The following is a 72089-nucleotide window of genomic DNA, read 5'->3' on the forward strand; positions in this document are numbered from 1 at the left end:
TTTTTCATATTTTGATAATATATAAAATACGAACATTTCTTATAAGTTAAAAATATTTGAAAGTTGTTTAGAGACATTATAAGAATCTATTGAAAAACCTACGCTATTTTACACTTTTTTTTAATGTTAAAATTTAAATTTTATTGGTATATTTTTTGTTTAATTAATCAAATAGTACCACTTTCATTCTAAAGTTTCAGTTTGGTAATTGCTTTTAGAGAAAATGTTACTGTATATACTTCGAATTCCAATTTTCACAATATATGAATTTTAATCTTGCAATAATATTGAAATTGAAATAGTTAATTATTTCCATATCTTTAAAAGTTTAAAAAAATTATAATTTATAATTTTTACCTTATATTTTAATTATATTAATATTATTATATTTATATTTACATTGTTACATATTATTATATTTTATAATATATTATTATATCATGGGTCATCAAATTTTTTGAATATTTGAATTTATATATTTTTATCAGAAATATTCAAGTATTTATTACAAAAATTAACTTTTTGTATATATTTTTCATTTTAAATGTTAAATTTAATTTTTTTTATCACATTCTATTTCTTTTACTGTCCGTTATGATTTCAAATTTGAATCCAAAATTTATTAATATTATTATATGTATTATGATTAATTTTTCAAAAACGATATTATTTTCAATGAATTAATTTTGAAATTTATTCTAAAAACACACGGAAGGAATATATTACCTAATATTATCTACTGCTTGATGTTTACAAAAATCAACTATAAGAAAAGTTCAGTTTCGAAGGACATTAAATGAAAAAAAAATAGTTTCCAATGTAAATTCAATGTAACGTAATATTATATAAAAATATAAAATGATAATATTACATTAATCCTACATAAATATAAATTTATTCTTAAATTAATATTTAAATTTAATCATAAATTGATATAAAGTTAAGAATACAACCATAATCAGTATTATTAGATCAATCAGTTTTCAAACACGTTAATAGAAGAAGATTTTGGTTTCCAATGCAATATTTTAAAACCATAATTGATATAAAGTTAAGAATACAACCATAATAAGTAATATTAGATCAATCGGTTTTCAAGCATATTAATAGAAGAAGATTTTACATTTTGTATTAATCATTAGCGATAAATAAAGAAGCATATAACATCTCAAAAAACAACATGATGATATAAAATTTTTATATTTTTTATATACTTAAAATTGATAAATAATATTTTTCGTGAATGTCTTAAACTCTAATTATGTGTTTGATTGATACTTCATGATTCATTGAGTCCCACAAATCATGATTGTTGTTGTTCATAATAAATAGTCATAATTCAAAATGAAAAATTCTTGGAAGACAAAAATTTTTCCATTTATTCTGTATATTTTTTACATTTATATTGAAAGACGTAAGTGTTAATTTATAAAGTTTATTCAATAAGCTACGTTAAAATTTAAGAAGATTTTTGAAAATTGTATAAAGCTCTCTTAAAAAGGTAGGTGGATTTTTAAAATATTTTTCATTTAAAATTTTAATACAATAAATTCATATATAACATTGCAATGAGAAACACAAAAAGTTGTTGGTTTCTAATATTTAATGTTATTTAATGAGAAAGACATTCATCTTTGAGAAGCCGTAAAAATATATCTTGGAAGTAGGTTGGAAGAAACTGAAAAGTTCTTTAAGAGGTTGAAAAAATATAGCTTGGAAGTAGTGTTGGAAAAAACTGGAAAATTGTTTTAATTCTTAACATCTTTATATTTTTGGAAGATGAAAAGTAGATTTTGAAAAATATAAATATATTTTTCAGTAAGCTAGGTAAAAAAAACAAAGTCTTAATTTTTAATTTGGTAATTAAATATATTTAAGGTAACTAATTTAAAGAAACTATTAACTGATCAGATTTTAAGAAAAGTGTAATATGTAATGACTATTTTTAAAATAAATTAATAAAATACATAATTTTTCTGTAGAAGAGGAGAAAATATTAATACTTATATAAAAAATATTTGTTAGTTATAAATCTTTCTTCTACTTTGAATTTTTTAAAAGTCTATGTTATCATTAATGAGACAAATTCATGGAGTCAAAACTTTATTTTAATTTTGTTTGTTCAAAAATTTAAAAACTTGGATTATGCCTTTATAATTTGTATTTATTATAAAAATAAAATGTAGTTTATGATTTGCATTTACTTCACTATAAAAATTCTGAAATAGTAAATATTATTTTATCAAATAAGATTTAATATTATATTTTAAAGTATTCACTCTCGATTTTACAAAACATTTCAGTCATGTAATATTCGTAAATTTCACACAAAATCCTAATTAATTTATTATATTACGTTCTTTAATTAGATTTATTTTATAAAAATTAGCTACCATCTCCAAGAAACTTTGTAAAAGTTTCTAAAGTTGTTATTTTATCATATTTACTTCAAAATATTAATTATGAAGACCACCAATGATGTATATTTTGGGACAATGCCATTAGAACTCAAAACAATATTGTTAGCTTTGCAATTGTATATAATTATATATTAGATTATATACTATTAGAGATTTTGGTCATTCAAAATGACTTTTACTCTATGGGAATGTGAGAAGATTTTTGGACCCCGTATAAAAGTTTTTCAAGAAGGTATGTAGATTTTTTAAAATATTTTCCATTTAAAATTATAATACAATAAATTCAAATATAACATTGTATTGAGACACTAAAAAAGTTGTTGGTTTCTTCATAATTAATGCTAATTTAAATTGATTATAAAAATGTGTTAGAAGAGACAAATTTTTATATTGAAAGTAGTGTTGAAAGAAACTGGAAATTTGTTTTTATTCTCCTAAACATCTTTTAATTTCTGGAAGATGAAAAGTATTTTTTGAAAAGTATTAAAAGCATATCTAGCAAGCCAAGTAAAAAAAAGTTTTAATTTTTAATTTGGTAAATAAATGTATTTAAAGTAAATAATTTTATTTGCATTTTTTATTAATAAGAAATTATTAATTAATCAGATTCAAAAAACTGTAATATGTAATATTATTTTTAAAACAAAAATTAAAAAAATAACTAATTTTGTCTATAAAAAAGGAGAAACTATTAATATTTATATAAAAATATTTGGTAGTTATCATTATGTATTCTTTTAATTTTAAATTATAAATATTTTTTGTACTCTGAAATTTTTAAGATGTGGGACTGGAATGAGGAAGCAAACAAATATATTTCATTCATGGATTTAACTTATTAAACTTTAATAAATATTTATTGAAGCATGAGTTTTATTTTAATTTTGTTTGTTGAAAAATTTAGAAAATTTAGATTTTACCTCGATTTGCATTTATTTTAAAAATAAATTGTAACTTATGATTTCCATTTACTTCACTATTATAATTCTTAAACAGTAAATATTATTATATCAAATAACATGAAAATTATATTTGAAAGTATTCACTCTCAAAACTACGAAATATTTCAGTAAATATCGTGTAATATTTTGTAAATTCCACACCAAATCCTAATTAATTTATTGTATTACCATTTTTAGTTTAATTTATTTTAAAAACAATAGTTACTTTCTCTAAAAAACTTTGTAAAGGTTCCTAAAATGTCATCTTATGACACTTACTGCTCCAAAACATTAATTATGAAGACCACCAATTATGTTTTTTTGGGACATGACACTCTCTTACTATAATAAATGAATGTTGTATATTCCAATACATGTCTGGAAATCTGATCTACACATATGAACCCATATGAGTATCCTTGAAAGAAGATAAGTTGTAAATTGTAGACGTAGCAGCGTTCTTTGAGTGTGAAGAGAGGTACCAGTAATCAAAGCGTGTTAGTGATAATAATATTACCTAGAGCAATCATGATTATCGTCTTGAGAAGTGTTGATAACTCTGGACAGTGCAATTACTTTTATCTTGAGAAGTGAAAACCATAATGAAGAGAAATTTAAAAAAATGAAACGCTCCTTGGTTGGCGATTTAGTATTTAATATTGGAATATGAAAACATTTAATAATTAGAACGTGTAGCAGATTAATCCTCATTATCTCGAGCAGTGCGAAATTTAATGCATTTGAATATTGATTGACACGTTGTCATCATTATCTCGAGCAGTGCAAAATTTAATGCATTTGAATACTGATTGACATGTTGATTTGGAGATAATTCGAACCATTTTTTTGGAGGCGTTGGAATACAAAAAGTTTTTTAAACAGTCATTTTAAATTTATTTTTCCATAAAAATTGATCTTAAATTCTTCTGACTATGAAAATGGTGAAAAATATTTTAATTATTTTATAACTTATATTATTTTAATAATAATAATTAATAAGTAATAGTTATTGTATTTCACTGACTTTTAAATTTCCAATTTATATGAAATGGTAATTAATGTTAATTAATTCAATTTCTAATTAAAACTAATTTATATTGACTAAAATGAAGTCGAACAAAATCTAATACAAAAAAGGAAAATAAATATAATAAAAGAGAATAAAATATAACTTTTATATTGAGATATATAATAACTGCATACAAAATAAGAGTCCAATTGAAAACTTCTTATATATTGATATATATAAGAAGTTCAAACAAAATTACATACAAAATTTTCAACTTTAATACCAAAAAAATTGATAAAGAACTTTGATATCTCTGCTTGTTCTTTCACTTTCAATTTCAAAAAACAATTCAGGGTGATCCTCTGCAGAGAGTTGATGATCTCCATAGAAAGATCTTAGTTGGTTCCAACCTTGGGTAATCATTGGAGTGTGAATATCCATGTTGTAAGTAACATGGTGAACATTACTTTGGTAATCAACAACAATCCATTTAGTAGCAAGGTCCTTCCAACAACGTATTATGAACACTCGGTCGACGTGTCCAAAGTCCTTAAAAGATTAGCAAGTTAAGAATAAAGAAATAAATAAATATAAATAACAAAAATAAATGAGTTTGAATCAAAAAATATACCTGGTCTTTCAAAAACATAGAAATGAATCTGCCAACCATTTCTGAAAAAAGTATGGATTTTGTGGTGTGGGCATGGATTCCATTGCAGGAGAATAGGTTGGTGATGAAGTAAAATTATAAGAGAAGAAAATGGATAACAGTAGAAAAATCAGATGTCTGACTTTGAATTGGTAAACATAGGGAATATATATATATATATAAAGAATAGGAGAAATCATAGCTGTTGGAAGTATCCGTACATACTGGACAGTCTGAACTTGTAAAAGTACAGGATAATAAATACGAATTAAAAAATAATACGTTAAAAAAAAGAATTATGAAGCGTCGTAAAAGTATAAGAAGAATTATTTAATGTAATTTACTAATGTTGATTTTTTTCAGGAAGGGGTATTTAATATTGGAATAGAGTAAAGTTTAATAATTATAACGTGTGGCAGATGATGGAGCAGTTTATTCATCATTATCTCGAGCAGTGCGAAATTTAATGCGTTTGAATACTGATTGACAGGTTGATTTGGAAAAAATTCGAAGCAGTATTTGAAGGGGTTGGAATACAAAACGTTTTGTAAACGAAATGGTTTTGATGGAGTAAACGGTGATTGGAAAAATGTGAAGAACTCTTTGAAAAATGTCCGAATAAAGTCAAAAATTAGGTAAAAATAAAGAGATTTGGTGATACAGTGCATTATTAAAAAATACCATTAACGAAAAAAAATGACATAAACAGAGTTTAAGGTAGAAAAATGAAGAAGATGAAGGGTTTGCTTGTAAAAGGTGGAAAAATACAGATAAATTGGTAAAGAAAAAGGTATTTTGATACAAATTACTTACCAGTTAAGTTGTAAAGCGAAAAAGACTCGTGCATGACTTTGAAATCTTGATTTGAAGCCTGTATCCAGAAGAAAAACAGTTAGATCAAGGTAGATAAACGGAAAAAATAGTTAGATTAACTCTTTTTGGTGTAGAACTTTGAAAAAATATAGTGTATGATGAACTCTTTGAAAAATGTCCAAATAAAAACGTAAATCGGGTAACAATAAGGAGATCTGCTGATAGAATGCATTATTAAAAAAATACCATGAACGAAAAAAAAATGACATCAAGAGAGTTGAAGGTAGAAAAATGAAGAAGATGAACGGGTTGCTTGTAAAAGGTGGAAAAATACAGATAAATTGGTAAATAAAAAGGTAGATTTTGATACAAATTACTTACCAATTAAGTTGTATAGCGAAAAGACTCTTGAATCAGTTTGAAATCTTGATTTGAAGCCTGTAAACAGAAGAAAAATATAAGAAACAGTTAGATCAAAGTACATAAACGCCAAAAATAGTTAGATAAATTTTTTTTTATAAACCTGATGTTAAATCTGTCGCAGTGAACCATATTAGACATGTAGCAATCCTAGAAAATACCCTCATCGGAAAAAAATAGTTAGATCTGAGAAAATAAAAGAAGAATATGAGTTGTTCGCTTGAGAAAGGTCAAAATGAAAACGAAATCTGCGTAATAAAACCATATGTCTCAGTGAACCATATTAGTTCTGTACAAAAACGAAACAAATAGTTAGATCTGACAAAATATAAGAAGAAAATGAGTTGTTTGGTTGAGAAAACTCAAAATAAAATCGACTTCTGGGTTTAAACCTGTAAAAAAACGCATAAAAAAGTTAGATCTGACAAAATATAAGAAAAATAGATGTTCGCTTGAGAAAACTCAAAATAAAAACGACTTTTGGGTTTAAACCTGTAAAAAAACGCATGAAAAAGATAGATCTGACAAAAAATAAGAAGAAAATGAGTTGTTCGCTTTAGAAAACTCAAAATAAAATCGATTTCTATGTTCTTACCTGTAAAAAAGCGCATGAAAAAAGTTAGATCTGACAAAATATAAGAAGAAAATGAGATGCTTGCTTGAGAAAAATCAAAATAAATACGACTTCTGGGTTTAAACCTGTAAAAAAACGCATGAAAAAGTTAGATCTGACAAATATAAGAAGAAAAATAGATATCCACAAAAAAATGAACAGATGAACGACAAATCTCAGATGCATGTCTTTGTAAGCGTCAGTTGAAGCCTGTAAAGAAAAAAAAATGATGAACAGAAGAAGATGAACAGAACAAAGCTCATCAAAAAATATAAACCATCTCCATAGTCGTTTTTTTGCAATTTAAAAACAACTCGATGAAAAGAAGAAGATGAACAGAAGAAGATGTTAGAGAAGAAGCTAAGAAAGGCAGAGAAATCATGATGAATGCGGAGAAACAAAGACAGAGAGAGAAAGAAGTGAGAAGGCGGTGCCCGAGAGAATGAGAAAGAGAGAGAAAGAAGGCGGTCGCAGAGAGAATGAGAAAGAGAGAGAAAGAATTGAGAAAGAGGAAGGTGAGAAGACTGAGGAAGAGAGAGAAAGAAGTTTTAATTAAAACTTTCGGTTTTCAATTTCTTTTCCATTTTTTTTTTCAGACTTCAAAATGCTGAGAAATTGACACATCAACGTTTTTACCTTTTGTAGATAAAAATTTGAATTGAGAAGTAGGTCAGATATATTATTCAATTGAAAATCTTGCATTTTGTTAGTTCCCAATTGTATATAGTATTAGATTAGATATGTATTGCTTTTTCTTTATATATGAATGTTTTGTCTTCAAAATTTTGTTAAAGATATTCTTTTATTGGTAAAAATATTGAATAATATGAGTGCCGTGATCCATATACAAAAAGTAATATATATATATATATATATATATATATATATATATATATATAATATTTCTTAGAGACTATGTCTTGTAAAAATCTCTTGAAATATTTTCTAAATATCGTATATTAAGAACAAGAAGTAATATTTTTAATCAAAGTGGAATTATATATAAGTATATATTTTTTCAAAATTTTATTCTAGATACATAATACTCTTTCTGTTTTTATTTTTAGGAGCCTAATTAGAAGTCATACTTGTTTATTTTCATAAATTTAATGTATAACATCTTTGCAATTAATTAATTATTTCCAGTCAGATATCATTAACTGAAAAGGTATACAAACAATTAAAAGATTAAAAAAGATAGTAAAGGTGGCAATGATAAGATTTAGAAAGAAATACAAACTTATAAGTAGCTGTAATAATAAATCAAATTAACAACTTTTAAAATTTGAAGGGGATGATGATATGTGATTTTGAGTATATTATAAATAGGAAAATATATAGAAGAGTATTATTAATCATTTCACGATCATAATTATAATTCAATGAAAAAAAAAAAAAAACAGACCAAAGATATCCTTTTTATTCAACCCACATCAAACTTCATACAGCAACTTAAGAGTTATTACATACATGAACGTTATCTTTGGCCACATCCATCTCTGAGTTCTTATTTTCTGGCATTTTTCTCATCAGCCTTGAGAAGATGAGCATCAACATCTTCAGTGAGATGGTCATAGAATTCCAAGTACATATATGGGGGCTGAACATCCTCACTCACCTTCTCATATTCAACACTCCATTTTATTGCACCACTTCCATCATCCTTCTCTATGGCTTCAAAGATTAGCTTATAGACCTTATATTTAGCATCAATGGCTTCACCAAAGATCTTGAATGCAATTCTTTTTTTCTGCTCATCAACGGATTCAATTCTTTCATGACATGTTTCTACCCTACCGTCTGTTGTTCAACAATAGTAATTAACCAAGATCGTTAATAAAAATATATTGTGAAAGAATATTTAAGCATAATTGAATTTAAAAAGTTAATTACCTACTGTATAAGTCCAGTGTTTGACCGAATCATTTGCACGCCAATCATCACCTTGATCGAGCCCGGCTCCATGAACATCACCAGAAACGTGTTGAATATGGTGGAGTTGGTTTCTCACCGTGTGGAACCATTTCTCTGCGGTTGCTTGAACCGGAAGTTCAGTGCTAATTTTTCCACTAAGTGACATTACGAAGAATTCAAGAAACAAATAATAGAGAAAATGAACGGGATGATAATGTGGAGAGGGGGTGAGAAACGTTCCTTAAATAGAACAATCTATTACAATTATCTACAAGTGACTAAATTTTTTCTTTATATTTATATTTAGATTTTTGATTCGTTTTGATTTTTTGATTTTTTTTAATTTAATTAAGTCTCTAATTTTATGAAAAATATTTAATGTGATCCTTTTTATTAAATTGTATTAAAATTTTGTTTAATTAAGTCTCTAATTCTTTCACATAATTTGGGTTAAATATGTTTTTGGTCCCTCAAGTTTCAGTGAATTTTGAAATTAGTCCCTCTTTGAAACTTTATACCAATTTAGTCCTTCATCTTTAGAAATGCGTGGATTTAGTCCTTTCTACCAAATTTTATGAAGTTTATTTGACATTTTAAACGCATTTTATGATCATATTTGAGTTAATATTGAAGCAAAAATGTGTCAAATGATGTAAATAATTCAAATACAATCATGAAATGTGCTTGAAACGTCAAATAAACTTAACAAAATTTGGTTAAAAGGACTAAATTCATGCATTTTTTAAGATGAAGGACTAAATTGGACAAAATTTTTGATGAGGAACTAATTTCAAATTTCGCTGAAACTTGAGGAACAAAAACAAATTTAACCCATATAATTTAGAAGGGTCACGTCTCAAAATTTTGTTTGTGAAGAAAAGAGTTATCTGTTTTTTTAAGGTGCCTCATGTGAAAATTAGTGATTTCAAGATAGAAAGACAATTTAGATTTTAACACGTTATATACTTAAATTGTTGACACGTTAAACCTCCTAATAATGTTATCAATTTAAGAGAATGCATCATATTGAATAGTTAAAAAAAGTTCAATTAAGTAAAAATAAATATAAGTATGGAAACAAATCAAATAGGTGAACAAATTTCCTAAGTTAAGTCTTAAAATTTCTAATAACAGTATAAGTTTTTAAATAAATGTAAATTTTATATTATAAGTCGATATAGTCGATATAATATTTATAAGGTTGAATCAGATTTAAAGTTTATTTTCGTTTAACTAATATCGTATCAATTAAATTCATCAAACTAATTACATATTCTAGTAAATTCATCAAACTTAAGAGATTTTAGGAAACAATGGGTGTGCTCCACTTCATCCATATTCTGTTGTTTCGTATCTATCTGTCTCTTTTCTTTCTCTCAGTGTGCCTTATATATAGTATTAATATTATCAGCAAATTGTAAATAGTTAGCAACTTTATCATACAAACCCTTAGCCAAAAAATTCATGCATTTATGTTCTACAACCCGATCATTCAGTGGTGCGGTTTTCGGTGGTTCTTTCGGTTCCTCAATACCCTTATCTTGAAGGTAAGGAAAATCAAATCGATAATTTATTATAAGATAAGACAAACCAGTTCTATCTTTTTCTGTTTGTTCTCTTTGAGAAATCTAAAATGTCATCTATAATACTCTTCTTTAGTTTTTAGTTATAGGAAGTGATACTTGTTTATTTTCATAAAATTCAATCTACAACATCTTTGGCATTAATTATTTATAGTCTAGATATCATTGACCAAAAGGGTTCTATAAACAAACAATTAAAAGATTAAAAAAAATTAGTATAAATGTCAAATGTAAGATTTAGAAACAAATACAAACTTAAGTAGCTATAATAATAATGTTAGAAATTCAATTGTGAGTTTAAGTCTCATATTGGTTAGAAATGAGAAAATAGAGTGCTATATAAGGATAAAGACCCATAAATCCATTGTCTTAAGATTTTAGATTGAAAGTGGTGTCAATACCTTATGTGGTTAGGCTCAAGTCTCATTGGTATTTGTTTTCCCTAGTGAAACCTTTATGTAAACCTAACAAATAATAAATCAAAGTATCAACTTTTAAAATTTCAAGGGAATAATGATATGTGATTTTGAGTGTTAGTTTTGATGCACCAATATTTCACAACCAAGAGGGGGTGAATTGATTTTAACAAATTTTGCCCAGTTTTAGCACTTTCGAAATTGTTTTGATAAATCCTTTGCTTGTTGAATCAATTGAAATAGTGTGATTTGATGCTTAATATTTGGAGCATTTATACCATGACAAAATAAAGAGAGGAAGAGATAAAGCACACAAAGTTTTTAACTGGTTCGATTCCTAAGAATCTACATCCAGTTTCACCTAGCAAACCACTGTAAGACCTGCAAAATTTAATTAATTAATAAAGGCGGGTGGGAAGATCATTTATGACATTAATTTTTGATTGATATAATGTGGAAAAGTACTAGCTTAAATGGTTGAGTGTACTTTAATTATATGAAAGGACTTGGGTTCGAGTCCTATGTATGCCAATTGTGTGTTATTTAATTTTTAGGCACCCTTTAAATGTTCTGTGTGTTATTTAATTGTGTTATTTAATTGTCTTCTTCACATCAGAATGCGTGGAGTGATCAGTGGATAGTGGTGGCGGTGATGTTGTTGTAGATGGAGAAGGATCATCCTTGAATGTCCACTCATTGTCAGTGAATACAAAACCCATGTGATAAAGAGCATTGAGTTCAATGAAGTTGGTATGAGTGAGCGGAACAAAGATTTCATCAGCCAAATCAAGATTATAATACTCAAATACTTTTGACAAGAATAATGCATAAGGTAGGGGATACATCGGCAATTTTGTGATCTTGATGATGGTGTCACACACAAGGGCAGACCAATTGATTTTGACCCTGGAGTTTATGGCATGCATCAGAAAGATATCCTCTGTTAGAAGTTGCCCATGATTTCCAGCTCTTGGAGCTAAAATCCAACCTATAATGAATGCCATAACACAATCATCCCTCTTCATACCACCAGCTTTGTAGAAGTTACATTTCTTTGCACTAGAAGGATTACACAGTAAGGATTTGTATATCTCCATTTTTCGTAGATTTGGGGAACCAACATACGACTTTTCTCCCCCTAGTTGAAAGCCAACAATAGTGGTCCAGACAGTGTCATCCAAGATTATATTGACCCCTTTCACCCTTGATACCACCGTACCATTATCCTCTCGAGCATTGGCATAGAAAACCTTAAGAAGGTCAGGATAGTAGATACCTCGAAGTTGTACAAACTTTTCCAAGCTTTGATAGGCAAAGTGCTCTTGGAACTGAAACCCATTGTCGCGAAAGAAATCTATGTCGATATATTTCGGATTGATAATGTTGTGATCCTTCCAGTTCTTGACAAAGTTGGCTTGGTTCTTATCATCATTGATCAAGCCATCGAGTTCAGTAGGACGAGAAGTGATTTTGACAGTTGTGCGCTTTATGCGTTTGGGATGCGAGGATGACGAAGCCATTGATGAAGGTGTAGAGATTAGGGTTTATGTGTGGTGGAGAGAAGATGAGAGAAAAATGGGGTTTTAGGGTTCTGAACAGATTTGGAAATTTTAAATTTTGTAGAGAAATGAAGTTTTAAATGAGAAGAAAAGTTTACCAAACCACTTTTGTGCCATACGTAGTTAACTAGGGTACTAATGTAGTCGACTACTTTCGAAATATGCCACAGGAAATATGAAAAATGTGTTGGAAGGGGAAGCCTTTCATCCTTAAATGAAGAACAGTTTTGATGATGTCTACTGATCTAGGATAAAACATAGCTTGGTCCAGTTAGGATATGAATTAGGCAATTAGCTTCTCTTTATCAAATGTATTTCAGGCCTGCTGTGTAATTATGCATATGATTAGTTTTTTAACTAATGGATTAGCTGTGAGTATGGTACAAAGTAAGTGAAAATATACTCACGATAATCGATTAGGTAAATTGCTAATCGAATTAGTGACAGCAAAAACCTTTGTATAAAAGCTGTTTTTGGAATCTGTTTTGGGTTTGGAAAAATTAGAAAGATCACGCAGTTTTCATCTAAGATAGAGCCATCTGAGAGACACAAAGTTTCAGAAGATTCTGCAAGATAACTCAAGTACAGATCCAAGAAGAATTGATGGTTGATTCTACCATGATGGATCTTGCTTGATTCAAGGAGCATCAAGTCAAATCTGCACAACTTAGGTGTATTCGTTTCTTGTTTTGTTTTCTATATTTTTGATTACAGTTGCTTCAGTGTTTGAAGTGTGGACCTAGGTGCAATTGTGTGGATGCATTGCTCCTAGGGGGAGTTCTTGATTGTTGAATCAAGTTCTTGGGTTTTGAGGGTTAGAATTACATAGGTGTGCTTGTAATTCTTGGAACCTTTCTGTTTAGTGGAATCCTCCTAAGTGTGTTACTTAGGAGAAGACTGGATGTAGATTCCCCTTGAATTGAACCAGTATAAATTGTGTGTCTTGCTTCTTTCTCTTCTCTCACAACTTTTCTTAATTGAGTTAAAATAGTCCATTAACCTAGAACTGCGAAATTGATTAATTGAGCTTTAAAACCTAAAGATTTCTTCAAGATTCATCTTAAACCAGATAAAAGCGTGTTAATCAATTCTGATCCCCTTGTGGTTAAGAGTATTAGACAGATCTGTTTTTAACAATTGGCACCAGAGCTGGTTAATCGCACGCTAATCATTAGAAAGATCCTGTTATGTCTAATACATCTCAAACCTTTGCTGAAGGGGCATCCATTAACAGGCCCCCTCTGTTTGCTGGGGAAAACTATCCCTTCTGGAAAATTCGAATGAAAATCTTTCTTGAATCAATAGACAAAGGGGTATGGGATGCTGTAGTTAATGGACCTTTTCAACCCATTAAAGTTGTGGAAGGCAAAACTGTTCTTAAAGAGTTCTCACAGTGGACTCTTGATGAAAATAAAAGGGCACACTATGATGTTAGAGCCAAAAATATTATATCCTCTGCACTAACTTTGGATGAATTTTACAGGGTATCTGTGTGTGAATCCGCCAAAGAGATGTGGGATGTTTTGGAGGTCACCCATGAGGGCACGGATGAGGTAAAAAGAGCAAGGAAGAATACTCTCATTCAAGAGTATGAAATGTTCAGAATGAAGGCTGGAGAAAGCATATGTGATGTACAGAAGAGATTTACACACATAGTAAATCACCTCTTAGCTCTTGGCAAGATCTTTGACAAAGAAGAACTAAATATCAAAATCTTGAAGAGCTTAAATAGGACATGGCAGCCTAAAGTTACAGCAATTTCTGAATCTAGAGATCTCACTAGCATGAACATAGCCACTCTCTTTGGAAAATTGAGGGAACATGAATTAGAGCTTGGAAGACTCAAGGAAGAAGAGGATGGAGAAAAGAGGCACACTATAGCCTTGAAGAGTGCTGTAAAATCTGCAGCAAAACTTAAGAGAGCAGAATCTGCAGATGACTCAATTGATGGAAATTTTGATAGTGAAGCCTTGAGTTTAATGGTAAAAAGGTTCTCTGAATTTTTGAAGCTTAAAAATATGACTAACAACAGTTGTGCAGGCAATAAGAGACAGTCCAAAAAGCAGGAACGTTCTCCAATCTGCTATGAGTGTGGCAAAACAGGACACATCAAACCAGATTGCCCTGTACTCAAGATGAAACAAAAACCGGAAGAGAAAAGTGAGGCAAACAAGCATAAGAAGAAAAGGAAAGCTTACAACAGTGACTCTAGCTCATCCAGTGAATCTGACAGAAGCATTGAGGAAGAAACCAACCTCTGTCTTATGGCTGGAACAAGCTCTTCTAAGAGCAGTGTGAGTAGTTTTAACTCCAATGATGATGAAAATAACTATTTTGAATTACTTGATGCTTTTAATGAATTGCATAAAGGAAGCCACAAAATTGCAAAAGTCAAATAATAAGCGTAGAGGAGAAATTAAATGGCTTGAAGGTAGAGTAAAACAACTAGAAGAGGAAAATGAAAATTTGATAACAAGTCTTGAAAAACTAGAGAAATCTAAGAAACACTCTAGGTCCAAAGATGACACAAGCTCTCCCCAATGTGAAAAATGCCCAGGACAGTTAGAAAAGATAGATTACCTAATGAAAACTCTCTCAAAATTCACTTTGGGAAGATCAAACCTTGATGCAGTGTTAGGATCTCAAAGGAGTGTGCTTAATAAAGAGGGAATAGGTTACAGTGGCAAATCTAATCCATTAGGCACCAGAAGTTTTCTAGATATGAGTAAACCAACATCTATTATCTGCACTTACTGTTCTGAACCTGGCCATTTTTCTAATTCCTGCTACTTTAAAAATTGTGGGGTTCCTAAAGGAGAGTACAGATGGGTACCTAAAGGAACACCTCAAACCACTAACATGAAAGGACCCAAGTTTAATTGGGTACCTGCATCTTCTCTTTAATCTTTGTTTCAGGTGTGTCTTGATGCAAGGAAAACAATGTAGCTTTTATATAATGGATGCTCAAGACACATGAAAGGAGAGGTGAAGAACTTCTGCAGGATATCTTACAAGCCAATTATTGGTCATGTTACAAGAGGTGATAATAACAAAGGTCAAATTTTAGGCATTGCCAAGGTGAAAAGTTCCTCTTCTATTTTATGGCTGTCTGCACTCTGATGTTAACCTGTGCTACTGATTTCACCTGCTGCGTTGTTAGTATTGTCATACTTTGTATGCCTACTGTGTTCAAACTGTGTAGCTGTTTGCCTAACCTTGGCCTTAATCCATTATCGTGTTATGTCTGAAGCTTAGTCTGTGTTAAGTTCTGCATCTTTTACTTTGCTGCGCTATTTAGTTGTTTTCTTTCCCTGTCCCATATTGAATATGTCTTTTTGCTACTGTCCAAAAAGGGGGAGATTATTTTGCCACTGCATTGATAGGCTATACTGATAGGGGGAGCATAAAATGAAAGTGATATCTGTTATATGCTTATGTTGTTGTTTGCCTTGTGTGCCTGTACTGTGTACTGCTGTTGTTGTTTGCTTAATGTGCTGCAGGTAGGCTTATCTCAGTCCATGTTTTGGACATCATCAAAAAGGGGGAGATTGTTGGAAGGGGAAGCCTTTCATCCTTAAATGAAGAATAGTTTTGATGATGTCTACTGATCTAGGATAAAACATAGCTTGGTCCAGTTAGGATATGCATTAGGCAATTAGCTTCTCTTTATCAAATGTATTTCAGGCCTGCTGTGTAATTATGCATATGATTAGTTTTTTAACTAATGGATTAGCTGTGAGTATGGTACAAAGTAAGTGAAAATATACTCACGATAATCGATTAGGTAAATTGCTAATCGAATTAGTGACAGCAAAAACCTATGTATAAAAGCTGTTTTTGGAATCTGTTTTGGGTCTGGAAAAATTAGAAAGATCACGCAGTTTTCATCTGAGATAGAGCCATCTGAGAGACACAAAGTTTCAGAAGATTTTGCAAGATAACTCAAGTACAGATCCAAGAAGAATTGATGGTTGATTCTACCATGATGGATCTTGCTTGATTCAAGAAGCATCAAGTCAAATCTGCACAACTTAGGTGTATTCGTTTCTTGTTTTGTTTTCTGTATTTTTGATTATAGTTGCTTCAGTGTTTGAAGTGTGGACCTAGGTGCAATTGTGTGGATGCATTGCTCCTAGGGGGAGTTCTTGATTGTTGAATCAAGTTCTTGGGTTTTGAGGGTTAGAATTACATAGGTGTGCTTGTAATTCTTGGAACCTTTCTGTTTGGTGGAATCCTCCTAAGTGTGTTACTTAGGAGAAGACTGGATGTAGATTCGCCTTGAATCGAACCAGTATAAATTGTGTGTCTTGCTTCTTTCTCTTCTCTCACAACTTTTCTTAATTGAGTTAAAACAGTCCATTAACCTAGAACTGCGAAATTGATTAATTGAGCTTTAAAACCTAAAGATTTCTTCAAGATTCATCTTAAACCAGATAAAAGCGTGTTAATCAATTCTGATCCCCTTGTGGTTAAGAGTATTAGACAGATATGTTTTTAACAAAATGCGTGACTAGTTAACTAGCAAGTTGACTATGTTATGCAGAATGAGAAAAAACTGGTACAGTGGTGACAATTCTGATGCAGTATAAAAGAAATAATTAACTACAGAGTTGACTACGTAATGCAGAAACAGAAAAACTGGTGCAGTGGTGATAATTCTGGTGCAGAATAGTTAACTGTATTTACTTTAGAGTGCAAAATGTGAGGTAGTAGCTATGTAGTACATGTAAAATCAAATATCCCAAGTTCATTTCGAAGAACATAAAATCTTTCTCTAGCGAAAGGTTTAGTGAATATGTCAACTAATTGATTATTTGTGTCAATATATTCAATTTTGCATTCTCCTTTTGCAACATGATCCCTAATAAAATGATGTCTTATTTCTATATGTTTGGTTCTAGAGTGCATGATTGGATTCTTTGTGAGATTTATAGCACTAGTACTATCACACCTAAGAGGAATGTTGTCTAAATGAATACCATAATCTTCTAAGTGATGCTTGATCCAAATGGATTGTGCACAACAGCTTCCTACAACAATATATTCTGCTTCCGTGGTGGAAAGTGCAACACATGCTTGGTTTTTAGAATGCCATGACACTAATGAACAACCTAATAAATGACATGTTCCATTAGTACTTTTTCTATCCACTTTACAGCCACCAAAATCAGAGTCACTATATCCCACCAATGATATGTTAGCCCCTCTAGGATACCATAATCCTAGACTTTTAGTGCCTTTCAAGTATTTCAAAATTCTTTTTATAGGAGTTAAGTGAGACTCCTTAGGATATGATTGAAACTGTGCACAAACACACACACTATGCATGATATCCGGACGACTAGCGGTTAAGTAAAGTAGAGAACCAATCATACCTCTATACTTTGTTTGATCAATACACTTACTTGATTCATCAATATCTAAATAGCAATTAGTGGCCATAGGTGTTGAGGATTCCTTGCAACTGTCCATAGAGATTTTCTTTAATAATTATGCAGAGTACTTGGCTTGGTGGATGAATATACCATTCTTAACTTGCTTGATTTGTAGTCCAAGAAAGAAGGTTAATTCTCCCATCATAGACATCTCAAACTCTTATTGCATATTTGTAGAGAATTCATTGCACAAAGAAAGATTAATGGATCCAAAATTGATATCATCTACATAGATTTGTACAAATAAGAGATCTTTATTGGATTTTTTGACAAATAATGTAGAGTCAAAATTACCTCTATGGAATTCACTCTTAATCAAGAATAGACTAAGTCTTTCATACCATGATCTTGAAGCTTGCTTTAAACTATATAGAGCTTTCTTTAGTTTGTAGACATGATTTGGAAATGGAAAGTCTTGAAAACCAGGAGGTTGTTCTACAAATACTTCTTCCTTGATGTATCCATTCAAAAAAGCACTCTTCACATCCATTTGAAAGAGTTTAAAGTCCAACATTGATGCAATGGCTAGAAGAATTCTTATGGCTTCTAATCTTGCCACCGGTGCATAGGTTTCATCATAGTCAAATCCCTCTTCTTGACTATATCCTTTGGCTACAAGTCTTGTTTTGTTCTTCACAATGCAGCCACTATCATTTAGCTTGTTTCTAGACACCCATTTGGTTCCAATAACTTGTTGATTTTGGTATCGAGGAACTAGATCCTAAACTTCATTCCTTTTGAATTAGTTTAGCTCTTCTTGCTTTGCAAAGTACCAATTCTCATCCTTGAGTGCATCATCTACTGTCTTTGGCTCTATTTGGGATACAAATGCCACATTTAAACATAACTGACTGAGCTGCTTCCTTGTAGAGATTCCCTTTGACATGTCTCCTATCATATTGTCTAGTGACATGTCCTTTGGTGTAGTCCATACTTTTGGCAGATCATCTAGTTGACTTTGTAGTTGACTATCTATGGCTGTATCAATAGTTTTCTCTTCAATCTGAACATTTTGAGGCTTTTTTGCTAAATCTCCCTCTGTCTCAAGAAATTCATCGCTTTTTCTAGGTTCATGCATGTTAGTACATGTTTCCAAACATTCATCAAATGCAACATGTATTGATTCCTCAATAGTTAAAGTTCTTTTGTTGTACACTCTATACACTTTGCTAATGAGAGAGTAACCCAAGAATATACCTTCATCAGCCTTTGAATCAAATTTGCCAATGTTAGATTTGTCATTGTTTAATACAAAGCATTTGCATCCAAAAATTTTCAAATGAGAGATAGTTGGTTTTCTTCCTTTAAAAAGTTCATAAGGTGTTAATTTCAAAACGGGTCTTATCAATACTCTATTGAGCACATAACATGCAGTACTTACTGCATCAGCCCAAAAATATTTTGGCAAATTATTTTCATTCAACATGGTTCTTGCCAATTCTTTCATGGACCTATTTTTCCTTTCTACAACACCATTTTGTTGTGATGTTCTAGGTGCAGAAAAATTGTGTGAGATCCCATTTTCTTCACAATATGTTTCAAAAATAGCCTTTTGAAATTCACCTTCATGATCACTTCTAATGGATTTATATCTTAAATCTTTCTCATTTTGTATAACATTGGCAAATTTTTTAAAGACTTTGCATGTGTCATTCTTAGCAGAGATAAATAATATCCAAGTGTACCTTGAGTAGTCATCTACTAGAACTAAAGCATAATGATTTTCCCCAATGCTCCTAGTTCTAGAAGGTACAAACAAATCCATATGCATTAATTCTAATGGATTAGATGTTAGAAACAATTTGCTTTGATTTGAAAGAGGTTTTGACTTGCTTTCCTTTTTGACATGCATCACATAGCCTATCTTGCTCAAATTTAATGTCAGGCAAACCATTTACCAATTTCTTTTTAGCTAGTTTGTTTAGATGTGCCATGTGAATGTGTGCAAGTCTTTTGTGCCAAATCCATGGATCATCTTTTTTAACAAATAAGCAAAGAATGGATTTGAAATCAGAATTTTCAAAATCAACCATGTAGATATTTTGAATTCTTTTTCCAACAAGTACTACTTCATTTGATGATGCACAACATATCAAACAATGATTTGATTCAAAAATAACCTTCAGCCCTTTATCACACAATTGACTTATACTAAGCAAGTTATGTTTCAGCCCTTCAACTAACAGTACATTTTCAATGACAGTGGAAGAAGAACTTGTTACCTTGCCTACACCTAAAATTTTACCTCTGTTGTTATCACCATAGGTAACATGACCACTTGCTTTGTATGATATTTTGCTGAATTTCTTTGCATCACATGTCATATGTCTTGAACAACCACTATCCAAATACCACATTGATTCCTTGGCTCCAAGACTTATCTGCATAACAGTTTAAAGAGATGATGCAGGTACCCAATTGAATTTGGGTCCTTTCATGTTAGACAAAACATTTGAATTCTTGGCTATCCATTTATATTTACCTTCAGGAACACCATGATTCTTAAAGTAGCATTTATTTGATGTATGACCAGGTTTGTAACAATAAAAGCATACAATAGAAGATGGTTTACTCATGTTAATGAATTTCCTTGACTCTAGTCGACTACCTAGTTGATTTTCGTGTTCTGCATATCTTTTGCCTTCTCTGTTCGGTACACTTCTTTGGGAACCTAGCATAGCATCTAGATAATTTCTTCCTAGAGTGAATCTAGTTAATGTACTCATTAGATATTTGATTCTCTCTAATTGTTTAGAACAATTTTCACAATTAATCACACTCTTTTTGCAATTACCACTTTTATGCTTTTCAATATTTTCAAGCTCAGTTTTCAACTCTTCATTTTCTGTTTCAAATTGTTTTAATCTATTTTCAAGCCACCTATTTTCACCTTTATGTTTATTATTAGAGTATTGCAACTTTCTAGCCTCTTCATGCAACTCATTATATACATCAAGTAGTTGATAGAACCTATTTTCATAGCTTTCATCAGTGGATTCAAGATTACTTACACTGCTGGTAGAGGATTTTGTATTAGCCATCAAACACAGATTTGTTTCTTCTTCATGGCTTTCACTTGAATCACTAGAGGTGTTGGAGTCATTGTCCTCCCAAGAAATATATGCTTTCTTCACTCCCTTGGACTTGCTTGTGGCCTCACTTTTTTCCTCCAATTTCTTTTTGATCTTGAGAATTGGACAATCAGGTTTGATATGACTAGATTTGCCACACTTATAACATGTTGGAGTGCTAGGTGATGACTCTTGCCTCTTGGAAGAGAATTTTCTATTTCCTGCAGCGGTAGATTTTGCATTAGACTTATTTTTATACTTCAAAAATCTTGAAAAGCGTTTTACCATCAGATTCAGTGTTTCAGAGTCAAAATTTTTATCTTCCTGATCTGCCTTTTCTTCAACTCTATTGGTTTTGCTTTTGCTGATATTTTTTGCAGCAGCTTTTAAAGCAATACTTTGCCTTTTCTCTCCTTCCTCTTCCTCTTTTAGACGTCCAAGTTCCAATTCGTGTTCTCTTAATTTTCGGGTTGCCATACTCATTGTGGTGATATCTCTTGATTCAGAAATTGTAGTAACCTTAGGCTACCATGCTCTATTCAGACTCTTCAGTATTTTGATATTCAGTTTTTCCTTTTCAAAGACCTTTCCCAAGGCTATGAGATGATTCACAATATGAGTGAACCTTTTTTGCACATCATAGATTGTTTCTTCAGCCTTCATCCTAAACATTTCATACTCCTAGATTAATGTGTTCTTTCTAGCTCTCTTGACTTCATCTGTGCCTTCATGAGTTACCTCTAATACATCCCACATTTCTTTGGCGGATTGACAAATTGATACCCTGTAGAATTCATCCAATGTTAGTGCAGATGAGATTATATTTTTGGCTCTCACGTCATAATGAACACATTTATTTTCATCAGGAGTCCAAGATAAGAAATCTTTAAGTATAGTTTTCCTTCCTCAATTTTTGTAGGTATGAATGGACCATTAACAATAGCATCCCATACACCTTTATCAACTGATTCTAAAAAGATCTTCATTCTGATTTTCCAGAACGGATAATTAACTCCAGAAAATAAGGGTGGTCTGTTTATTGAAGCCCCTTCAAAAAATGTTTGTGAAATATTGGCCATCTGTCAGGATCTAGTCAACTATGTATTCGACTAACCAGCTCTGGTGCCACTTGTTAGTTTTGATGCACCAATATTTCACAGCCAAGAGGGGATGAATTGGTTTTAACAAATTTTGCCCAGTTTTAGCACTTTCGAAATTGTTTTGATAAATCCTTTGCTTGTTGAATCAATTGAAATAGTGTGATTTGATGCTTAATGTTTGGAGCATTTATACTATGACAAAATATAGAAAGGAAGAGATAAAGCACACAGTTTTTATACTAGTTCGATTCCTAAGAATCTACATCCAGTTTCACCTAGCAAACCACAACTAGAAATTTTTACTATATCTCAAGAATTTCAAGATTTACAAATAGACTTGATAAATCTAAACTCTAAGATAAAGGAACACACACGCAAGGATTCCACACACTTGCTCAAACAAACACAACAACAAGGCTATCACACACACTTGCTTTAGACAGAAAATAATAGAAACAAACAGTTTCAAACTGTATCAAAACACAAGAACAAAGCCTATAAAATGGATTGAGTACACCTTTTCCAAGATTGAAATTTCTTCATCTTGCCAAGTCAAAATTGGATGTGTCTTGATGGAATTCTTCAAGAGGACCTTCCAAGATAGCTCCAAGAACCTGTTTCACACTTCTCTTCCTTTCTTTTGGTTGAACAACTCGATTTTTAGAAAGTGCAGAAACTGTTTTTATATAACAGCTGCTATTAGGCACGAACCTAGTTGACTACATTAGTTGGCTAGTCAACTATATTATGACAGAGTCAAACACCAAGTTCCAGGATATACGTAGTTAACTATATTAGTAACTTAGTCAATTATTGGGACAACAAATTGATATTTTCAAGATATTACATACATATCATATTAACCAATGTCATGCTATTATGGACATCATAAAAAACTTAACACATCACACATGCATACATTTAATAGCAATATTGAGTACATTATAAATAAGAAAATATTTAGAAGAGTATTACTAATGATCTCATGATCATAATAATTCAATGAAAAAAACAACAGACCAAATATATCCTTTTTATTCAACACCTTATATATTTAACATATATAACACCCACATCAAACTTCATACACCAAACTTCACAGTTATTCTACACCTTATATAACATAACACCCATATCAAACTTCATACACCAAACTTAAGAGTTGTAGTACATACATGAACATTATCTTTTGTCACATCCATCTTTTAGTTCTTATTTTCTGGCATTTTTCTCGGCCTCAACAAGATGAGCATCAACATCTTTAGTGACATGATCGTAGTATTCCAAGTACCCATATGGGGGATGAACATCTTCACTCACCTTCTCATATTCAACACTCCATTTAATTGCAGCACTTCCATCATCCTTCTCAATGGCTTCAAAAGTTAGGTTAAAGACTTTATATTTATGATCTATAGCATCACCAAAGATCTTGAATGCAATTCTTTTCTTCTGCTCATCAACAGATTCAATTGTTTCATGACATGTTTCTACCTTACCGTCTGTTCTTTAACAAGTAACCATGATCATTAACAAAAAAATGTGTAAGAAATATAAAAGAATATGTATTGATGACCCGTTTACTATATTAGTGAAAAATTGTAGTAAATAGGACAGATATTATAGTTGTTATTGATAATTTTATTAATCACTTTGACAGTTTCAATATTTTAGTAAGGGCAAGCATAACTACATTCATACACTTTTTCTGACAGTTATATCCGTTGACGATTATTCATGGATTTCTAATTCATTGGTAGATTTTATCCGCAGATTAATTATCAATGAATTTTATCTATTGAAAAAAAAGTTTAAATATGTTTTTGTTTCTCAAATTTTAGTGAAATTTGAAATTAATTCCTCTTCAAAAAATTTAACCAATTTAGTCATTAGAAATACATAAGTTTAGTTCTTTAAACTAAATTTTGTTAAGTTTATCTAACATTTTAACTCAAATATTATCATAAAACGCGTTTGAAATATCAAATAAAATTAATAAAATTTGGTTAGAATGACTAAATTCACATCTTTCCAAAGATGAATGACTAAATTGATCAAAAGTTTCAAAGAGGGACTAAATCCAAATCTCCCTGAAATTTGAGGGACCAAAAACATATTTAATCCTTGAAAAAATGATAAAACCAATATATTTTCGTGATTACACACAAAAATAACCGTAAGTAATATACAATTTTTTTTTGTAGTGATATGTAATTAAGGACTCATTTATTGTTGTGACAAATTGTAATAGACCTTGTACATAAATATTATTTGAGAAAAGACCAGAAGGTTTTACACACATAGGACAATTATTATAACAGTTGTTCAAAGTTCTAATAATTATTTTGACAATTTTAATATTTTATTAGGGCAAGCATCACTTGTACATAAAGTTTTGTTTTTCTTAAAAGGATTAGAACACTCTAAATATTCTACTATTATATTTATATTTTCTTGTTAAAAAGAAAATAAGAAAAATAAAAAATAAAAAAAGGTAAGAGAAAAATACACTACTGCTGGATCGAAAATTGAAAAATGGAGAGACTAATTTCTCACAGTAACTTATAAGTTCTCGTGAACAGAATTTAGTAGTACTTACCAGTTTATTTGTATTACAAATACATTTGTATATGTTTTCTTTATTTTTTTTGTCTCTAAACAATAGTACTTTTATATTTCATCTCGCTATATCAGCTTCATTTAGACTCTACTTTGGGTTAATTTTTGAATGAAGGCTTCATATAGAAAAAAAAAAGTAAAACAATAATTAATTACATATATAGGTGAAACTGAGTTTGAACTAATATTAAACATTATTAATTTAGATTCATTTTATGTGGATAAATACTTTCGTGATTAAACACATATAATATGAGAAAAGGAACTAAGGCTTTTTTATAAACTTCTCAATAGTTTCTTAAAAATTGCTTTTCAACAATACTATTAAAAAATAAAAAATAAATTATATTCATAATATGTTAGCTTATTCAACAATTGAGTTCACTCTAGGATAGCTAATTTCGGCAGATATCATGAGAATTACATAACTTATTTATTTTTGTTCTTTAAATACCTGTTGAGGAGCTTAATTCAAATAAGATAATAAGTTTGTTCCGATAAATTAAAATTAACTAATGAATAGGAGTTAGATTATGGAGTTTCTTTCATTTTGTTTTGTCTCAAAATATTTAAGTATAATTAAATTTAAAAGGTTAATTACCTAGGGTATAAGTCCAGTGTTTGACGGAATCATTGGCATGCCAATCATCACCTTGATGGAGTTTGGCTCCATGAACTTTATGAGTAACGTGTTGAATATGGTGGAGTTGGTTTGTGAAGGTGTGGAACCATTTTTCTGCAGTTGCATGGACTGGAAGTTCAGTGCTGAGTTTTCCAGCAAGTGACATTATGAAGATTTGAAGAAACAAATAAGAGAGGAAAGGAATGAGATAATGTGGAGAGGGATGAGAAACTCACCTTAAATAGAAAAAATCTCTTACCATTAATGCCTCCAACGGCCAACTAATTGAATTAATTATGAGAATTTAGAGCTTTTGAAGAAAGCAATTATGCCTTGCCAAACATAGTTGAATTTTAGCATGGCCAAAGTAATATTAATGGTTTCACGGCTAAGTCAACATATAACTTATTACGAAACAATAACAATTAGGAAACTAATTAAGGACATTTGGAACTAGCACACTACATTTTGTAGGGAGAGTATGATTCAATTGTACATAAGATTCAAATATAGAGTAATTTGTGTCCAATGTGTGCTTTGAACGAAGAATCAATTCAACATTTATGCTTTATGCTGAGTTTAAAGTGTCTAATCAAGCATGGAATTTATGTAACAAATGGATAGAAATAGTAATAGCTAAACATAAAAAAATAGTGCAACATTCTAACTATCGGTAATTGAATTTTTAAAATCCATCATTAAGGGTGTGTTTCTTTGGGGGTATGGATTTGGAAGAGAGTATGAAAATAGATTTGTGTGGATTTGAGTAGATGAATTTGTGTGTTTTTTTTAATGGATTTAGGGGGTAAAGTGAGTGAACTTGAAGATAAGTTTTATGAAAATTAGTGAAAAAATTGATTGATGTGATAGATAAAATAAATTGTAAAAATAGACAGAATTAGAAAGTTACCAAAATACCCTTGATGGAAAAAAAGAATGATTTTGTAATTTGATGTTATAAAAATAATTATAAATAATTAATACGAATTAAAAAAAATATATTAAAATTATATGAAATTTTAAAATAAAAAATTTAAATTTTTATGAATGTGCAAAAATATTTATACAGTTAAAATTAAAAAAAAGTTATATAATTAAATTTTAAACAAAAGTTAAAAAAAAAACACACAACACCGGTTACATAACCTGTGTCACTCTCCTCTTTGTAAAGACACCAGTTACATAACCGGTGCCATGCACACACACACACAATGTACCACACCAGTTATGTAACGATGCATATACCCTTGAATGCACCACCATTCATCCGCCACATGTATGAGCTTCATCCCCCACCACACCCCACCACCTCTTTCTTCTTCGTTCGCCACCGCAGTCCACCACCTCCTTCATCTTCCTCTCCCACCACACCCCAGCAAAAAGCTACATGGAAAGGAGCAATCACGTGTTTAAAACGAGGGACAATTTCGTAATGTTATACGAAATATACGCAAATCACCTTAGTTTTGGGTGGATGGATTAAACCTTCCACCCCCCAAATTCGCACTCTTATTTCACTGCATATCGCAAGAAAGGAACACGCTCTTTGCATGAAATTCGTGCTCGCAAATTCATTTGAACAATGCAATCCATTGAAACGAACATTGCATAAGTGATTTTTTTAAAATTCATCATAAAGTCAACGTGTTAGTTTTTTCAATAAATCTAACGAAATATTTGTTATAAATTAATTGAATATGAGTGAGAAGAAAAAGGAAGAGGAGGAGGAGGAGAAGAAGGAGGCCACAATGGCAATAGCAAAGGTCATATCTATGTATACATACATATATATCATATTATGTGATTATTTTAAATAACTAGTTTATCATATGTGAACTACTATAAAGTATATATACGTTGTATCACACTAAAAAAATATGAAGGTTTGGGACAGAGTTATCCATATCACAAAGTATCAAATTTAAACTATGACAACCACATGGAGTATAAAATGGTTTATGATTAATATCAAGATTTCTTTTTTTTTTTTTTTTGCACACCTTGATGTTTTCTTTTTCTATTAGATCTATTATTATATCCTTGTCTTCTAAGATCATTAATATCAAGTCCAACATTTTTTAATTCATCTATAATAGCATTGAAAAGACCTTTTCCACCTGGATCATCTACTTTTTAAACTTCTAAAACAATACAAATTAACTTGAATTCAAGTTGATGAAATATCCATATACCATAATACAAAAGATATTTGTTGTTGATGACTTATATTTGGAATACAATCAAGTAAGATTTCATAATATTTTGTATCCCTAATCTGTTTTATAAATATTTTAATTTCACTTGACAAATTAATCTACTTATTTTGTATATTATGCTCAATATTCTTCCATTGACTCGGATTATATATATATATATATATATATATATATATATATATATATATATATATATATATATATTTATTTATTTATTAAGATTATAATCATTATCTAGTCTCTCGATCTCTACCTCACTATCATGGTTTTGAGAATCAGAATTATCCTCATGACTAATTACTTTACTTTCTTTATTGTTGTCTTTACCTATATCTATTGTCTTGTTGATTTAAAGAGCATTGACCTATGTTTTCTGAAAAAGCAAGGATTTTATCTATTTATCCTTAAGTCTACCCTGTATAAAAGTATATAACAGGAGCATAAATGATGTTGCTTGTGGTTAAAGAGAAGATAGATAAAAATAAGTTGTTTTAATTTCCTAGTATTTTATGGTGTATAGTATATATTTATATTATAGTTTTGAAAACTTGAAGTTCCAATGTCTTGTATATTATATATGTATACAAATATTGTAAAATATATATGTTATATAGTTGTGAAAAACACGTTAATCTTAGTTAAAGTGTTTATGATTCATGCACTAATATTTTTTATGTTTTTATCCTTCTTTCATCCTTGTTGGCTCTTTTAGTTATTTTTACATTAGGTTTTGACTTAGTGTCATTATATTTGTGTAACAGAAGAATAAGATTTTTGGAGGACTTTCAATTTTTTTTAATCTGTATATGGATTGAAAGCACTTCAAATACTTTCTATATTTTAGTTCTTTTATGCTAATAAAGAAAATATATAGTTACACACAAACACATATCTGTTAGTATAATTTTAAATGAGGATACTTTTTTTAGTATAACGAAGTAATTTGTATGTATAATTGGAATCTAGAGTTTAGGATTTAGAGCAAGTAAACGACATATTATGTACCCACTAGTGGAATCCGTGGGTAATACCTTACCCACAAATGATTTGTAGGTAAAGTAGAGGATATATTATGTAACCATTTTTTTTTTCTGAAAAACTTTACTATGTTCACATTTTCTATACGAATTTTTAAAAAGATAGTTATGGAAAAAAATAAAATAGAAAACTTATGTAAATAAAAAAATTTGACAAATACTCAAAGAAAAATCTGTTTAATTATACATTAATACTAAAACCGTATTTACCAAAATTATCAAAATATGTAAATATACCATTTAATTATCCCTTCTTATCTATCTCAGCTGTCGTATCGCGTATTCCATATTAAAAAAAAAAATTTAAAAGAATATTATGCACCCACAAAATTGAATGAGAAAAGCAGACCAAAGATATGTTTTATTCAACACCTTAATACCTTACTGACATATATGACCCACTTGGATCTTGAGTTATTACACAAACTAAAAGTATTAATTACATTTCTCTCCACATCAAACACATACATACATGAGCATTATCTTTGGCCACACCCTTTTTTGAATTCTTATTTGGTAGAATTTTTTTCAGCCTCGACAATATGAGCATCAACATCCTTAATGACATGGTCATATAATTCTAAGTAGCCATATGGGGGATGAACATCCTCTCTCAGCTTCTCATATTCAATGCTCCATCTGATAGCAGCTTTGCCATCATCCTTCTCAATGGCTTCAAAGATTAGCTTCAGTGGCTTATATTTACCTTCCACAGCTTCACCAAACATCTTATATACTATTCTTTTGTTCTCTTCATCCACCGATTCAATAGATTCAAGACACGTTACTGTCTTACCGTCTGTTCTTTCACAAGTAACCACTCGTTAACAAAAATATTGTGATGACTCATTTACTAATTTCATCAAAATATAATTTTAGTCTGTAACGAGATTTACACTCATTTATATATTGTAAATAGACAATGATATTTTGACAATTTTGTCTTACAACCTGATATGTCATCTTTTAAGTGATTTTAGAATATAGAGAAATAAATGTTAAAAAATTATTTTTCATTGTAAATTTATCTTATTTCTAGTCTATGTAGTATTTTCAACATATCTCATACATTAGAACATATACATATCAAACATAAAACTAAACTTTATAATTGATAACAATCTGAAAGTGAGTAACACAATAGACTCCACGAACATTATATCTTTCTATAATAAGATTTGGATAACTCTATCACCATCTTAAAAATTAAACTTCAAGTTTAAAGTAATCTTACAAAAAAGTTTGCACCAATTTTTATATATATATATATATATATATATATATATATATATATATTATAAATTCATTTTAGTTTTAGTTAATGCGAGATTTTCAACTCGGATCCTTTAGTTAAATTAAGTTTTGTTGATAAATGAATCTCGCTAAATATTTTCTTCACTTGATAAAAATATATGTGAAAATATATATAATGTAAGAAAATTAATTTGGGTTTTCATAAACTTATTATCAACAAATCCATAAAAAATCCTTTTCAACAATAATATAAGAAAAAAAAAACAAGACAAAAAAATTATATACATGAGTAAAACTAGTTTATTGTAATTTACATTAGTTATCTTGTTTTAGCTTATTCAACAATTGAGTTTACCTTCTAGGGTATAGTTAATTTCGGCATATATGTAATAAGAATTAATTATTTTATTTTATTTTCTTATTCTTTAAATACCTATCGAAAAGTCTAATCCAAATAGCATTCTAGGTTTGATCTATATACAATAAAATTAAGTAATAATGAATGAGTTAAGTCATGAAAATCTAGCATTTTGATTTCTCTAAAATATTTAAACACAAATTAATCATAAACATAATTACCTAAGGTATAAGTCCAGTGTTTGACCGAATCCGTGGTATGCCAATCATCACCTTCATGAAGTTTGGTTCCATGAACTTTAGCAGCAACATGTTGAATATGGTGGAGTCGTTTTGCGTAGGTGTGGAACCATTTCTCTGCAGTTGCATGAACTGGGAGTTCAGTGCTAATTTTCCCAGTAAGTGACATTGTGAATAATTCAAGAAACAAACACCAGAGGAAAGGGATGAGATACTACTGTAGAGAGGGATGAGAATCATTCCTTAAATAGAAAAAAATGTTACCAACTTCTTCAGCTGCCAACTAATGAAATTAATTCAGCATTTATTATTTTTCAACAAATAAATTCTGCCTCTGAATGGGTAGTGAATGCCTAATTTCGATTTCTTTTAATTGTAATATAATCAACACGGTAGCTAATTACTTAAACTTATAACTATGACAACATAATTAATTATCTGTATATTTTAGGTTTAATTAATCAGATGATATTGACTTTTGTTTATTTATATGTAAAATTTAGTATTATTATTAAAAATGTGTCAATTAAATTTTAATTTCTAAAAAAAATTTCAGTTAATATTATTATTTTTATTTATAATTTTTATCACTAAATTTTAATATAAATATACAAATATTTGATTTTGTAAATTATTTTAATATGCTTTGTTGAAAATATTCTTCTAATGAATTCTCTGAAAATTTTTATAGCAAATGGAATATACAGAATAGTAATTAATCAAATATTGTAAAATTCTGATATTTATTACCGTTTAGAATTGGACCCTAACAGAATTTCAGTCTATACTGACATTATAATATCAGATTGGGATAGATTAGAATTAGAGATCGATAAAAAAACAAAGATATGTGCTCGTGTGAGTTATAAATATACGAATATTTGATTTTGTAAATTATTTTAATATGCTTTTGTGTTGTTTGTGATGCACCGTAGATTTTGGCAGTGATTGAATTCTTGCGGTGGTGCTGTTTTCAAGATTTGACTTCTTGTCAAGAATCTTAATTTTTTGTTGGAACCCGTGTGACACATACCAAAGACAACTTAATACACCAAAAGTTTATTACTTGATATTGTTACTAATAAAATAAAAATAAATAAATGAATTATTAGCATCATATTTTAAAGGGATAGACAAGTTCTGATTCTTGTCAATAATCTTAACTTTTTGTTGAACCCGTGTGACACATACTAGAGACAACCTAATACACCAAAAGTTTATTGTTTGATATTGTTATTAATAAAATAAAAATAAATAAATAAATTATTAGTATCATATTTTAAAAGAATAAATAAGTTCTCATACTATAATTTTAAGTTTAATTTAATTTTATAAAATCAGTTTATTAAATAAAATTTACACTTATTTATATATTATTATAAATTGATTTTATTTTTTATCGACGTAAAACTTTCGATTCTAATTTGAGACAACACTGTGATCCTTTATCAAAAGGAGAAACGTTGTATGTGCAAACCGGAAACGATCCACACCTAAAATACCAAACAGCAGAGAATATATTTGCAATATGTGCATAACATTGACTTCCGACTTCCTTATATATTTCAACTGTTATATTGTGTATTCTATATAAAACAAAATTATTTAGAAGAATATTATTGGTGATTATAGGATTCTAATATATTGTACCGACAGAATTCAATGACAAAACAAAAGCAGACCAAAGATATCCTTTTATTCAACACCTTAATACCTTATTGACATATATGACCCCCTTGGATCTTAAGTTATTACACAAACTATAAGTATTATATTTCTCCACATCAAACACAGCTACTTGTAATACATGAGCATAATCTTTGGCCACTCCCTTCTTTCAATTCTTATTTGGTGGCATTTTTTTCAGCCTCGACAATATGAGCATCAACATCCTTAATAACATGGTCATATAATTCTAAGTAGGCATATGGGGGATGAACATCCTCTCTCAGCTTCTCATATTCAATACTCCATCTGATAGCAGTTCTGCCACCATCCTTCTCTATGGCTTCAAAGATTAGCTTCAAGGGCTTATATTTACCATCCACAGCTTCACCAAACAGCTTGAATACAATTGTTTTCTTCTGCTCATCAACCGATTCAATAGTTTCGAGACATGTTACTGTCTTACCGTCTGTTGTTTCACAAGTAACCCATCATTCACAAAAATATTGTGAGAGAACTATAGAAGAATATGTAATTGATGACTCATTTACTGACAATATTTTGGCTTAATGGTTAGATGGAAGGAAAGAAAAAGAAAAGTCATAGGTTCGATCTTTCTTAATAATTTTGAGAAATAAAATTGGTTTAATAGGTTCATTTAATTATACGTCTTGAGTATGAGATAAAGATTAATGAATAGTCTGATAGCAATCCAAAATATGACTTAATCTTAATAAGGTTTGTATTCACTTTTATTTATATATATATATATATATATATATATATATATATATATTATAAATTTGTCTTAGTTGATGTAGGATCTTGAATACAAATCTTTTAAACACTACTTAAATTAAGTTTTGTTGATATATAAATCTTGCAATGTATTGTCGTAACTTGATAAAAAGAACATATAATGTAAGAAAATTAATTAGTGTTTTCATAAACTTATTATTAATAATTCCACAAAAGCTCATTTTCAACAATGATACAAGAAAATAAAATAAGAAGACTAAGGGATGGCAAATAAACCCGCTTTCGTGGGTATTATCTGAACCCCTCCCTCTTTTAACCGAGAATTCCTGCATTGAATGTGTATGAGTTTAACAAATCTTTGACTTTTTCAATTGGATACGAGTATGGAGAATCCCCAACTTTTTCAATTGGGTATGAGTATGGAGAATCCCCAACTTTTTCAATTAGGTATGGGAGTATACATATATCCCCCTCGTCCCCATCTTCATACCCCACAAAATACCTATCACCGTTTAAATTAATAAAATATTGACAGTTAATTAAGTAACTCGACATAATATATATATATATATATATATATATATATATATATATATATATATATTACACACTTTCTATTTTTTATTTCTTCTAATTGTTTGGTTTGTCATGAAATTAAATTCATTCATATCTTCAATATATTTTTGATTTTATCATAACCTTTATGCAATAATGTTCAAATGATGTATGTCAATTAAATATTTTTATGTCTCACATTTGAATATTTATATCTTTTTTTAATATTTTTATTTATTGTATATTTTTCTTTCGCATGAGAGTGTTTAAGACTCTCAATTTAACTGTTTAATAGCATAAACCTTTCATTTACCCCGGTAATATAAAAAATTTATCTTATTTACTCTATTATTATTAATTCTTGTTTCATTTAAAGAACTATTTTGTTTCACTAAAAAAAAATTGTTATTTCTCAATCATTGTCTATGTTGATATTTGAAAAGTTTTCTTAGATCTCTAAGGTATTTTTCATCTTATCATACCCTTAGTTACATTTATTTTCCTTTATTCGATTTCAGTAAATAGTATGTGAAGTTTTTTCTAAGACAAACATTTGATAATTTTTCCATATTTTTATTTGTTGTTTATTTTTATCATATAGAATATTATTTTGATATATTTTATATAATTATTTTTTATTTTCTAAGTCATTATCAATCATACTATAGTTTTGTCACTATAATTGTATAAATAAATTTTATTTACTATAATAGAAAAATTTAATGCAATTGCCATGAATTTTTTTTATCACCATTCAACATATATTGAAGTTCAAAAGATACAAGATCTATGTTAAAATTTTATTATTATTATTAGTTTAATATTTGTTCTTTACTTGATTTTAATCAAGTGATGTATTATAATTTTTATTAGTGTATAGAAAAGATATTCATTCGAATTTAAAAAATTAAAATAAACAAAGATTTAAAATATATTTTAATTTGAATTTTTTTTCTTTTATATTGTTTTAAAAATATTTTTAAATTTTATCAATTAGGTTCCATTAATGTTTGCAAATTTAATAAATGTTTTGGTTCTCATGAAATTTTATTTGGTATTCTAATTTGAAATGTATAATTTCTCTCTAAATATTTAATATCAAATAAACAACCATCCACTTAATATTGAATATTTGATAATATTATGTTTCCTTTACTGTAATTTTTTATTATTTTATAAAAAATAATTAATATTGAAACAGTAACAAAACAATTACGGGTATGGGTACGACAATATACCTGTTACCATGTGGGGATGGAGATGAGGCAAAAGTTTGATACATGTTGTGTTTAGGTATGGGGATGATGATGAATTTTTTTATAGGGATGGGTATGGGGATAGCGAAATGTCCCCATCCCGTCCCGTTGTCATCCCTAAAGAAAACTAAACAAATTGCAGTGCAAGAAAATATCTCATTAAGAACTAATTTTAGTGAGCAAAATTTGTCAGTCACAATAGTGATCAATTAAGATACCAATTTACAAAAAAAAAAAATTGTTGGTTACTAAAATAGTCACTATTATGAATCAAAAATTATAATTGTTCTTTAGATTGGTTTTTAAAATTTAGCTACCAAAGTTTTAGCTACAAAAGGAACTTGGTCACTAAACATTAGCTACCAAGGTTTTTTCTAGCAAAAAAATTTGTTTCTGAATTAGTCTCTAATTAATTAGTGACTAATTTAGCGACCAATTATAATTTTTTATTTTATAAATTGGTATCCAAATTGGTCACTATAGTGACTAACAACTTTTAGTTACTAGAATTGGTTTTTAATGAGACATTTTCTTGTAGTGTTATATGCATGAGTAAAACTAGTTTATTGTTATCACTACAAGAAAATTCTCCATTAACAACTAAATTTAGTGACTAAAAATTGTTACCCACTATAGCTACCAATTTAGATACAAATTTATAAAGTAAAAAATGATTGGTTATTAAATATTCACTATTATGAATACAATATTTTAATTGGTCTCTAAAATTTAGCTATAAAAATTTTGACTTCCAAAAAAAATAGTTTATTAATTAATTACTAAATATTAGCTACCAAGATTTTAGTTACCAAATAAATTAGTTTCTAAATTAGTCTATAATTATTAGTGACTAATTTAGCGACCAATTATAATTTTATTTATAATTATTATTATTTTAAATAATAATTTTTTATTTTTTAAATTGATATTTAAATTCAACACTATAATAACTAATAATTTTTATAGTATTGAACTTAAATATCAATTTACAAGAATAATTATTTAAATATATAATATAGTTGTTAAAATAATAATTATTTTAACAATCAATAATTTCATGACTTAACTCATATCCATTACTTAATTTTAATGTATACAGATCAAACTTATAAGGCTATTTGGATTCGGCTTTTATATTGGTATTTAAAGAATAAGAAAATAAAATAAAATAATTAATTCTGGCATTTTGATTTGTCTAAAATATATAAATTTAACTATAAACATGATTACCTAAGGTATAAGTCCAGTGTTTGACCGAATCATTGGTATGCCAATCATCACCTTCATGGAGTTTGGCTCCATGAACTTTTCCAGCAACGTGTTGAACATGATGGAGCTTTTTGGTTAAGATGTGGAACCACTTGTCTGCAGTTGCATGAACTGGGAGTTCAGTGCTAATTTTTCCAGTAAGTGACATTATCAAGAATTGAAGAAACAAAGATAATTTAGAGAGAGATGAGAATCACTCCTTAAATAGAAAAAATCTTACCAATTTTCTTCACCTGCCAACTAATTAAATTAATTCAGCATTTACTGCTTTTACAGAAATAAATTCTGCCTCGTAGAAATCAGTTCTACCTATAGATGGAAAGTGATGCCTAGCTAGGGTAGTTCTTTAATATAGTTAATTGTTGATGATTTTTAATATGGTGTGGTGCCTACACAACTAATTGTTATATAACTTTTAATATGGTTGATTGTTTCCATTTACAATGTGGGATGATCCCAAAACTAGTTACATATGGTTTTTAATATAAATATAAGGTATCTAGTCAGGGCGGATTATACAAGGAGCGGGGAGGGGTCCTGGCCACCAAAAAAATTTTGATTTTTTAAAAAATTATATATATATATATATATATATATATATATATATTTTTTTTTTTTTAATTTTATATATTTTTAAAATTTTGAAATTTTTTTAAGTTATAAGTAATATATTAAAAATTGATAAAAATTAAATTGTGTGTCTTTTTTAATTTTTTTTATAAAACATAATATTATGTTAATAAATAATAAAACATAAAATTAAATATAATAAAAAGTATAAATATTTAGGTTTAATTATTTTTTTATCTTTGTTTTTTGTCAAAAAAATGTCAAATGTTAACTAAAAAATTAAAACCAAATTGAGACTAAATCAACTAGAGGACCAACTTAATTACATTTTTGGAAACAAAAACCAAAAAAATAATTAAAACAAATATTTATTAAGATATTTTTTATTTTATTTTTTATTGTATTTTTAGGTTTTAACAAATTTGTACTCATCTTTCAGCCTCATATGTTTTCTTTTTGTTTTTGAAGAAAAAAAGAAGTTAAACTCAAATTCATTACTTTTGCTCTCATTTTCATTTGTTTTGTTTCTTCCTTGAAGAAAAAAATGTAACTCTCTTGTCTACTTGATAATAAACTATTAGTTTAATAGTTATTAACATTATTTTTTATTACATGAACCTTTGTATATTCATTTTTTATTAATATAGAAGAAAAAATAATGTATTATGTGTTTTTTCAAATCGATTTTGTGACTTGATTATAATATATTTTTATTTTAATAATTAGTTTTCTCAATTTTTCATTAGATTATGATAAATTATTTTTTAATATTAACTTTTTTAAAAGTATATTGATGAAGAATAAAACCATAGATTCATTGTTTAAATATGATAGAAGAGAAGTTGTTGATAAAGATGAAAACTAGATAGATTTTACTTCTTTACATATTTTGAAGTATTGTACTAATGATCTAACCTAATGATCAAATTGTCCAATTAGAAGAGTTAATTTTTAAAGCATTATCTAGTGATTCAATATAATAATCAAATAAATATATTGCTTTGGCCCCTCCAAATTTTGTGGTCAAGATCCGCCTCTGTATCTAGTATAAGAGATTACTTATACAAAAGACTCTGCATATTAAAAAAATACGAAACTAATATTTTGGTCTCAAGTAAGAAAGAGAATGACACATGACTATCATTTGAATATATATATATATATATATATATATATATATATATATATATATATATATATATATATATATAAAGAACTTAGAGGAAAAACATTTACAAATCAAAAGATATATGATAAGGTTAAAAATCAAAACACATGTCCTTAAAGCTTATAATGTTCCATAAAGGAGAGAACTTAAAGAACATGAAAATCATGAAAATATTTCAAGAATAATTGTTAGGAAAATTAGTTTATTTCTATGTTTTTGGACTTTGGACATTCTTTTACAAATTAGTTTATGTCTTTATGTTTTTTGGGCTTGGGCTTTCTTTTAAGGTTTCTAGGTTTTCTTAAACTTATGGACCTATGTATAGAGGTACCAAAAGCTTATGTAAACACTTTTGAATCATATTATACACATTTTCATTCTTTGATAGAGGATTTTCTTGTATTAGAACTCTGATTCTTATCAAAGATTAACATCTTTTGGATAAATCTTCACTTGACTTATCAATATGTTGGATTGTGGCGTCCCCCATCTCTGTCTTATTCTGCGTTCTTCTCTGATTTATTTGTGTGTGCTTTTTGAGGATTCAAATTTAGAAATGATCATATTATTTCCTGAATAGGATTGTATTATAAAGAAATACATTTTTTTTCTTTAGAATTGAACAAAACGTGTGAGAAATGAGAACAAAAATAAAGATTTTTGTTTAATTTTTTTTTCAAAAATAAAAAAGAAAATGTGAAAGAGTGAAAGATGAACATAAATGAATATAATTTTATGTTAAAAAATATATATTAATGAGTTTCTTACTCTTTATTATATTTAATTTTATGTTTTACTACTTATTAACATTGAATGATGTGTTTATAAAAAATCTACCTAATTTAATTTCCAAAAGTTCTCATTATACATATAAAGAATTTTTAAAGTTTTGGGGTCACCAACATCTTCCAGCCTCCAAGAAGATCTGCCCCTAACTGGAAATGTTGTGTTTTAGTGGTGGATTGCTTATTATTCTAGTTTGGTGTAGGTTTGATTCGATTTGGTGGAGGTGCTAATTGGATTTTGCATGTACGTGATGTTGTTCTTGTTGGCAGTGTTGGGTTGGTTGGGTGTTGAATCTCAATTCTTGATTTGGTTGGGCTTATGTTTGCTTGGTGGTTGGTGTTGGTTCCAATATTTTTGGAGTGTGGCAGGTTGGAGGGATATGTATGGCTTCTTCTTCGGGGTTCATATTTTTTGGAGTTGCTTACAGAATTATGATTCAAGAAAACCATTTTCCTCAAAATCTTCACAAAAATGTATATTTGTTTAGGTTCTTAATAATGCGTGTGATATTTCTTTGTTTGAATTATCTTTTCCTTGCATGAAGGAGATATGGTCTATATGCAACTTGTTGAGGATGTTTATCTTGTCGGTTTAGATAAATGCAAAAATCATTTACATGTGTGTATTTTGTTAGCAAAAAGAGGATAAACTACTTACACTTGAAGCTTTGTAAGAAATTTTGTTAACAAAAAATTAATTTTAAATTTTACAACGTCATTAACAATGTTCAGAACATCATAATACTTTAATTCTTTTATTTATTTTCTTTTAGTTTAGATTCGGCCTTATCAAGGGTTTAACCGACTCTAAATTAGACATTCTTTTATAGTAGAGTCTGTCTTAGAGATAGCTTAGTTGACAGTACTAGTGTTTATATATGGTCGACTCTAATTTTTCATAGCTTCGCGTTGTATTGACTTGGGATGCTTGGAAGACGTTATAGTGTTGCTTTTTCACTATTAGAATTCCCCATTGGCCGGCTCTAATTACTTGTTTTCTTGTAATGCAAATAGATAGTGGAAGGGCTTAACCAAACAAGTAGTCATCATACCATAGAAAATACAAACCCAAATTTTAGTAATTTTAATGCTAACGATGTTTATAAATGGAACATTGATGAAAAAGCTTAGTGTAACATCATGCCAACTACGGTATACAAAGCTTGTAAAATAGTTCATGAGACTTCAGAGGAAGCCATACCCAACATCATAGTGTTTGGATTTATTTGACAACTTAAACGATGGTGGATCAATATCTCATAAAGGACCAAAAATCAACAATCTTTTTAGCCATTAAAATAGATGATAATGGTGAGCCAATTTCTCAAGGGTGAAATTATCCCAAATGTTCTTAGCACATTAGTTTTTACCATAGTCCAACACTTCATAGGAAATTCATCCTTATGGAAGGATAGAATTGTAGAATTATTGTCAAACCTTGAGGCTGTGTTCGTTGAGTGGATTTACTATTGAGAAGGATTATCGTAGATGGATATAAGCAAATTCTTTACATTCCAATCTATGAATTTGAGAAAGAGATAAAAGGTTTCAATTAATTCCACTTTTCGGAAAGTATTAAATGTTAAATGAGGTTTATTTTAATTTTATTTTATTTTAAACAAGTAATTTCCGACTAAAATGTTACAGGAACGGTGATTTGCAAATCACTTATAAACTTTCACAAACTTCACCTTCAAATCCTCTCATTTTAACCTCCAAATCCCTTATAAAGAAATAATACAAAATTTACCTTCAAATTCATCCACTAATTTCCCTCCATCCTCTCAAAGATATACAAGTGAGAAACCTTGATGGTGTGTTTGGATGAGGTAATTTAAGGGAGTAATTTATTTATTTGGAGAATTTGATTTTTTTTCAAGGAAAATGATATGTTTGGATGAGGAAATTAAAAGGAAATTGAAATTGAGGAATTTTAAAAAGGTTTCAAAGGAATAAAATAATATAATTTGAAATTCACTTAAAAAAGAAGGAAATTGAAGCTTTCCAAGTTATAGAATACCTCATTGGTTAAAAAAAAAAAGAGTTTACAGGTCCAAAAATACGAGTAGGGTCAAGTAGAAGGTCAAGTAGGGTTGACCTAGATCGAAAGTCGAGTCGGGCACTCGGGTTAGATCGAAGGTCGTTCCAAGTCGACCCGAGGCGAGTCGAAGGTCATGCCGAGCCGACTTGAGTCATGTCGAAGGTCGAGCTAAGCAGGCCCGAAGGTCAACCTAGGTTGAAGGTAGAGTCAGGCCGAAGGTCGATCTGGGACGGTCCAGACCGAAGGTCAAGTCGGCCCGAATAAGTTCAAAGGTCGAGTCGAGTCATACCAAACCAAAGGATAACTTGGGCCAACCCAAGCCAAAGGTCGAATAGGGTCAAACTAGACCAAATGTCAAGTCGGGCGAATTCAAACTGAAGATCAAAGTTAAAGTTAGAGTTAAAGGTAGATTAGTTCATCACAAAATAAAAATTAAATTTTTTTATAAAAAAAAAGCTTAAAATTTAAAATATTTCAATTAGTTCATAAAACTAATTATAAACTAATTATAAGAGATTTCAAATGATACAAGGACAATTTAAACTTTTAACCTTTCTAAAAAGAAATATTTTTAGCCAATTTTCCTAAATCATCATAAAAACAATGTAAGGGGTAAGATTAAAAGTTTAACCCAAGATAATTTTATTCCTTAATGACCACGCTACTTATGGACAATTAATCTTTCCTTTTTTCAATATTTTACACACACACGTGTATATATATATATATATATATATATATATATATATATATATATATATATATATATATATATATATATATATATATATATATATAATCTCACTTAAATATCACTTAGTGATAACTGAGTTCAAACGAGAAAATCAAAACAAATTCTCAAATCAATTTCTCCTCAATCTAACTATTGTAACAACTTTAAATTATAGTTGAAAAATATTTATATTAAGTAATATTAACTTCAAAACAGTTGGATTTTCCAAAAATTCTAAAGGCCTAGTGAAATATTATCAAGATAATCAAAACCCAAAGTAGATGACTAGTTAAGAGAATAAGGATTCTCAACTCAAATACTCACAAATTAGGTTTAAAAAATTAAACAAAAATAGAAACTTGCTAAATATTAAATTCTATTGGATAACATTAATCTTAAGTTAGGCAGAATACAATAAAGAGAGGCGTAATAAAACTAAGAAGAAAGAAAAAGGAGAAAGTTAGGGAGGAAATATAAATAGGACAACTCCATGATTCATATACATATTATTAGAGTTTTGACTTTATGTATTTATGTTTTTGACTTATGGACTTAAAGTTGACTTTAAATATATTAATTTTGTTTAAATTTATACCTTGAAATTAACTTATTTGAGTTTGATTTTTAGAAAGATTAATTTTATTTATACTAATATTTTATAATATAATTTTATTTAAATTATACGAAAACCAGTTAATGTAATTCAAAAACATTAATACAATTCTAATAGTTTAAAAATTAACGCTACTTGTATTTTAAGTAATAACTAAAAAGAATAATGAATTTAAAAAAAAGTTAAAAAAAGTGTCCCTAATTAATACACCCTAATCATTTAAAAGGACCATCCATTTAAATGTGTTACCCAAAAACACATACTATTTAATTATTACTTATTTTAGAAATAAAATAAAGGGGATGTAAATTCGATTATTCTTAAACGGTGCCATAAGGGCAATGGCATTCTCCATACTTTTTATTCATATGCAATAATTTAATTTTCAGTGCCATAAGGGTACTGCCATTTCCCAAACTTTTGTTGAATATATAGTTTATCACTTTAAATGAAACAACACAAAACCATTAATATATATATATATATATATATATATATATATATATATATATATATATATATATATATATATATATATTGTTTTGTTGTTAAGAACTAAAAGTGATATTTTTTAAACAAATTGTTGTTAAGTATTTTTGTTTAGACTTTAGTCTAGATATAAAGTGTTTATCATAGTAGTTAGGAATGACAACGGGGTGGGGTAGGATAAGGACGAGTTTTGCTATTTTATATTTATTTTCGTATAAAAAATTCATTCTCATTCTCATATTCAAATCTAACGAGTATCAAACTTTTGTGTCTTATCCCCATTCCTATTGGGTAACGAGTATAATATTGTACTCATACCCGTACCCATTTTCTTACTAGTTCAATATTAATTTTAATTAATTTTTATAAATAATAAAAAATTATGGTAAAGAAAACATAATATTATTAAATATTCAATATCAGGAGGATGGTTGTTTCTTCAATATCAAATATTTTGAAATAAATTATAATTGTTTACATTTTAGATTAAAATACCAAATAAATGAGAACCAAAACATTTATTAAATTTGCAAACATTAATGAAACCTAGTTGATAAAATTTAAAAATATTTTTTAAAAAATATAAAAGGAAAAGAAATATTCAAATAAAAATATATTTTAAATGTTTGTTTACTTCAATTTTTTTAAATTCTAATAAATCTCTTTTTTATACAATAATAAAAGTTATAATACATCACTTGATCAATATGACACAAAAAACAAAAATGATGCAAAAAACAAATAATAAACATAATAATAAAAGTTTAACATAGATCTTGTATCTTTTGAACTCCAATATATGTTGGATGGTGATAAAAAAAATATTCATGACAATTACATTAAATTTTATATATTGTAGTAAATAAAAATTATTTATACAATTATAGTGAAAATATCACAGTATGATTAATAATGGGTTAGAAAATAAAAAAAATAGTTAGATAAAATATATAGAAATAGTATTTTACATGATGAAAATAAACAATAAATAAAAATATTAAAAAATTAACAAATGTATGTCTTATAAACAATTTGAGAGACTATTGAAAGAAGTCATACAAAGGAAAATAAATGTATAATTAAATGTATGATAAAATGAAAAATACCTTAGAGATCTAAAACTTTTCAAATATCAACATATATACTCAATGGTTCAGAAATAACAAAAATTGTTTTAGCGAAACAAAAGAGTTTTTCAAATGAAAAAAAATTTAATAATAATAATTAATTTTTTTATATTACCTAAGTTTATGCTATTAAACACTTAAATTGAGAGTCTTAAACATTCTCATGTGAAAGAAAAATATACAATAAATAAAAATACGAAAAATTAATAGAAATATTCAAATGTGAGACATAAAAAAAAATTAATTGACATACATCATTTTAACATAATTACACAAAGGTCATGATAAAATGAAAAATATATTGGAGATGCGAATGAGCTTCATGACAAACCAAATAATTAAAAAAATAAAAAATAGAAATTATATATATATATATATATGTATATTCTCATACCTAATTTAAAAAGTTGGAGATTCTCCATATCCATATCCATACCCAATTAATGCGAAAATTCTTCATCAAAATGAGAATGAGTTCAGACAATATTTATAGAAACTGATTTATTTGTCATCTCTAATGGTAGCCTAATTAGAAGTTGGGTTGTTTATTTTTATAAAATTCAATCAATATTATCTCTAGTATTAATTATTTATATTCAAAATTAATTAAAAAATGTGATATTAAAAAAATTAAGAGGAAAATGATATAAAGGGCAATCGCAATATTTAGAAAAAATTTAGAATTAATTTCAGTTACCAATTAAATTAACAATTTTAAAATTTATATCAATATACAAGCTGAAAACGATTATTGTACCTCAAACTTCGTAGTTATCGTAGTACAAACATAAGCATATCCTTGGCCACACATTTTTGTTTGTTACATTTTCTTCGTCCTTGACGAGATCAGCAGCATCATCTTTAATGCTATGGTCACGGAATAGAACCATATGAATCACATGGAGATGAACATCGTCATTCATCACCTCAGTGATGGACTTCAAACATTATTTTAAAATATTAAAATTTTATTTATAAATATATAAATTTGAAAAATATAAATATATTAAAATTAAGTTTTAATATTATTTTTTGTCTTTATAGTTTTTTGTCAAATCAACGTCTTCCCAATTTAACTATTTTAACAAGTTTTAAATATAACTTTTGAATTAATTTTATAAATACTAGCGAACACACAGGCGCGACAGCTGTCACGCCTGTGTATTCGCATTTTTTAATTTTCAAGAAATTTAAGATCAATAACAAATATATAATTTTTAAAATAGTTGTTAAATATAAAATAAAAAAATAAGATATGTAAAAAGAAAATTTAAATAATGATTTAAGACAAAAGAGATTTGTAGAAAAATGATTAAAAACAAATTATTTATAAAATAATTAATTTTTAAAATAATTAAGGATAAAACGGGTATTATGAAATGTGGGCACAAAAAGAGAAATCTCCTTTATTGTTATAGATTAAGACAAAAGAGATTTGTAAAAAAATGATTAAAAACAAATTATTTATAAAATAATTAATTTTTAAAATAATTAAGGATAAAATGGGTATTATGAAATGTGGACACAAAAAAAGAAATCTCCCTTATTATTATAGAATAGATTAATTTTATTTATGATGTTATTTTATTTAAATTATACCGAAATAAATTAATACATTCCCAACTATGGATGACGGATCAGATACAAATGATGCACACCCACAAACCGATCCATAATAAAAAGATCTGCTTATTATCTTATTATTTATTCTTATATTTGTCAGGTACATGTTAAAAAAGATTTTTGAACTTTTTAAAACTTGCGGGTACTCATAGATATCATTATATATCTAAAAAAATATTTTATAAATTTTATAAATAAAATTATAAAAAGATATAAAATAAAATATAGATTAAATTAAATTATAGTTAAATTTAATATAATAAAATATATATTAAATTTAACTTAATAAAATATAAAATAAATTTTAATTTTAACTTTTTATAGATAATGAATATTCACAAATACAAATAGTATGATACTCATATTTGACCGTTTATGGATGGATATTAAAATATTCCATGTCCATAAATATTAATTATTCGTCATAGATTTTATCTACAAATTCACGTACACGAATAATTTTACATCAATAAATCAATCAAATTAAACCTATAAATCAATTACCATGAAATAGTATCTTACGAAGAGCCTTAAAAGAATAAATTAAAAAAAATTAAAATGTGTCCATGATACACCTTACAAAATAGGAATACAATATATATATATATATATATATATATATATATATATATATATATATATATATATATATATATATATATATATATATATATATATATATATATATATTAAAAACTACTTATATGCGATCATGTCATAATGTCTATGTTAAGAACGGGACCATTCACTTAAATGTGTTGAGATTGAAATTAAATGTTGTCACAAAAGTAGAAAGAAAATCATGATTTAGACGTCAACTAATTTTCTTAACTATCTTTAGTATGTGTCACTTTAATAACAGCAAATAAACAGTGCCGTAAGGGCAATGGAATTCTCCGTGCTTTTTATCGAAGATACATCAGTAGTTAAAAACATATTAAATTATATAATTTTTTTATGTTTTTAATTGATGATATAATTTTTAATTAAATAAATTAAAATAATTATTATTTCTGTACGGGAAATTGTTCTATTATAATTAATAATGAACATTTTATTTATAGTATTCATCATTTAACTTATAATATTATTATACATATACATATTTAAAATAATATTGTTCCGATCCTATCCAAATTTGTCACGCAACCATTGTTAGAAACAATTGCTATATTTTCAAGGTATTGTCCATTTTGAAGGGTGAAGCTCAGTCACGATTTTGTCTTTAAAAAGCGTCTCGGAGGTTGGAAAGATGAGGAGTATTTAAACTGACTCCTAAGCCAGTGGCGGATCTTGAACCAAAATTTTTGGGATGTCAAAATTTTGGTTGAATTACTCTTTTGATCTATTTTTTCATCCAAAAATATTATATTGATCATCTAGTTTTTTAATCTCAAATTGGTCCTGATTTTTAAAAATTGATGCAATTTGATCATTTTTGTTAAATATTTTGAACCGAAGAAAGGAGTTTTTATCAAAATTGACAATGAGATTATGTCAGTTACATCAACAAAGAAAACCATCATTATTTACGACTTCAATTTTTATGAAAAAATCTTGATCCAATTCACGAAATTTAACAAAAATAAGACCAAATTACATTATTTTTAAAAAAATTTGGGATCAAATTGAAACTAAAAAAAAATTAGAAGATTAACTTGATATTTTTGAACCGAAATAAAAACCAAAAGAGTAATCTCAAAAATTTTATATAAACTAGTAAAAATATTGTATTTATTTTTTATGATAATAAAAAATAATAAAATTATTATTATTATAATTATAAATTAAATATAAATAATTTTTATTTTACTATAATTAATTTCAATTTATATTAATTAAGTTTAAAAAAATAAATTAAATAAAAAGATAGTTAAATTAAACAAGTAATCAGTTAAAAAAATATTAAGAAAATAATTATTTTTATTTAAAAATATTTAAAAGGCCAAATTAAAAAAATAAATGTAGATAATAAAAAAGTATATCTTATGCATTAATATATACTTTTTTTAAAATAGAAAATATATAAAATATATTTAAAATATTAATTTTAAAAAAATATATATTTAAAAAATTATGTAAGTATAAAAAGAAGGGGGGGGGGGGGGGGGGGGGGGGTGGGGGAAGGGTCATGGCCCCCCTATGTCATAACTTAGGTCTGCCGTTGTATCAGAACAAGCCCGTAGTCGAGGGCAAAGGGAGTCGTTGTCGTCCTCATAGATGACGCCAATGTTCCGATCTGACCCAAGTTCATCTGACAGCCATCGCTAGGAATAACCACCACGTTTTTGAGATATTGTTCGCTTTGGAGTAGTGTGGAGCTCCGTCATGATGTTGTCCTTAAAAGACGTCTCAAAGAATGAAAAGAGGATGAAGTATTTATACTACTTGATCTCGACTCCTAAGAAATGTGAGACTTATTGGATGTACAAAAACAAATATAAAATAGGATTATATATAAAAATGATTTTCTATTTAAAAGAACTATATATATATATATATATATATATATATATATATATATATATATATATATATATATATATATATACACGTATTAAAATAATAAAAAATGGTAACCGGTTAAACATGATAAACCACAACATACTAACAAATTAAAAAAATTCAACTTAACCTACCAAAATTTTGATTAATGAACAAGGTAGCGATAAAACAAAATCCACTGTCCACCATTACCATTACCATATGTATAAGGTGGAATCATCAATGCTTACATACATGGCTAAATAATTTATACGAATATATAGTTTACAAGAGGGGACATACAACACGTACGAAAATAAATGAAATGACAATTTGAAAACATAAAAATAAATAAGTTTAATTATTTTTTTTTGTCCAAAAATATCAAATTGATCATCCAATTTTTTTAAGTTTCAATTTAATTCTTATTTTTTAAAAATTAATACAATTTGATCATTTAATAAAAAAAACTAAATTGCATTAATTTTTAAAAATTGAGACCAAGTTTAAACTTAGAAAAAATGAAGGACTAATTTGAAATTTTTGAACAAAATTAAGGATTAAAAAAATAATTAAACCAAATAAATAATAGTATATGTGCGAATGTGATTACTGAACAATATGCGGTTCTTTTTTCTTCTATCAGATATCAATATATAGCTCGTAATAATGTAATTATTGTTTATCATTTAATTATACTGTAATATGTAATATTGATATCTTCATGTCTCAGTCAATAATCATATATATATATTGAAAATAATTTTGATATAATTTAAAAAAATAATTAAAATATTATTATATTGTTACTCATGTTTTCATAGACTTTCAATTGTATGGATTAATGTTATTTATGGTTAACAACTATATTTTGATTACAATTTATTCTTGTGTCTCTATTTTTTACCTATAAATACCACCTAGTGCATGGAAAAAGACAACAACAAAAAGAACAAACACTATGGTTTTCTTAAAAGTGTTCTTATTTTCTTCTACTATCTCTTAAAACAGTGGTGTTCATAAGATTCGGAGATCCTTCGCTGCACTCGATCGATCTGACGGGTTATTGTGTCTTGGGAGAGAAACACATATGATTATGTATTGTGTATTTGTACTGCCCTGTGTAGTGGGAGCATTTTTTTCTCTAAGGATAGCGCTATACGTGCCTTAACCCAGGATATTTCTACTCCTTACCTTAATTATTTTTTATCTACTATTTATTATTGTTATAATAATTATTGGATTCTTGATTAATATTCTTTGATTCATATACATGTCACTATTATTATTGTTCTAATAATTATTATTATAATAATTTTATTATTAATAGTATTATTTGAGTAATCATTTTGTAACATTCTTAGAGAGAAAATTCTTATTATTTTCTAAAATTAAAGACAATATAAAGGGGAAGACTAAAAACACTTTTTTATGAACTAATGTGTTTGGTATGATTATAATTAAATTAAACTCAACTAAGCCTAAAAATTTATGTGTATAATTGTTTTTATTTTTATTGGTAGCAATAAATGAAATTATGGATAAATAAAGTTCTGGCTCACTGAATAATTTGTTGTGATGTCTAAAGCTAATGTTTTTCCTTTTATATTAATTTATGATTTAATATCTTATACTCTTTCAATTGATAGAAATGTTCTAAATCATGAATATATTTTAAGTGTTTTGTATGAAAACAATTATAAAATATTTGTCATACTAAAACTATTATTGAGTTATAAAAAGCTATGCATTTGCAAGGAAAAAAGTTTATCTTGATATTTATATAAAAAAATGACCAATAATATTTTTTATCATATTGACGAGTTTAAAAATATTGTTTATGACATGAAATTAAAATAAATTATTTTAATTAATATTATGTGAATGCTGATAAAAAAAAATCTTCATATAAAAAATTGAGGAGATAATCAAATAAAATTAAACTTGTCTTCTAGAAATTATCTTATTTTTAAATTTCATGTTTCTGAATTTAGAAACTTACTTGTTGCTCTACAAGGTTATAAGTGATTTTCGAGTGCAATAGAATTATTAATTCTAGACATGTATTTTGATTGGTAAATAATATATTTGTGATGACTTGGTTGAGTTAAGTACTTTTATCTTGTAATAAAATATCTAGTAGTTCTTATTTGATTATCACATATGTTGAAAGTATTGATATATGACATGTTATTATTATAATTGTTGATAAGTTTGGTTAGAGACCATTCAAATTATGAAATTTTGAGGTACAAAATTAATTAAAAAGGAAAGTGATGAATATATATGTCTTTAGAAATGAGAATTCATGTCTTTATAAATGAGCATTTTTGTGTGAAACTCATAGTATTATTCATTAAGTAACATATTCATATGTGCTAATCTAATGGTGCAGCGAAAGAAAAAAAAATGCTTTGATATGGTAAATGTTATTCTACAAGTTCTAGCTTGCCTAACATTATATTAGTGAAATTTTATATTCTGCTTATCATATTTTGAACACAAAAGATTGTGATAAAACTTTTTGAGTTATGAAAGAAAAAAAGAACCACATTTTAAATATTTCAAAGTGTGGGGGTGTCTTGTAATGGTTAACATACATGTGAATAAAAAGAAAAAAAATCTTTGGTTATATATTCTGAAGTGAGTGAAAATATACCTCTAGTATTATTTTTCCATGTAGTGATAATATTACTTGTGTTTCTTCTAATTATGGCAATATGTCCAATTTTTTGAGATGATTGAAGGATATATTAATGTAAATTGGATATTGATTCTGGTGACATAAAATCACCTACTGGTTACGGTTATGTTTTAACTTTGGGTGGAGGTACAATATCATGAAAATCTGCTAAACAAAATTTTGTATCATGATATACCATGGCACCAAAGATTCTTGTTGTAAATAATAGTGTTGCTCAAGACAATATTTATTATCTATATGATTTTTATCATTATTAAATAAAAATATACCTCCTATTACATTGCATTCTGACACTCAAGTTACTCTATATATAAAGCTTATAGCAAAAATTTATTTTAACAAAAATTCATAGGAGAGTGAGACATAAATTTATTAGAAAGTTATCACTCATGTATTAATTTTCTTGATTTTGTGAGGTCAGAAAAAATTGCAGATCTGCTTATCAAAGGGTTGATGCATCAACAAGTATTTGAGACGTCGAGGGGAATGAGATTATATCCTATAAATTAGTTGCAATAATGGACACCCATCTCCGCATGAATGTCGATCCCATGGAATGAAGTTCAATGGGTAACAACAAAGTTGTTGTTGACTAAAGCACACCAATTAATTTGATTAAATTTTATGTTTGATTCCTATGACGAGGTGTACTACAAATTGTGGCAATAAGTAGGTTGAGGTATATGCATTATTATGCTTATATATTATTTTTTTAAAATACCTCTTAATAAACCCAATGACGGGTGTGAGTCACAAACCATCCTTTGAGGGTTTACCTAGTGAGTGTGATGGTAGGGCTACCATTATAAGACATGGGCAAGTCTTTAAGTGACACTCATGAAACAAGATACATGTGTAAGGCTGTAACGTGTACCCACTGATTATAACCTATAATAAACACTGATATTGTATGTGTTATTTACTAAAACCCGGTCACAGGGGATATAGCTCAAGACAATCAAGTCTCTGCATTTTCACGGGTGGAAGTTTATAAGCACTAAGGCTCAAACCTGGAAGGTCGTAATGTGCACCCACTGATTAGAACCTATAATGAACACCGATATTGTATGTGTTATTTACTAAAACCCGGTCATAGGGGATGTAGCTCAAGACTTAAGTCTCTGCATTTTCTCGGATGGAAGTTTATAAGCACTAGATGTAAGACCCAAACATGGAAGATTCCTTACGCAGAACAACAATATTTTTGTTTTAAAAGATAATATATTTTGCTTTATTTTTTTTAAATTATGTGGGGATTGTTGGAAATATTAATATAATTTAAAAAATAAATAATTAAAATATTATTCTACTATTACTCATGTTTTCATGGAATTTCGGTTTTATGGATTAATGTTATTTATGATTAACGACTATATTTTGATTACAATTTACTCTTGTGTCTCCCTTTTTTACCTATAAATACCACCTAGTGCATGCAAAAAAGACAACAACAAAGAGAACAAACACTATAGTTTTCTCAAAAGTGTTCTTATTTTCTTTTCTATACTATTTCTTAAAACAATGGTGTTCATAAGGTTCAGAGATCCTTCGCTACACTCGATCGATATGACGGATTGTTGTATCTTGGGAGAGAAACACATATAATTTGAACCACATATGATTGTGTATTGTGTATTTGTATTGTCCTGTGTAGTGGGGGCGTTTTCTCTTTAAGGATAACGCTATGCGTGCCTTAACCCAATTATTATTTTTTATCTATTATTTATTATTGTTATTATAATTATTAGGTATTTGATTAATATTCTTTGATTCATATATATATGTCACTATTATTATTGCTCTAATAATTATTATTATAATAATTTTATTATTAATAGTATTATTGGAGTAATCATTTTCTAATAATAATATATATATATATATATATATATATATATATATATATATATATATATATATATATATATATATATATATATATATATATATATATATATATATATATATATATATATATATATATATCCACTAAACATATTATGTTTTTCCTTTATTCAATAAATGCTATTACCTATTTTTAATAGTTTTTGATAAATTTTAGAGCAAGAAAACTCATCATCTCTTTTATTCATGGCCACCCATATATGTACATATACACTCAACTAAATAAAATCAAAAAAATATCATTTCTAAAGATATTGATAAAATAATTTCTATAATTATGTTCATCAAATAATATTATCATATGTACGGAAATAGACTAAGAATATATTTTCTAATGAATAATAAAATAATATTCATAATTATATCACCAAATAATGTCCATTATTATCTTCATAGATAAGATAAGAGTATGCATCCTAATAAAATAAATAACCATAATAATAATATCTCAATTATTTTAAATTGTATTTTTCTCAAAGCCTATGTAAGAATGTTTATTGCTAGTTGTACCTTTGTAATATTTTAAGGTTGTTTTGTAAAAGCTAAGGGTCTTTAGAATTTAGGATTCTCACACGATAAAACATAATAGAGCACTAACCTTGATCCATGAGAGATCCTGTGAATATGCGTTCTTCAATATATAATCATGTGTGCTCTTCAATCACCGTTTCCCAATCTATCTCTTTGCCTTTCTTTTTTCTTCTCACACATTTTCGATGGGTTACTGTGAAAAGAACCTTATGACCAGAGACAGAACCCCAAACCCTTTTATAAACCAACGTCCATCAAGTTGGTTTTTATTTTATCTTATCTTTATTTTATTTTATTATCACTTCTCATAATAATAACTAATAAGTCTTTAGATTTTATTAAATCACAATTGAGTCCATCATAATATTTCAAATGAGTCACTAATAGAATTAATTCGTCAACTAATTCTAACATTCTCCCACTTGACTCATATGATGTCATAACATTATGTGATTTAATACATAAACATAATGCGCATTAAAAGACCTTGCATAAATTGGTTCCATCATTATTCATAATTAAAGATACAGAAATAATAAGAGTGATGGCGGTCACACATCATTTGGTCGACATGATCCCTTCCATATACTACTATATCATCCCTTTCTCCTTAATATGACCTTAAAAACGAGAAGTCCATAATGGGTTCAAACATAATGTCATTTTACAAAGCAATAACATAACATAATTTGTTTTCTTCATCATAATTTGCATGCATAAATATAAAGAAGAAAACACAGATTTCAGAAATTTATACATTAGGGAGCTCAGAGTGTCACATAAACATTAAAAACATTAACATTCAATATTTAACATTCACTAGTAGAAATAATGTCCATATTCTTTACATGACCAACATACAATTTGGGCGGTAACCCTTTTGTTAAAGGGTCAGCAATCATAAGATCTGTGCTAATATGTTCTATTGACACTGTACGTTTTTGAACTTCTTCTTTAACGGCAAAGTATTTCAACTCCATATGTTTAGTACCTTTAGAATACTTGTCGTTTTTAGAAAAGAAGACTATTGAGGAATTATCACAATAAAGTTCCACAACCAATTAGCCTGAATTGTGGCCTCAAAGCATGCCACAAATTCAGCCTCCATTGTGGATGCAGCAATGACAGACTGCTTCGTACTTTTCCATGAAATCGCTCCTTTGGCTAAAAGATATACATAACCAAATGTAGACTTTCTTGTATCCACACAACCGACAAAGTCTGAATCTGTATAACCTATCACCTCAAGGTGATCAGATTTTCTATAAGTAAGCATGTGATTCTTTGTTCCTTGTAGGTATCTTAAAACTTTCTTTGTAGCTTTCCAATGCTCCAGACCTGGATTACTTTGGTATCTACCAAGCATACCAACTGCAAAGCTAATATCTGGCCTCGTACAGGTTTGAGCATACATCAAACTCCCAACAACAGATGCATAAGGGATATTTTCCATCTGTTTCCGTTCCAAATCATTCTTTGGACATTGCATGAGACTAAACTTGTCTCCTTTCTGTATTGGAATGGGAGATGCTGAATATTTATCCATTCTTAATCTCTCTAAAACTTTATTAATATATGCATTCTGAGACAAACCTAACAGTCCTTGTGATCTATCACGACATATTTTTATTCCTATCACATAGTATGCCTCACCCATATCTTTCATTTCAAAGTTATTAGAGAGAAACCTCTTAGTCTCACTTAATAGACCAAGATCATTAGTCGCAAGCAAGATATCATCAACATACAAAATCAGAAATATAAACTTACTCCCATTGACCTTCAAATATATACACCGATCAACGGTGTTTTCCTTAAATCCAAAGGACACAATAGTATCATTGAACTTTAGATACCATTGCTGAGAAGCTTGCTTAAGTCCATATATCGATCTCTTAAGTTTACACACCATGTGCTCCTTTCCTTCTTCAGCGAACCCCACCGGTTGGTCCATATAGACATCCCCTTCTAAATCTCCATTCAGAAAAGCAGTTTTAACATCCATTTGATGCAACTCAAGATCATAATGAGCTACTAATGCCATGATAATTCTAAAAGAATCTTTCTTAGAAACAGGCGAAAATGTTTCCTTATAGTCAATGCCATCTTTTTGAGTAAAACCTTTGGCAACAAGACGGGGCTTGTAACGTTCAATATTGCCTTGAGAGTCACGCTTAGTCTTAAAGACCCATTTACACCCAACTCTCTTGCATCCTTCTGGAAATTCCACAAGGTCCCATACGTCTTTATGTGCCATTGATTTAAGCTCATCTTTCATGGCATCTAACCACTTATCAGAATTATCACCATTAATGGCTTCTGAAAAAGAAATTGGATAATTATCAATACTTAAGTCATTTTTTGACTCTTGTAGATAAACCACATAGTCATTCGAAATAGCACACTTTCTATCTTTGTGAGATCTTCTTAATACTATTTCTTGTGGTTGTTTTACTATCGGTTCATTGTTAACCTCGGGATCATTAATTTGTAGTTCTTCTTGATTGTTGAGTTTCTACAACATGTGGAACAACAACTCTTGATAAAGAAGTACTAGTTATAGGAACTTGTACTCTAACTTCCTTAATCTTCACATTTCGTGAAGTTTCACTCCCACTGGTTTCACCATTATCAATGAACCGAGCATTTCCAGTTTCAACGATTCTTGTACTATGGGTAGGACAATAAAACATATACCCTTTTGATTTTTCTGGATAACCAATGAAATATCCATTGATTGTTCTTTCATCCAATTTCTTTTCTTGCGGATTGTATATTCTTACTTCTGCCTGACAACCCCAAACATGCAGGTGTCTCAAACTGGGTTTCCTACTTAACCATAACTCAAAAGGAGTCTTTTGAATAGCTTTACTAGGAACCATGTTCAACAAATACATGGTAGTCTTTAAAGCATACATCCACAATGATACATGTAAATATGAATTACTTAACATACTCCTAACCATATCCATTAAGGTTCGATTACGCCTTTCTGATACACCATTTTGTTGTGGTGTGCCTGACATTGTGTATTGAGCACAAATACCACGTTTCTCAAGGAACTTAGCGAACGGACCAGGGTGTTGTCCACTTTCATCATATCTTTCATAATACTCATCACCTCTATCAGACCTTACGATTTTCACCTTTTTGTCTAATTGACTTTCCACTTCATTTATATAAACTTCCAAGGCATTTACTAACTGAGATTTCTCATGCAGTAGATAGACATGTCCATAACGCGAAAAATCATCAATAAAGGTGATGAAGTACTTCTCTTTATTGAAAGAATTTACATCAAACGGACCACATATATCAGTGTTTATGATTTCAAGAAGCTGAGTGCTTCTCGTGACTCCTTTCTTTGGGTGTTTAGTTTGTTTGCCTTTAATACAATCCACACACACATTTAGATCAATAAAATCTAAATCCGGAAGGATTTCATTCTTTACTAATCTTTGCATTCTTTCTTTGGAAATATGTCCCAAACGTTTATGCCACAAGTAAGCAGATCGTTCATCCACTAAACTACGTTTAGTGCCAACATTGTGATGCAAAGTCATAAGAGTTTCAACATATAAATTATCCAAATTCAATTTATATAAACCATCATAAAGTGTACCAAATCCAATCATAAAAGTACGCTTAAACAAACTGAAACAACCATTCCCAAACTTAAAAGAATATCTAGCAATATCAAGCTTAGACAAAGAAATTAAATTCCTAGTGATACTAGGTACATAAAAAGTATCCATAAGGTGTAAGTGATATCCAATGTCGAGGATTAGACGATAAGTCCCAACCGCTTCCACTAGAACTTTCTCTTTATTGCCCATGAAGACAAACTTCTCATTTGAGTTTATGGTTCGAGTTATAAGAAATCCCTGGATCACATTAGAAACATGAGTCGTACATCCAAAATCAATCCATCACGTATTATGGGGAACTTCAGTTAAATTTGATTCAAAACATACATAAGCATTATGCTCACCTTTCTTTTCGAACCAAGCTCTACGCTTTATGCAGTCCTTCTGAAAATGTCCAGACTTCCCGCAAAAATGACATTTGTCATTTTTCTTCTGGATTTTGGTTGAGGACTCATCAATCTTTAGTGGTCCTTTACCCTTTCCATGTTTCTTAGCAACTTTCTTTCCAATAGCTCCTTGATTCTTCACATACTGAATATAGTGGCTTTCTAAGTTCTTCAGTCGGGTCTCCTCCTGAACTAGCATATTGTGCAATTCATGCACATTCCACTTGTCTTTCATGGTGTTGTAGTTCATCTGGAACGGACCATACTCAGACGGTAATGAGTTCAGAATGAACTGCATGAGAAAACCTTCATCCACTGCCATTCCTAGAGACTTAAGTCTTGTTGCGATATTTGTCATCTCGATCACATGTTCATGCATGGTACGTGAACCGTCAAACTTCATAGTGGTCAATGTAAAATTTCACAAATTTCATAAATCCTTTTGCGTCATCGGTTTTGGGAAGAGCTAACTTTATATTGCTTGCTATGCTTATTCTCATAAACATTAAGCTAAGTCTGTTTGATCTTGCCCAAGCTTTGTAATGGGCTTTCTCTTCATTGCTACTGGCATCCGTGATAGCAGCCGACTTTTCAACTTGAAAAGCTAGATCAAGATCCAACACACCTAAGTGAAATTGGACTCGCTCACTCAAGTCAAGGAAATTCAACCCATTAAAGACTGGAACAGACGAAGTATGCGAGTGTAAAGATACCGGAACAAAGACTGCAATTAACACATGCCTAACATTAATGCTTTGAGTCATAAAACTAAACGTAAAAACAGATTCAGATATAAACAATCATTCTATGCATATTAATGTTCTCCTTTGGGAGATCCACTAATACACAAACATAAACATAATGATGCTAATCATATTATAACATAATTGATAATTAAAATATGCATCAATTAGAATCACCTACTACCTCCTTTGGGTATATAAGTATATAAATAAAACTAGTGACACATACAAAATTATCTACAATCATATTCATTAATTATGAGAACAATTAATCAACCTTTGGGCGATTCTTAAATGCCTTATAATTAATGAATTTCAATTAACCCATAAATTTAATTATTCATAATTTAGCATCCATACTATGGGTAATTGAAATAAAAACATTAATAATTTGAAATTACATAAACTTTAAAATTTTGGCCACTTTAGTGACTAACAAAATTTATCATACTTAATTTCAAATAAATAAATGCACATTTAATTGCTATAAACTTTATATAGGATCCTCATTAATTTTAATTTAATAATAACAAACATAAATATTATTACAAATTAAAATAAAATTATTAATTATTTATATAAATAAAATAATTAATATTAATTTTATTGGTGACGTAAACAATTAAAAAATCCTAATAAACATCAATTATTCGATTTCAAAAAAACAAAGAGAAACAAACACAACCCATTCACCTTCGTGCGTCAGTTGAGAATGATTTTCATTCAATTAATAGTATCATTTATTACAACTAGCGAAAACACAGGCGCTTCCGCGCCTGTGTGTTCGTTTTTTTTTTTTTATGTAGCTATATGTATAATATTAAGAATAATAAATGACAATTTATGATGGGTATACTACATAGATTGGTTGAATAAGAAAACAGTAAATTACTAATTCGTAAGATTGCATATGAACTAATATTTAATACATTTGATCAAGATTTGGGTTGGTTAATGAGCTATATGTGATGGAGTCAATGCTAGTTGTCTATAAATATACAAACTATTTTAGTAGGTGTCTATAAATATACATTCATTACAAAACTGAAATATATATTTACTACATACATGATGTAGAAAAAAATTAGTAAATGAAAGTATCATACATTTACATCCTTAACCATTTCTTTAATTGGGAGGCCAAATAAAGATTGATGTCTAGGACCCGTATACAGCTGCTACTTAAGATGCAGTTGGAAGATTATACTATGGTTGATTCGCAAGACGCTCTTTAATGAATAAAGAACATATCTGAATATTTGGTTATTAAGTAAGTTGTTATCGTTCCCACTATAGAGGAATTTTCCCGAACTTGCCCAGAATATCTTGATTGATTACTTTTCCACCATAATGAATTGAAAAATGATAGGAAAAAAAAAATTGAAACAATAAAAAAACATGAAAAGCGAATAATCATAAATTGGATAATTGGGCATTCAATAAAGATTTAATAGAGATAATCATAAATGAAAAGGAACAATGGAAAATACCTTTTTTGTTTTGTCCAATAAAGATAAATAGCATCAACAAAGTGAGTGTGAAAGCAAAGCCAATAAGCAAGGAAGACAACTTCATGAAACGAACAATAATGAAATGATGTTGTTGCAGAGAAAAACAAACGGTAGAATAACAGTTACATGTTAAATTATTTTAAAAAGACCAAAGAATAAACATTAATAAATAAAGATGAAGAGAAGAAGCAGAGACATCCGATCTTATAAAAATCTTGTAAAAGTAACGGTCAATTTTTAAAAATTTAATAAATTATTATATTTAAAGGGTAAAATGGGTATTTTGAAATGTGGACACAAAAAGGGGAATCCCCTTTATATATTGTTATAGATAATAACACACAATTCATGCTGCATCAGTTTATATATCAATGACTTTAATATTCACGTAATGGTTCACATCACTCCATTCATTATATTTGATTCCAAAAAAAAAACAACTGATGCATTCACGTAACAACCATATCATGTGACTTCACGCATGCACTATTCAAATCATGGAAAAAGATGAATCTCCTTTGACAGTTCAATTACGCACGTAACGGAGAAGCTTGATCCAAAAATAGTGACAACGTTTTAACATGCGACTTTATCCAATCAAAAGAGAAACGATTATAATTTACATGAACGCAGCAGAAAACAATTAAAACCCCTGTTTATAATATTAGGGGAGAAACACCATATAATAGGATAATTATAAATCCTACAACCTTGCTTTGATACCACATGTAAAAACTAAAGGTATTTAGAATTTAGGATTCTCACACGATAAATCATAATAGAGCACTAACCTTGATCCTGTGAATATGCGTTCTTCAATATATAATCATGTGTGCTCTTCAATCATCGTTTCCCAATCTATCCCTTTGTCTTTCTTTTCTCTTCTCACACGTTCTTGATGGGGTACTGTGAAAAGAACCTTATTGGCAGAGACAGAACCCCAAACCCTTTTATAAACCAACGTCCATCAAGTTGGTTTTTATTTTATTTTTTCTTTATTTTATTTTATCATCACTTCTCATAATAATAACCAATAAGTCTTTAGATTTTATTAAATCACAATTGAGCCCATCATAATATTTCAAATGAGTCACTAATAGAATTAATTTGTCAATTAATTCTAACATGTTTCCCTGCGGTCAAAGTTGAGGCATGTTGTTGAGAACATTCCGAGGACTTTACTTTTCTAATATCATCACTAGTGCATTTTGGATTTTCTAAGTCGGACTTCATGTCTCAGTTACAGTAGAAACGAGGCATATAAACATGCGGTGGCAATTTTGAAATTTATGCCATGTTTTATGCTTCGATTATTAATTCAGTCGAGGTAGAACAAAATCTTCTACCTCGATTTTGAGAGACCTGAGGCCTAATGTCCTTCTAAATTTTTCCGCTTTCTTATCGCTTCGAATTTTAAATTTTAAAAAAAGGTTTATGCCTTAGTTATGACTGACCCAAGGCAGTATAATAGATATGCCTCGATTTCCAATTGAACCGAGGCATAAGTGGGTTAAAACACCCAAAAAATCAGAATAAGTTTCATCTCCTCTGGTGTGCGTGAACATGAAGAAGAACCTCTCTACTTCTCCAGTGCAATCCTATGACCCACCACGGTAGACTCCGCTGCCGTGCCCACCTCCTTCGCCTGCTATCAGGATTACACCTCCGAGGATGAGCTGTTACGCCTCCGACAACGACAACAGTAGTTGCGCAATGTTTGTCCGTGCATTGTGGTATTTTTTGCATTTTTGTTTTGTGATTTGAATATATTTTTTTGGGTGCTTTTTCTCTATTTTTTGTTGTGTTTTTGTTGCAATATAATGTGGTGATGATTAATTTTTCGGTTATTCCATTCCCTGTTTTCTCCCTTTCTCTTTTTGCATTTTTGCAATTAGGGTTTGTTCTTTCTCCATTTTTTGCTTTTTCTCCTCGTTCTTCCTCTTCTTCTTATGTGTTTTTTTTTTCATTTATTTTTTTGTTGTCATAGATTTGTAATTGAGAAAGAAGAAGAAAAAGAAGAAGAATTGGATGGGGTGTGTGATCAGGTCCTCAAGTGAAAATATGAGGCTTTTCGTGTCTCTTTCTCTTTGCTTATTTTCTACACCAACAACACTTTCCCCGTCGTTAGTTTCTTTCTCCCTTCTCTTTTTTGCATTTCAAACGTTAACAATAGGTTTGGGTGATTGTTCAGTTCCGTTAATTATAGAAATTTAGTTACATTCAGTTCCGCTAGACTCGAGGTAGAAAGATTAGTTATGCTTTTTATTTTTTAATTTTTAATGTCGATTAGGTTTCGGTTGTTCTTAGAATCGAGGTAGTAGCAGTTGGATATGCCTTGATTTTCAACTAAGGCCAAAAGCTGATCCTTTTTGGCCCCGACCTTATATGCCTCGATTTTAGAACCGGGGTAGAATAACAAAAATAACCGCTGTAAAAAATCTTTTCTGCACTGGTGAATGAGTAACAAAATCCTTATATTTGATCGATGAAATTTTGTTTCTCATTCTCCTTCGCATATTTGTCTCCATTTTTTTTCTTGCACCACCATATCAACTCTACGTGGAGATCCTACCACACCATCCACACCACTTATATTGGCTCCCTCCCTCATTTTCATTACGATCTCCACACATTTTCATTAGCAAATCCCTTTTCTAACATTAATGCATGCACTTTCGTACCCAATAAATAAATAAATAAATAAAGTCCATCGGTTGGTTCACCTGATACAATCAACATTCTCGTCCGACAATCTTGTATTACATATAATGCATTATTAAATCGAACGATATAATTGGAAGCATCAATTAAATTAATTGTGATATAGAAATTAAGTTGCAAGTCAATTGAGGCACAAATATTATCAAGATGTAAACCACCATCCAAAATCACACTACCCTCCTTCATAGCAATGACATCCTTTCCATTGGACAATCCAACTTGTATGTTTATGTTGAGAATAGTTCAAATGTGAGTCAAAAGTCCCACATTAGATAAAATAGACAAAATTAAATACTATATGAGAATAAAGACTCATACAATCATTGGCTTAATATTTTAGATTAAAAATAGTGTCAAATATTTTATATATATAATACAAATATCATATATATATATATATATATATATATATAATAAAAATATCCTATATATAGAACCACGACACAATCTCTCGATAACTATATAACATACGAAAATATATATAAACTCACCTTTATCTCTATTGTTACTACTCCCTGTTGTGGATTGTGGCTTTATTGGCATATATAGATGCATTGTTTGTGCCCCTACCATGCCCACCAGTCGGGAACCCATGAAGCTAAAAACAAGAGCTTGCATCGTGTCCACACCTCTGTGCAGTGAGTACGTTTATATTTAGCTTGTGCATCTGATGTAATTCTAAATTAGACATGTCAAAGTGAGCCAACCCGGCTCACACGGGTTGGCTCACCACGAGCCGGGTTCAAAATGAGTGAACCCAACCCAGCTCACTTTCTGGTGAGCCAGAAATTTTGTAACCCGGCTCAACCCACCACGGGTTGGTGGGTTAAGTGGGTTGGCTCACCAACCCACCTAAAAAAAATATTTTATTTTTTTTATTATTCAAATATTTAAATAAATTTTTAAGTAACTCATGAGATGAGAATCATAGTAAAATTAAGAACCAATGTTTTGATCATGCTCACCACCAATATATGAAGAATTATTTCCAAGAAAGTATCCATTAGTCTAAGAAAGCATGACTAATATTACAAATTTTCTGTCATGCTATTCAACAAAATATAAATAAAAAAAACTATACATTTTTTTCATGCTAATTTAGAAAAAATTGTTTATAAGACGGTTACTTGAGTAATTTACTATAAAGATTATAGTTAAAGATTAAAGTATCAACATATATATAACTTGACAATCAAATTAATTAAACATTCAAATAATTCAAATATAATTAAGCAACATTCTAGCATTTAAAAATATGAAATTATGAACAAATATAATTGGAGTAGTAAATAATTTAAAAAAAATTAAAAGAAAATTTTAAAAAAAATTATGTTATAATTTAAAAAAACCCATTTTGACATCTCTATTCTAAATGTTCATACATAATTATGTTATAAATAAGCTAAGAATATATTTTCTAGTTAAATAAATAATTATAATAATAATATCTCAATAGTTTTTAGCATTGATAAATTTGAAAATTCTAAAAGAAAATTATTACTTTTATTCGAACATAAGAAGTGTTATATGATATGCACTATTATTCTAAGGAAATATAATATAAAACATTACAATTAATATTATTACATTATTATCAATAAATTTCAAATAAAGATTATGCAAAATTTAAAATGAAAAATATAAATTATATCTATAAAATAATTTCCATCAGGTAAGTCGAATTACAGTTAGTTATACTTATGAAATTCAAAAACATATTCAAGATAACTCAAGTCATAATTTAATATATAATTACTTTCATGGGATGTTATATTTGTGAAATTTGACAAAAAAAAAAAAATTGAATACAGAATTGAACTCTTTATATAATTAATTGAGTATTATAAATAGAAAAAGTATTTAGAAGAATAATACTTGTCATATTATGATGCTAATTTCAAACCGATAGAATTCAATGAGAAAAACAGATCTCTGGGCTAAGTTGTATTGAGTTTAGTTAGGTATATTGCTACATTGGCGTCCTATTTAAGTATCCTTGTCTTTTAAACATAGCTATACCAGACCATGACCATGTGATTATTATCATACGCCCATGAGGTGGATATGTTTTTTTTTTTTTTTATCTTTAAAGTCACTATTAGAAAAATATAATTCATTAGAAAAATGTAATTTAGCTCTCCAAATTAACTATCGAAATAATTTCATCGCAACTTATGGTTAAAATAGTCACCGAATAGTAATAGTCGAAAATTAGTCACTAAAATTGCCAATGAATCAATATACAGTAAAATTTATTGTTATAGCGACAAAAATAATTTAGTTTCTAAATATAATATTTTATCCACCGATCAAAATAAATTTTATCGTGTAAAATATATTTAATATGATAATTAGGTCGTTAAAACATTATTTAATATGTAATGTTTTTGTCACCGATTTAATAACGAAAATAAATATTATTTTAAAAAATATATTTAATATGGTAATTAGTCATCGAATGATTTTCGGTGACTAAAACATTATTTAATATCTAATATTTTTGTTATCGATCTGTGACTAATTTAGTAATTGATTTAGTTATTGATTCAGTCACTGATATTATCACAAATTTGACAATTATTTGAGTTAGATACCAATTTAACTACCGATAACTATTTAAATTAAATTAAAAATTGTACGTATTATCCGCCAAATTGGCGGCTAATTCGATGGCTAGGGGTGTTTGTAATCAATTTTACTTATTTAACTATCGATTTTATGGGTGACTAAATTGTTTTTTTCTTTTGTAGTGAGTGTGCAAACCCTCGTTCAACATATTATATACAAATGTTCTAGTTTATGTTGTTTTAGTAATTGATGTAAACATGGTTTGATAGTAATGCGAAATAAAAAATTGGTTTAAGAACTATGATGAAATTTCGGTAAGCTAAATGACTTGATGATATGCTACTCATGCATTCGTACTGTAGACTATACGCTAATTCAAATAAGAAACATGTCACCTTCTCGGAGTTAAAACAATGAAGTGAAAACAAGTGGAAGTGGCACGTGACTTGGAGGTGACAATGGTTTGAGTGAGAAAATCAGAATTATTTACATTCTTATCACAAGTTAACTTTCAAGAATTTCTCTGAATTTAGAAAGGAAGGACACTTGGTAAGGAGAGGCGAAAAGGAAGAAGTATAAACGGTTAAAATTGTCTATAGGAAGTTGAACGATAATTGTAGTGGAGAAAATTGTGTTTTGATTTTAATTCCTTGTCCATGCCGATACTTTCATTTGCATCATGTCAAAGTAATCAATTAAATTGCCTATCCAAAGCTCGATGCTTAACGGTCAAGATCAAGTCAAAATGGTTACTACAGAATAGTTTCTTTTTCTGTCTTCTGTACCAGTATATATTTCATATACTTTTCCTTTTCTTAATCATCAGTTGTAACAATAAAACATTTACTTACTCACATTACAAAATTTAGTTTCGTTTTCTTCTCTTTCATGTTCATGGCTCTCGTAACTTTTCAACCCTTACGCAATGTCAAACAACATCTCTATCCACAAGAATCAGGTTAAATAAGATGGTATCAGAGCTTTTCTCTTGAAGAGCTCTGCTGCGCATCACTCTGATCTTTCACCCTCTCCTTCTTTTTTCTTTCTGGTTTACTCTGTATTTTTCGTTTTCTCTTTCTCCCTTTCTTCACCATGGCGTCGCAAGATGATTCCAAGATTGTTGCTGGAAATGGTGATTTCAATGCTCCGCACAATTTTCTCTACCTCCATCCTAGCGAGAATCCAGCGATTTCTTTGGTTTCACCTGTCCTGGAATCTCACAACTATCATTCGTGGAGCAAGTCGTTTGCCACTGCCCTTAGTGCGAAAAATAAGGTCGAGTTCATTGATATACACATCAAGCCTGGAAGAGATGCAACAATATGGTTGTGTCTTGGTTAACCCATTTTGTTTCACCTTCTATCAAACAGAGCATACTATGGATGGATAAATCTGAGGATATATGGAGAGATCTTAAATCCAGGTTCTTTCAAGGAAACCTCCTTCATATATCTGAATTGCAATCGGAAGCTTCTTCCCTTAAACAAGGAAATGCCTCTATGATTGAATATTTTACCAAGATGCGAGTTCTTTGGGATGAACTAGATAGTTTTCGCCCATATCTGATTTGCAATTGTTCAGCTAAGTGTTCTTGTGATCTTGCTGGAATTTCTCATCAAAGGAAGACGGAGGACCACGCTATGCAGTTTTTTAGAGGCTTGAACGAACAATACAGTAACGTCACCTCTCATGTTTTAATGATGGACCCAATCCCATCTATTTCAAAGATCTTCTCCTATGTTGTTCAGCAGGAAAGGCAAATCGGAGGACACAATTTCTTTAATGGAGTCGAAGCCAAGATTAATAGCACCACTGTCACTTGTAGCTATTGCAAGAAAGCTGGTCACACCAAGTCTATCTGCTATAGGAAGCACGGGTTCCCTGGCAGCAAGAATAATGATAACAAAAACACAAGGTATGCTAAAAAGGTTTGCTCCTTTTGTGGTCGCAATGGGCATATAATAGAAAATTGTTACAAGAAGCATGGCTTTCCACCAAGATATAAAGCAAGCAACAAGAACAACGTTGTGAATAGTGTGGACACTATTCAGGAAGCTAAGAATGAATCTGGTGCAGAAGACCAAGATTTTAAATTGTCACAGCAACAATATCAAGCCCTCATGAGTCTACTGAAGCAAAAAAGTGGTAATGGCACTGATAATGTATATGTTAATCAGGTTGGTCCTATTGTTTCCTGCAGCATGAACCAAGGTAAAAATAATTGTTTCTCTTTGACTGGTTTGAACAATCATAATAATTGGATTATAGATTCTGGTGCCACAAATCATATAAGTTGTTCCCTTTCGAATATGATTTCTTCAAAATAGATATCAGCTATAAATGTTAGTCTACCTGATGGAACAAAAGTTCAGACTACACATTTAGGTGTTGCTAAGATTTCTGAAAGTCTATACATAAGAGATTTTCTTTTCATCCCTGCTTTTTCATATAACTTGATATCTATCTCCAAACTTGTTTCTCATTCCAAATACTCTGTTATTTTAGCACTAACACTTGTGTTATCCAGGACAAGATGTCAATCAAGAAGATTGGTATAGCTGATCTTCAATCAGGATTATACATACTAAAGGGAGATAAAGAAGCTGGATGCAATCTCTCTTCACGGGTTTGCAACAGTACTGTAAGTCAGAATATTTGGCATATGCGGCTTGGACATCCTTCTCGTCAAAGAATGGCTATTCTCAATAAAAGGTTCTCATATATAAGTCTTCCTGACACTACAAGTTGTGATGTTTGTCACCTAGCTAAACAACGTAAATTGACTTTTCCCGTTAGTACTTCATATGCTTCCTTTATTTTTGATCTTGTGCATGTAGACATTTGGGGCCCATGTACTATGACTTCCATGAACGGTGATAGATACTTTCTTACTACTGTAGATGATCATTCTCGTTTCACTTGGTTGTATATCATGAAAAATAAGGCTGAAACTCATGTCCACTTAATCAACTTTATTTCCATGGTTAAAACTCAATTTTAGAAAAAGGTTAAAATTATCAGAACAGATAATGGTTTGGAATTTAACATGTTGCAATTCTTTAACACTGAAGGCATCATTCATCAAACAAGTTGCATTGAGACTCCCGAGCAAATGAGTTAGTTGAAAGAAAACACCAACATATTTTAAACGTTATTCGTGCCTTATTGTTTCAATCAAATTTGCCTCAAAATTTCTGGAATTATGTTGTCCAATATGCTGTAACTTTAATAAACTGTTTGTCCACTCCTTTTCTTAAAAATTCTAGTCCTTTTGAGATTTTGCGTGACCATTCTTTCAATATGAATCAACTGCATGTTTTTGGATGCTTGTGTTATGTTTCTACTATATCTGCCAATCGGACTAAGCTTGATCCTAGGGCAAGATCAGGCTTGTTTCTCGGACTCAAACAGAATGTAAAAGGATATATTGTGTATGATTTAAAATCACATGACATTCATGTTTCCAGAAATGTAGTTTTTTATGAAAGCCAGTTTCCTTTTAAAACTCAAATTCATGCAAACTTTCCTAAAAATGACACTACTGTTTCTATTCCTGAACAAACAAATACTTATGATTTAGATCTTCCTCAAGCCATTATACCCAATAATGACTGTGATACTGAAAATGATGTTGTTCACAATCAAAAATGATATTTGATCATACTGTTTCCAATGAATCTGACGCAACTCATCTTGAACAAACTATTGATTCTGGTATTGAAGATAATTTTATGAGGAGATCTAATAGGCATAAAATTGTTCCTGCCTATTTAAAATATTTTCACACTTCTTTTATAACTAAGTCTGATAGTAAATCTAGATATCCCATTAATGCTTATGTTTCCCTAGCAAGGCTATCTCCTTCCTTTAGATAGGTTATCTGCTCCATTGATTCTCATGAAGAGCCTAATTCATATGAAGCTGCTTTTCAACACAAGCACTGGCAAACAACCATGAGTGAAGAATTGGCAGCCCTTCAACAAAACAAAACTTGGACAGTGACTTCTTTGCCCAAAGGGAAACATGCTATTGGATGTAAATGGGTATACAAGGTTAAATACAAAGCAGATAGTAGCATAGAACGATATAAAGCGCGCTTGGTGGCAAAAGGGTACACACAAAAAGAAGGTCTAGATTACTTACACACCTTCTCACCCGTAGCCAAGATCATAACCATCAGGTTAATTCTTTCCCTAGCTTCTATACATAATTGGCACTTAAAACAATTAGATGTTAATAATGTTGTTTTACATGGTGACTTAGATGAAGAAGTTTACATGCATTTGCCTCCAGGTTTTCATGAATATGATAAAAACCTTGTCTGTCACCTTCATAAGTCTTTATATGACCTTAAACAGGCTAGTAGGCAATGGTACTCTAAGCTTTAAGAGTTCTTATGTTCCCATGGTTATAATCAATCCTTTGCTGATCATTCTCTGTATCTTAAATTTAATGAATCCCGCATCACTGCCTTGCTTATTTATGTTGATAATGTTATCTTAGCAGGATATGATATAGATGAGATCAATGCCATTACTGATTTGCTCAACTGCACCTTTAGAATTAAAAATCTAAGAAACTTAACATATTTTCTTGGTTTTGAGATTGCAAGAAACAACAAGGGCATTCATTTATGTCAGCGGAAATACACCCTAGACATTCTAAAAGAGGCTGGAATGCTTGGATCTGCTCCCATGCCAACACCTATGAATTTTTCCAGACACAAGAGCACAAACATAGGAGAACCTCTCACCGATCCTACCCCTTTTCGTAGGCTTCTTGGCTGTCTTATATACCTCACGCACACTAGACCAGATATCACCTTTGTTGTTCACCACTTAAGTCAATTCATCGCAGCCCCTACCACCTTACATCGTCAAGCATCCATGAGGATTCTGCATTACTTAAAGCATCATCCAGGACAAGGGATCTTCTTTGATTCCACCAGTAATCTTCAATTGAAAGCCTTTTGCGACTCCGATTGGGCTGGCTGCCCTACAACAAGAAGATCTGTAACTGGCTACATCATATACATTGGCAACTCTCCTATTTGCTGGAAATCCAAAAAGCAACAAACTGTCTCTAGAAGTTCTTCTGAGGTAGAGTACCGCGCTATCGCTTCAACTACATGTGAGATTCAATGGCTCCATCACCTTATGTAAGACTTAAAAATTGATCACCAACGACCCTTCATTCTTTACTGTGATAATTTATCAGCAATACAAATTGCTTCCAACCAAGTATTCTATGAGAGGACAAAGCATATAGAGATAGATTGCCATTTGATAAGAGAAAAAATCAAGCAAGGAGTCATCAAGCTCCTCCATATCAATACTCAACACCAACAAGAAAATATTCTGACTAAAGCTCTCTCCCCTGTTGTTTTCCACAATCTTATGACCAAGCTTGGGCTCCTCAACATTTACACCCAGCTTGAGGGGGCTGTCAAAGTAATCAATTAAATTGCCCATCCAATGGTGACAGTCGCTCGATGCTTAACGGTCAAGACCAAGTCAAAACGGTTACTGCAGAATAGTTTCTTTTTCTTTCTTCTGTACCAATATATATTTCATATAATTTTCCTTTTCTTAATCAGCTGTAACAATAAAACGTTTACTTACATTACAAAATTCAGTTTCGTTTTCTTCTCTTTCGTGTTCATGGCTCTCGTAACTTTTCAACCCTTACGCAATGTCAAAAGACACCTCTATCCACAAGAATCAGGTTAAATAAGACATCATACGTAAAATTTCATTTGCATTATGGATCTTTGCATTTGCATTTATGAGTAGACAAACGTATTAAGTGGAAGTAATTTGCAACAATTACTTTTGTAGGCCTTTATGTATAGAGGATTTCAACATGAAGAAATGTTGACACTAACCCATTCCAATGTACACATCTCATTATTAGGTATTGTTTTTTTATCTTGTAAATGGTTACACTACAACAAATTTCCAAATTTGCGAGGGAATAATCCCTAGCTAATCCCTCGCTGATCCCTAGCAAAACGATTTAGCAAAGGATTAGCGAGAAAATAGCGAGGGTAATGAACTGAAGCTAAATTATAGGTAGCTAATTAGCCAGAGAATTACTCCATAGCTAATCCCTAACTAATCTATAGCTAATCCCTAGCAAAGTAGGTGTAGCAAATCCCTAGCTAATCCCTAGCAAAATGTTTATAGCAAATCCCTAGCTAATCCTTAGCAAACTAGTTGTAACAAATCCCTAGCTAATCCCTAGCAAGCTAGTTGTAGCAAATCCCTAGCTAATCCCTAGCAAAATGTTTGTAGCAAATTCCTAGCTAATCCTTAGCAAACTAGTTGTAGCAAATCGCTAACTAATCCCTAGAAAACTAGTTGTACCAAATCCCTAGCAAACTGTTTGTAACAAATCCCTAGCTAATCCCTAGCTAAATGTTTGTGACAAATCCCTAGTTAATCCTTAGCAAACTAATCCCTAGCTAAACCCTCGCTAATCCCTAGCAAAGTGATTGTAGCAAATTAATACCTAGCTAAACCCTAGCTAATCCCTCGCCAATTGTAATACTTTATCTCTAGCTAATTTCTAACAAAATCGTAGCAAATTACATTAGACCAAATTGTTTCATGCTCTTATTATTTTTGTACCTTATAAAATAGATTTAATTATCAATATTACTTAAAAATATAATAAATCTTGCCAACCAATTTATATGAAACATTTCAAATTTATCACATTCAAAATAGTCAAATTTAAGAACATAGTGAAAGTTTTTAAGCATCACAAATAAATCAATTGTCAACGTACATGATTAAAATTAAAATAAAACAACATCATCTTCATATTTTGTTCTCCCCATGTTTCTTGAGTGACTGTGGAGATGATATCTTTAATGCAGAAAATAAAGGCCGCAAATTACCCAACTGCTAGGTCTTGATAATCTTTAGATATGCGGGCAACTGCAAAGTCACCTTGGTCGTCTCTTTCCACTTCCATTTATAAGCTACAATCGTAGAATCCAAGAACATGTCTCACCTGAAAAGGTCAAGATACAATAACTTAGTACTACAAAAATGAGAAATTGTTTTAAATAACAGGAAGGAGAAATTGATCTTCAAGTAATCCACCTTGCATTGTAGCTGACTTTTCTCGTCAGGGGCAGTAAGCCATTTAAAAAAGAGCCAATATGGAATGCACGCGTCCTTTTGTCAAAGGAAAAGTAATTTCTTGAGACAAAAACTATATTGTTTTTTCTTCCCTATGTTTGTTGATTGATGTTAATGATAACATCTTTAAAACAAAAATAATTGATGTTCAAGCAGCCAAAACTAGATCATAAACGATTAATCTAAAAATTCCATTAATCAGATTTAAGTACAAAAGGGATTTGCACCAATCAACTTACATGAGATAAGTTAGACAACCCTTCAACATAATAACAATGAAGATGCAATGGAAATCACATATTATTAATGACACTTCTCAATAATCTTTGTATTTTTAATTCTTTAACCAATATACCTATTTGCCTTAAATTAAAGAAAAGATAAGAAGAGGTGACACAGACAGAACCTATTAGAAAGCCATTGGGGGAGAGATCCTCTGCCGACATAAGGAAGTTCCCAGCCGCAACATTCACAAGTATATCAATCCTTCCAAAGTGTTTAAACGTTTATTCCACCACCCTCTCTGCATTCTCTTGCTTCTATAACGCTCATACTAGTGTCCAATCCTAACTATACCTTAGTTGCTATTATCCTAATTCTAAATTGAACACTACTTTTTAATTAAAACTAAACAGCGGGAAGAAAAGTATTTAGATCAGAAAAATTTAACAATGGTGAAGAGTTGGAAGAATGTGCAGTTGTAATGTTAAATAAAATATTCCACTTTTGCCGTGTCCATGTAATTTTTCAACAGTTCCAAAGGCAGTAGTAACTTCCTCCCCTTAGACATAGAAAAAACT

At 29.2% G+C, this 72089-nt stretch overlaps 6 protein-coding genes and 1 long non-coding RNA gene across 7 annotated transcripts in view; 1 reads left to right on the forward strand and 6 right to left on the reverse strand.

The window, feature by feature from the left end:
* Positions 1 to 4646: 4646 nt before the first annotated feature.
* Positions 4647 to 8362, reverse strand: LOC114169456. The gene is made up of 4 exons (XM_028054610.1): positions 8336 to 8362; positions 5833 to 5890; positions 5002 to 5042; positions 4647 to 4919 (listed from the first exon to the last, which is right to left on the reverse strand). The coding sequence occupies exons 1-4, from the start codon at positions 8360 to 8362 to the stop codon at positions 4647 to 4649; spliced, it is 399 nt and encodes a 132-aa protein (XP_027910411.1).
* On the reverse strand, positions 8268 to 9006 carry LOC114170657 (MLP-like protein 28). The gene is made up of 2 exons (XM_028056180.1): positions 8759 to 9006; positions 8268 to 8665 (listed from the first exon to the last, which is right to left on the reverse strand). The coding sequence occupies exons 1-2, from the start codon at positions 8943 to 8945 to the stop codon at positions 8373 to 8375; spliced, it is 480 nt and encodes a 159-aa protein (XP_027911981.1). The 5' UTR covers positions 8946 to 9006; the 3' UTR covers positions 8268 to 8372.
* A 13940-nt stretch (positions 9007 to 22946) lies between these two features.
* On the reverse strand, positions 22947 to 25391 carry LOC114169158 (MLP-like protein 43). Its single transcript, XM_028054197.1, has 2 exons — positions 25164 to 25391; positions 22947 to 23445 (listed from the first exon to the last, which is right to left on the reverse strand). The coding sequence occupies exons 1-2, from the start codon at positions 25348 to 25350 to the stop codon at positions 23156 to 23158; spliced, it is 477 nt and encodes a 158-aa protein (XP_027909998.1). The 5' UTR covers positions 25351 to 25391; the 3' UTR covers positions 22947 to 23155.
* Positions 25392 to 28767: 3376 nt separating this feature from the next.
* Positions 28768 to 30516, reverse strand: LOC114169030 (MLP-like protein 28). Its single transcript, XM_028054041.1, has 2 exons — positions 30271 to 30516; positions 28768 to 29236 (listed from the first exon to the last, which is right to left on the reverse strand). The coding sequence occupies exons 1-2, from the start codon at positions 30455 to 30457 to the stop codon at positions 28947 to 28949; spliced, it is 477 nt and encodes a 158-aa protein (XP_027909842.1). The 5' UTR covers positions 30458 to 30516; the 3' UTR covers positions 28768 to 28946.
* Positions 30517 to 31951: 1435 nt separating this feature from the next.
* Positions 31952 to 35959, reverse strand: LOC114169040 (MLP-like protein 28). Its single transcript, XM_028054056.1, has 2 exons — positions 35754 to 35959; positions 31952 to 32422 (listed from the first exon to the last, which is right to left on the reverse strand). Exons 1-2 carry the CDS (start codon positions 35938 to 35940, stop codon positions 32133 to 32135), a joined length of 477 nt encoding a protein of 158 aa, XP_027909857.1. The 5' UTR covers positions 35941 to 35959; the 3' UTR covers positions 31952 to 32132.
* A 29274-nt stretch (positions 35960 to 65233) lies between these two features.
* On the forward strand, positions 65234 to 67018 carry LOC114169457. Its single transcript, XM_028054611.1, has 4 exons — positions 65234 to 65416; positions 65512 to 66318; positions 66669 to 66853; positions 66979 to 67018. The coding sequence occupies exons 1-4, from the start codon at positions 65234 to 65236 to the stop codon at positions 67016 to 67018; spliced, it is 1215 nt and encodes a 404-aa protein (XP_027910412.1).
* Positions 67019 to 70830: 3812 nt separating this feature from the next.
* LOC114168997 overlaps positions 70831 to 72089 on the reverse strand; it is a 2268-nt gene continuing 1009 nt past the window's right edge. Inside the window, exon 2 of the long non-coding RNA XR_003600808.1 lies at positions 70831 to 71158. This is a non-coding gene — a long non-coding RNA (uncharacterized LOC114168997). The remainder of the gene's footprint in view (positions 71159 to 72089) is intronic.

This window comes from Vigna unguiculata, chromosome 11, assembly GCF_004118075.2.
Source record: "Vigna unguiculata cultivar IT97K-499-35 chromosome 11, ASM411807v1, whole genome shotgun sequence".
Classification (NCBI taxonomy): Eukaryota; Viridiplantae; Streptophyta; class Magnoliopsida; order Fabales; family Fabaceae; genus Vigna; species Vigna unguiculata.

What these genes read in the sequence shown, in the direction of transcription:
- LOC114169456 (XM_028054610.1), bottom strand. Translation starts at nt 8,362, where the DNA reads ATGGATGTGGCCAAAGATAACGTTCAT. An exon ending in TGGCCAAAGATAACGTTCAT is followed by an intron (nt 5,891 to 8,335) that starts GTATGTAATAAC and finishes TTCTGGATACAG; the next exon opens with GCTTCAAATCAAGATTTCAA. An exon ending in CTATGTTTTTGAAAGACCAG is followed by an intron (nt 4,920 to 5,001) that starts GTATATTTTTTG and finishes TAATCTTTTAAG; the next exon opens with GACTTTGGACACGTCGACCG.
- LOC114170657 (XM_028056180.1), bottom strand. Translation starts at nt 8,945, where the DNA reads ATGTCACTTAGTGGAAAAATTAGCACTGAACTTCCGGTTCAAGCAACC. An exon ending in ACACTGGACTTATACAGTAG is followed by an intron (nt 8,666 to 8,758) that starts GTAATTAACTTT and finishes GTTGAACAACAG; the next exon opens with ACGGTAGGGTAGAAACATGT.
- LOC114169158 (XM_028054197.1), bottom strand. Translation starts at nt 25,350, where the DNA reads ATGTCACTTGCTGGAAAACTCAGCACTGAACTTCCAGTCCATGCAACT. An exon ending in ACACTGGACTTATACCCTAG is followed by an intron (nt 23,446 to 25,163) that starts GTAATTAACCTT and finishes GTTAAAGAACAG; the next exon opens with ACGGTAAGGTAGAAACATGT.
- LOC114169030 (XM_028054041.1), bottom strand. Translation starts at nt 30,457, where the DNA reads ATGTCACTTACTGGGAAAATTAGCACTGAACTCCCAGTTCATGCAACT. An exon ending in ACACTGGACTTATACCTTAG is followed by an intron (nt 29,237 to 30,270) that starts GTAATTATGTTT and finishes GTGAAAGAACAG; the next exon opens with ACGGTAAGACAGTAACGTGT.
- LOC114169040 (XM_028054056.1), bottom strand. Translation starts at nt 35,940, where the DNA reads ATGTCACTTACTGGAAAAATTAGCACTGAACTCCCAGTTCATGCAACT. An exon ending in ACACTGGACTTATACCTTAG is followed by an intron (nt 32,423 to 35,753) that starts GTAATCATGTTT and finishes GTGAAACAACAG; the next exon opens with ACGGTAAGACAGTAACATGT.
- LOC114169457 (XM_028054611.1), top strand. Translation starts at nt 65,234, where the DNA reads ATGGCGTCGCAAGATGATTCCAAGATTGTTGCTGGAAATGGTGATTTC. An exon ending in CCCTTAGTGCGAAAAATAAG is followed by an intron (nt 65,417 to 65,511) that starts GTCGAGTTCATT and finishes TCTATCAAACAG; the next exon opens with AGCATACTATGGATGGATAA. An exon ending in ATAATGTATATGTTAATCAG is followed by an intron (nt 66,319 to 66,668) that starts GTTGGTCCTATT and finishes TGTGTTATCCAG; the next exon opens with GACAAGATGTCAATCAAGAA.